The 72,089-nt window shown below is 40.6% G+C and overlaps 2 long non-coding RNA genes and 1 pseudogene across 2 annotated transcripts; 1 reads left to right on the top strand and 2 right to left on the bottom strand.

The window, feature by feature from the left end:
• The first annotated feature begins 16,719 nt into the window (after nt 1-16,719).
• LOC118522003 (nuclear transport factor 2 pseudogene) lies at nt 16,720-17,166 on the top strand (annotated as a pseudogene).
• Nucleotides 17,167-19,537: 2,371 nt separating this feature from the next.
• LOC144381458 (uncharacterized) lies at nt 19,538-21,835 on the bottom strand. The gene is made up of 3 exons (XR_013446697.1): nt 21,667-21,835; nt 20,746-20,918; nt 19,538-19,654 (listed from the first exon to the last, which is right to left on the bottom strand). It is a non-coding gene; the product is annotated as an uncharacterized LOC144381458 (long non-coding RNA).
• Nucleotides 21,836-28,755: 6,920 nt separating this feature from the next.
• On the bottom strand, nt 28,756-65,809 carry LOC118522004 (uncharacterized). The gene is made up of 5 exons (XR_013446696.1): nt 65,671-65,809; nt 51,863-51,937; nt 31,246-31,373; nt 29,783-29,872; nt 28,756-29,240 (listed from the first exon to the last, which is right to left on the bottom strand). It is a non-coding gene; the product is annotated as an uncharacterized LOC118522004 (long non-coding RNA).
• Between the last annotated feature and the right edge of the window lie 6,280 nt (nt 65,810-72,089).

Genomic DNA, 72,089 nt, shown 5'->3' with positions numbered 1-72,089 from the left:
CTCTTTGACTTGGGGTCTGCAGAATCCTGGTGGATAGTCGTGTTTCTGTGAAGGCCACATCTTTGTTTATACTCTCAGCCCCAGGAAGGCAGACACTAACAAAAGGCCATCTTATTTCACCTCCGGGTGTCCTTTGATCTCAGCCTGTCAGTTTCAGCAGTGTCCTGCCATCCTTGGGTGGGGGGAGGGTGTCTGGGGCAGCCCCAGACACAGTCTCCGGGGAATGCCCCTTCCACCAGGTTGCAGGATCATGGCTGAGCGCCAAAATCTCTCCTGCATATCATTTGTTCATTTTTAGTACATTTTAATTTTTCTTCCTCACTGACCTAGCAGCATGAAAACATGCTGGATTCTATCATCATTGCCCGATGCGTTGCGCTCTCTGTCGCTCACTAACACGTAGCTCTTTGCGCTTTGCATTTCTAACGGGCCCTTTATTGACTATCTTGGGCCATCCTTAGCGTCACTGTCATTATCTGCATGCCACCTCAGGATCACGCTAGGCAATTAGCCAGTTCATTGGATCAAGATTCACAGGCAAATGATTGATTAAGTCTCCTAAGACACCTCTGACTGTCTACCTGGCCGGGCGGAGAGGGTCTGAGAGCAGCGCCTCCGGGCGCTAGCAGTGAGTTCCTTGGGCTCCGTTCAGCTCAGTTCACGACTAGCCTGCCGAGACTGATGAACGCTCGGAGCACATCGCGTCCCTTCCTGACTGCACAGCCACGCAATCTGGGAACGGCAAATCCCGTGGAACAAATGATCTGGACGCATTCCCTTCTGCAGCGGGACCCTGATGCTTTTACGAGGCATGATCAACCTGAGGGGTGCGCTCGGAGTCCCAGGGGAGCTTCTCTACTGAACGCTCACTATGCACTATGTCGTATGTGTCGTCACAAACGCAACCACCGCCCGGGAAGCAAAAGAGATTGGATAAGCTCTCCAAAGCCACAGAGCTGATCAAAAGAAAGCCCGTCTGACCTCGGCCTCAGTCTTGGTCAAGCGCACCTTCTTCCCACCATGCTACCTGCCACTCGAAAGGCAGCTCGACTCTTCCTTGAGCTGGAAAAGCGTACTCAGTCTTCCTGTTTCCCCGCATCAGACTCCTGGCTTCTCACTTGCAGGATAATTGTACTACCTGTTCAAAGAATGGACCTCAAGCAAACTGAAAAAAATGTTCCCTGTACTCTAGACCACACCATTTATTTAGGGCAATAATTACCTCATTTGAAATTAATTTAAAGATTTTTCTCATGTATTCTCTAAATCCCAGATCTTTTTGCCCCGGTGTTCCCCTCTTGGGTGTTTCCATTTTAAGAATATCAGAGAGGCAGTCACCGTAACATAATTATTAATTACCTTTAATAAAATGGGGGTGATGACCTGCATCCCAGGAGATGTGAGGGCGGGCAGGTACGGGGTTTTCCAGGCAGTGAGAACAAGCTTGCAAGGAGCCCTCCCTATTTGCACAAGTCTGACCTTTCCCAGGAAGAAGAGTTTCTAGTTAATCCACCCACTGATCTGCTCAATGACTTCCATATAAACAATAAAACCACCTTAGCTTTCTGTTTACAAGCAAAAGCCACCTGTGGTCCTTGGTTGCCCAGATCTGATCGCCAGTTACATTAATCCTCAGAGTTTAAGACAGGAAGGGAAGTGGGGAGTCAGGAGACAGGAATTCAACAAATTGACTTAACATGAAAAGAACAAGGTTAATAAGAAGACGAGAGAGAGGGAAAGAGGAGGGAGAATATCCTTGTCTGCTCTTTTTGGTTCAATTTCAGTAAATAGGAGCATTACTTTCTCAGTAAATAGAAACATTTCTGTTTCGCATCCTTTTTCCATTCTTTTCCATTTTTTTGGCCCCCATAACATTCATTTGACTTTAGATGCCAGGTGTGAAATTTGGGCCTGAAATTGATTAAAGGAACATCCAGGTCCCCTGTGTTTTGTTCTCTCCAGTTTTGTACAAAGTGAGCAGAATAACACTGGGTTTTGTCTGCATCTTTGGAAAAGATGTCCCTAAGAAGCTGTCTGTGGCCCACGAAGCTCTAGCTTCTATTTCTAAAGAAGGATACGGAGCTGTTGATGCTGTGTGTTTCCCAGACTATCTTTTTGGGGGAGTTTGGTGTGTTCCTATAAGAAGTCTCTTTCTTATGTGTGAGCAGCAACTTCTCTGTACAAAACTCTCGAACTTCCCGAAATCTGTGTGTGATCAGAGAAAGTACACTGAATTAAGCAATAGCAACACTGGATCCACTAACCAGCTATGTCACTCAGTTAGTACACGTCAACTTTTCTGAATCCTACCCATGTTTGAAAAATGGGGAAAATATAGCAGTGATACTTAGCTTATGGGGTTGTTCTGCTTTTCAAAGGAGGTAAGGAAGACACAGAATGATCAGACTCTCCAAAATACTATACAGTCGTGAAGGGAGCATGTCTGTGGTTATTCGGTTGGTCATTGATTTAACAGATACTAACCAAATATCTGTAGTAATAGGCACCATGGTACCTGCCGGCCTTTGCCATTAAGGACTTTATGTCTTGTTCAAAAATAGTAGGACAAGGAAAGAGAATTTCTGTTTACCTACAACTTGCCAGATTTCAAGAGCTTTGTATTAGTGTATCACTTAATCTTTCCTGTCATTATCACCAACGTCACATTGACCCTCATTTATTGAGCTTTTGCTAGGTACCAGGTGCTAAACTGAACACTTTCAGTTAGCTTATGCAATCCTGGCAAACACGAGAGGTGTATATTAGTATCCTTCTCATAGATTAGGAGACAGGCTTCTGTAGGGGATAACTTGCTCGCCCATAAGGTTGTAATGGCAGATTCCAACTCAGATCTGCCCACTTCTAAAACCTACGCTCTCATCACCAGCCCAAATGGGCCTCATGCAACTCGAAGATAGCAAATCCAAGATCCTGGGGATAAAGTAACAGCCTAAGGCTGTGTAACACCAGACAGGACCAGGAGCTGAACTGGATATCATTTCCTTGCAAAACCCTGCTCTTTCTACCACGCCACTGCCCAGCACCCACATGTCACGACCCCAAGCCAGACTGAGCTGTAGAATGAGAGCATTTCATTGAAAGGGGACTTATTTGAAACAGGCCTCAGAAAAATGGTTCCCTTTGAAACATTTTCTTTTTAAAGACTATAGGAAATCTTATTTATAGTGTTTAATTTCACTTCTCATTTTATTAACATGACTGAGGTGGTATTTTTCCTTTTCTGTTATAACCTGCTGATTCTGTAGTCTGTATTATTTTATGACGCATCCTTTAATTTTTTCTATTATTTCACACTGAGTGTTTTAATAGGCTTTCAGAAAATTTCCGTTCCTTTCTCAAAAAAAGAAAAAAATTTTTTCTTAGAAAGGTTTTCTTTGGTGCATTTCCAGCTGAGGAATAGTCTCCCAAGCTATATCAAATGTTGTTAGCTCTCTGTTCTCTCCTATAGGTCTATGGAGATGAGCTTTTAATATTTATTTCTAAAGGCTGTTTTCTCTGTTTATACCCTGCTGTTGAAATGAGCACTTCAATAAACTTCTTAATGAAGGTGGTTGAAGCATTTCCTTTTGCTTTCACTTCTATTGCTTTTGAGATGACAGTGTGGTAAACACTTTCTGGGCTTTTAAAACTTTCTGTGAACTTGAAATGCTCTAATAAATAATCCCAAAATCATTAATTGGCATAAAGTATCACTGAGTTTAGAATTATAATGTTTTTAGCAAACAATCATGCTTTCAAGCTTATATTATCTCTAAACTAAATTCTCCTACAATTCAATGTCCGTAAGGCTTTTGTGATAAAGGCTACATCTGGCATTAAGGTTCATTATGTATTGTATTCCAATGTAATATAGAGCTCCAATCCTGTGACATTAAATCAGTAATACTTCAGCAAAACAAAATTGTTAGAGGCAGAGAGGAAGATTTCCTAGAGGCCTGTGAGAATCCTGTTACACCACTAATCCAACTCCTAAATATGTATTATTTTTTATTAGGATCTCCAGTGAATTTCAAATAGGTTAAAGTGTTTTTTCAAAATGTAGGCTCTGAGAAAATCAAAACTGTATCTTGTCTGGTGTCCCACATCAGCTAATAGATGTTTACTACCTGTCTCATACTCCCAATGAGTAATCTAGTCCCTGGAAATAAATTTCCCACACTTAGAACAGTTTCTTTAAGAAACAAGAATAAGGTCACCTTTTTCGGCAATGATACCCTATTGTCTTAAAAATAGACAGGTCACCTCCTCAAAGGTAGGTAATTGTCCACCAGGTAGGAATTATTCACTGGGAATGGTCATGCTGGGCTATCTCATCTGCCTATCCATCCAACTGTGTCACAAAGGTAGAGAGCTCTATCATCTATCTATCTATCTATCTATCTATCTATCTATCTATCTAATATCTATCTATCTAACATCTATCTATCTAATATCTATCTATCTATCCATCATCTATCACCTATTTATCTGTCCTCTATCTATAAACTCCCTTTATCTATCCATCATCTCTCTTTCTCTGTCTGTCTATCTACCTACCTATGTATCTATCTATCTACCTACCTGTCATCACTGACTTCAAGGGAGGAATTTATTCAATTGAGAAGTTGTCACTGCTGTATAATAACAGCATTATTTGAGCACATACACCATACGATGACTATAGCACAAGTTCTAAGAGAGCCAAAGCATAGATATATATAAGGATGAAAAAAAAAATGGTCTTTTTAAATTGCTTATGACTACTAAAAATCAAAACATACATCTAACATGCATTATAAGAGAGTAGCACTAAACAACTGCTAAAAAGTGAAAGATGATATGGTCTTTGTTTTTGTATTTTTAAGGCTAGTCAAGCGAAGCAGGAGGAGTGGAGAAGGACAGAGGTCTGTAAGTGGTTGCAATCAATTAGCTGTAAACACCACTGCACTTGGACCATCCGAAAGATGATATGTTTTAAAGCAGCAACAACTGGAAGGGAAAGCGCCATGAACACACAGACCGACCCTCAGAGGTGGAATGAACATGGGTAATTCAGGTAAACTTCTCATATGCAGACCTGTACTTGCTCTTAGAGCTGGACCGGAAAGGTGATTTAGGGCTGCTGCTCTGAGCTACCCTAAGAGAGGGACTGTTCATCTGTATTCTATTCTCTCACCCGTTCCTCAAACTGGACACAAGGAGGACTGAGCTCCTATAAGTCCTGCAATTCTCAGGCTTGACTCAGCCGAGCAGGTGGAGATGTCCTACTTTTGTTCCTTTCCTACCTGTCATTCCTCCTGTAGAAGGTCATACAGTCAAGGAGGGGACTGGTCTTCGGTCAGGGATGAAGAAGAAATTTCTGGACACTCCTGTGAAGATTCAGTCTCCCATTCTAGAAACTTTAAGGTCATCTGTGACTACCTTTCTCTTATGCCTGACTATCAAAATGTCCTGAAGGGTGTCTGTCTGATCTCCCACCACCTCTTTTATTAGAGTGGCTCAGTCCTGGGCTCAGTGCCCACCACAGCCCAGACCCCATATGGCCATCCATTCTCCCCACTGAGGCCAGGACCATCTACATCCAAGTCCAGATTTACACAAGAAATTATTCTGATTAATGGTTCTTCATTGCACAGAGATTAACCTTATTGTCAAGAGCAGTGGTTTTTTTATTCAGATTGAGTCACGTAACCCTAACCAGGTTACTAAATCTTTCCATCCTCACCTGTAAGATAGGAACAATTCATTCACTCACTTACTCTTTTGGAAATGTTCCCTGAGATCCTAGTATGAGGCAGATGCCACTCTATTCATGAGAGACACATCCATGAACTAGACAGGAAACCCCGCCCTCACAACATACATGCTCATGGGTTCCAAAGAGAACAGAGACAAGCCCTTCCCCGGGGGATCTGACAGCGATGAGAGGAATAAACACAAAATAAGTCATTATCTAGGTAAATAAGAACACTTAAAATGCATAAAATCTCTTCCACCTTCAATATTTGCTCTAAGAAGTTATGAATTATGCATGTAAATATGGTAACGATGTACAAAAGAATCCAAATGTGCTTAAGTCCCCCTAGTGAAAACCCTGCTCACCTCAGAGAAACTGAGAATAACTGGTTCATAAAGTTGTTGAAAGTAATAAATGATAACATCCCATGCAAGGCGCCTAGCACAGTGTTTGCACACAGTAAGAATTCATTAAGTCTTAACCAGGAGTAGAATATGTCCTCAACTCGGTTTGCACCTCCCTTGTGAACCCCGTCCTCAGCGAACCCACCCTACCTCTCCCCCATGCAAAACCACCACCTCAGCTTCCGTGGATCAGAGGCAGCCTGGCTCCGCCACGTCCTTCGTTTTCTGCTTCTTATTTACACGTTCTCCCCTCTCCTTGACATGGTCTTCAAAACCAGGAGAATTTTAGTTGTTGGGGGGAAACCATATAAGTAGCTTATAAATCAGAAAATTATATTTTTATATTGGATGAAGCTGAATGGTTTAGAACTAGCTTTTATTGTATTTTAAAGCTTTGAAACATTCACACTGCTGCAGACAGAAGATGAAAATAGAAATGCAGCCCAGACACCTGTTTTGTTTGCCTCATACAGAGCTTTACAATATTGACTGTGAATGCCTTCACATGGGGTAAGTCCCTTCCATTCAGCTAAGTTCCCACCAGGATCTTTTGTTTTACTCCCAGAAGTCTGCCCTCATTAAATTTCCACCTGTCCCCCGTGGTCACAGAAGATTGCCCATCTCGGATATAGTTAGATAAATGATAACCCTCTCTTAGCCAATAAGTTTGATTAAAGAGAACAGCACCATTTCTTTTTGCCAATGCCTACCCAACTCAAAATAGAACCCCAGAGAGTGCGGGCTGGACGTGTTTAACTTTAGACTTGCTAGAAATACCGGTAGGTTTGTCTAAAGAGATGCTCAGTCCTCTTGCTTATCCACGCCATATGAAGGAGAATCTTACCGAACTTTAGACTTCGGCCAAGTTCTCAGAAGGAAAAGTGAATTCTAAGCATCAAGAAAGAAATACAACTGTAGGGTAAAACACTGGATTCTTAGTCCTGTTGCAAATAATACCGTAAACCCTAAAACCACCCTATAACATTTTGGATAATGATGAAAAACATATCTAAGCAAAAATGGAAACGTTTTATAAACTATCCTGCTTTACAAGGCACAATGTAGGAAGCTCATAAAACTGAGGGGGTTTCTCTGAGAGGGCTATTTTTGGGGCCATGGTAATAAAACTTCCTGGTGCTCTCAAATTATATTAGACATTTGATGTCATTTATGACGAAAGATGAAAATAATCACATTGCTGGAGGAAACTCTTTCCACATCTTGAATTCAATGACACCAGAAACTTCTAGAAAGTGAGATCTAAGGAATCCCAAATTGGAATTTAAATCCCTGCTACTGAAAGGAGATTGGAACCGGTTTGTGAACAGTTTATGATCAAATTATAATGAGTTAAGAAATGAGAAAGCGAATCATTTCAAAACTTTTATAGCAATTTGACTTTGCTGTAACATTATATCGTATTTTACAAAAATAAGAGTCCTCGATGGGCTGGAAATGTTAAAAATGAAAACAAAACCCCACAGTGTGGAAGTTCCTCTTTGAGCTGATAACAACCCATTAGTGTCGGTATGGTAAATTTCCTGAGTGCAGGGGTTTAATGTCAGGCAGACCAAGGTCACTTCCGGTTCTGCATAACCAGCCCGTGTGACCTGAGGATGCTCATTTCACTGTCTGAGACTCAGTTGCCCCTGCAAACTGAGGGTGGAAATTGTACTCACTTTAAGTGATCCTTTGGGGGAATAAAAAGAGATAATTTTTATAAAGAAATTTGGCACATTCCCTGGGATATTTTTCTAAAAAAACCTGTTACTGACAGAGGAAAATGCAACCTTTAAACTCGAATTGCACATACTGAGTATGTGAAGAACTTGCAGGGAAAAAATAAGTTAGTATCATTTCAGAGGATTGATTACAATGATCCAACAGCTACAGTTTGTATGTGGATGTTAGATTGCCTATCAAATGAATACCATAGCATCTAGCATTAAATGCATAATTAAATCACTCTAACACAAACACTGCTCTATGGGTAAATCACATTTGTAGGGTTATTTTATATGTCAGATGCTAGTCTTTTTTCCTTTTTTATTCTGCCGCAGAGATAAATATAATATGCATACACACACACAACACACATACACATATATGCACCTCCCATGTATTTTTCTTGCCATTCTTGGTCAGATCAATATCCCCTGTGCAATTTTTAAAGCAAGCATCTTGTGCTGCAATAGGTTATTTTCCTTGTCCATTTCAACTTTCATATTTCTCACTAGACCCGTCCACAAGCGTGTTTTATGGCCCCATTACCCAGTCCCCTTAGTGAGACAGATGTCTTTCCTTGGGCAATTGAAGCAAGGTTACCCATTTGTATCATCTATGAGTCAAACCCCCAAATTCTATGCGTGTGGCCAGCTCTGCCTCAAGAAACAGCCTCCTGAAGCCTCTTAGAGCCCTTCTAACTTATGGAAACTCTGTCTACTCAGATGAGAAGAATAATCATAAATACTTGTATTTAACTTAGAACATCCAATGTGCTCTTATATACATTGTTTTATTTACTCCTTACAACTCAGGGAAAGGAGATGACTGATCTTCCCAGCTTCTGGAAGAGTTCTACAAGTTCCAAGACAAGAGTAGCTTAGCTGTTAGGGTCCATATATCAGTCCTAGACGCCTTTGGACCAAAGAGTCGTCAGGGTGACAACTGCTGGTTATTTCTTTTTTAACAGATTGCTTTTTGCTGAAAGACATTATGAACCTCCAGTACACTGGGCTATATGCACTTCTCTTCATTCTATATTATATTTGATTACCGGATTTTCTTTTAATGAAACATTCATAATCATTTCCCTTACAACATCAACGTTCTCAGTTCCAGGAAAAATAAAGATTCATTAAATTATCAAATGCCAGTAATCAATTTATTTAAGCCAGGAAAGCCATATACATATAAATACCCAGAAAATATTTTAAGTATCACAAGGCTGTTTTAGTCAAGAAGATAAGCAGAGGATACAGACACAAAGCACAAGTATGCTCTGCCTGTGTTTGTTTCCTAGACAGCGAACGTGAACTAAGAAAGAAATGGATAGGTGATGGTTTAGGAAGTTTGCCTAAAATTGAACTATTCTGCAGTGTATCCAAAAACTTACATTTGATGTATTTTCCTCTAGGGGATAACAATAAGCAAGTGGCCGAGTCAGGCGCACCAGACTCCAGACACGATTTTCTTCCTACCCCTCTGCCAGGCAGCCAACGATGCTATATTCATGACCTAACTCCTGCATCTTGCCAGCATGTCCCACGTGTAATCCAGAGCTGTCTACCTAGGATCACTGGTGTGTTGAACTATAGAATCCGAAAAGCCGAAGATTGTGTTTGCTACGGTTGGGATTTAAGCCTGTCTGAATATGCCACTTTCTAGCCAAACAAACCAAACCCAAATGGAGGGAAATCTGCCAAGACAAACTTTCAAACCCCAAGTTTAAAAACATTGGAATTACGGTCGTGTAGCACTCCAGTGTAAATGTTGTCACGTTGGGCCAGACCGTCAGTTTCGGAGAGGCCCCAACTGTGGGAAGGGTGGACGGAAAAATTATTTCTGGTGTCATTGACTAGTTCTTGTTGACAATGGCAGAGAACGTGACTTACTCGCCCCACTATTACTTCTCCTCTTCCTCCTTAACAAAATCCTGCGTTTTAGCTGGACACATCGTTTCCGACCCAAGAGACTATAATTCCCACGAGACTTCTTCCATAAGAACTCACACTGCTTTGGTTCAAATCCCAACACTTCTGGACCAAACTGATGCAACAAACTTCCAACTATTTTCCCTGCCCCCTACCCCACCTACCTATGTATTGTTTTTCACATCACTGAGAGTGCTCTTGACAAAATCCCGATCCAATCCTATTTATCCTCCACTCCAAATTCTTTAATGCTCTTTATGATTTAGAATACAATAAGGCTAACTCATTAGCTTGGCACACAAGACCCTCAAATGTCAGACCATGCCCATCTTTTCAGCTCTGTCCTTTGCCATTGTCCCCCAAAATATGCTACACTATAACAATAGTGTCTTTCCCAAACTTTCCCGAAAGACCAAAACCCTGAAACTGTTATTCCTTAGTCTTTGTAAAAACATTTACTCACTGTTTTTGAAATGTGAAAGCATCTCCTGACCCTACTTCTTTTCCTGGGCAGAAGCTAATATTCTCTGCTGTGTTCTCAGAAAGAATTCTATGTATTTCTCTTTACAGCTCTTTTAATAGCTTCTTTTATAGCTGATTATTTCCAAAAACTGTATGTGTCCTTCTTGGTTCATCCTCATGTCTCAGGGCCTTCTGAAGAATCTCAGACAATGTGGGCAGTGAACACACATTTAATTGCTTAATGGTAACAGATAGCTGGTGACTTTGGTGAGATGTTGATAATTTTTACTCTACTAACATAACTTTCTTGTATCTTCCCTAGGAATAGGAGATTCACTGAGGTGCCAAGATGTAGTAAAGTCCTCCTTTAACTGTATGCCCCAAGTTAAGATCCTGGACATAAATCCCTTCTTAGATAGTAGAACTTGGAACTGGGTCATATAATGCTCTTAAGATTGAGACAGACTGGGATGGAGACTCCATGGTCTGTGTTATTTAACTTAATTAGCTTAATTGATACTCAGAGTAATTCTGTGAAATAGATGGTCTTATTATCCTAATTTTGTCATTATTAAAATATCTTTTATGTACTCACGGTCAGTCATTAGCTAAGATTTACAACACGTAAATTCCCAAATTCTCTGCATGGGAACAACCTTTGATCTGATATGGTTGTTATCTTTGAAGGCAAGTTTTTATCTCTTCCAACTGTGTTCTCACATATCTGTTCTAGCATCTCTTGGAAATCCTTGACCTGTTCTACAGGGCATCTGGTATTTAATGACAAAAGATGGATCCAGTGGAAAGTCACAATCTCATATTACCAGGTTTTCCTAACCAGTAGCCATATTCTACCAGCTATGCTCAAAGCTGTAACTAGAACTTTCCAAAAGCAGGTATCATAGCCATACATTTGTTTCTTGCTTTCCCTTTCTCCATGATGTATGGAGATTCCAAAGAGAGAGAAAAGCCTGTCAGTGCTGCTCCGTAAGTCTACCTTCTTATCTACTCAGATACTTACATGTCTCAAGTTTGTTGTCAAGGTTTCAGTGAGAAAAAAAAAAATTAACTTTTTATCCTAGAATATTTGAGAACATTTATCCCAATCACAGGTTCATATAGGGCACAAGTAATTACATCAAATGGTATTATGTCATTTGGAAGGTCATGCTCCTAGTTAAAAGGATCTTGCTCATTGTCTTGATGCTATATCTAAAAGCTTGTCATTACATCTTTGTTCCAATGTGGTAAGACTTTTAAATCCTCAACAATTTCCTTTAAAAATAACTAATTGTCTTTTGAGTAGTAAAACACTGTCTGTTTACTAGTACTTGAATGGGGTGCTAGTTCATTAGATCACTTTACAGAGCGGTCACAGACTAGATCAAAGCAGGGAAGAATGGTTCAGAGATACCCAGCTTGAAGCAAGGGTAACAGACAGAAGTATGACATCACAATGAGGTACGCAGGTTGCTCCTGGAATTAAAGGAATGATAACAAGACTTCCTGAGTGTCTATTTCAGTCCAGAGACTATTCTAGGCAATTTATATGTGTTACTCATTTAATTCAACATCCTAAAATTAAGGGTATTATCCTGATTTCATAAAGGAGACACCTCAGGCTGTAGACGTTTGAGTATCTTGCCCACATCACAGTTAGTGTAAGCATTGGTACTGGAATTCAACTTGGAAACACTGGGGTCTGAAACAGATGGTTTTTGCTAAGCTCCATGGGGTCCCTCAATAAGGCGTCATCAGGTGCCAGCACTAAGAACAGCCCATCAGACCCCAACTATTTCATAAAGCGGAGGATGTCATGCCTTTCTTTCCCCTTCAACAGATACCTATTAAGTACCTCCTGTATGTCAACACCCTTTTTAAGTTGCTAGACATAAACAAAACTGAAAAGCCGGTGTTCTTATCAAGTTTATATAATAGTGCGAGTGTCTTTGGTTGTATTTGTTATGCTTTCTGCTCTGTCTATAAATATTTCCAAATATTGACAAAAATACACCACATTGTAGACTCTCTAGTGTGCCTATTTGAAAAACTCTATATATACTCCACAAATGGTAAACAACGAAAATGTACTTGTGTTTAAATTAGAAAAAAAAATTATCCTGTGGAAGAGCCACGAAGAGGATGCATACTGTCCAACTGAACTAAGAATATCAACTAAACTGTTAACACCTACAGAGTTTCGTGTGAACGCTGAATTCTCAAACCTGTTAAATAATGCAGTGCCTGATACATGCCACACACCCATTTACATATGAGCATTTGTAGATGTCTTAGCTGAGTCACCAATAGACTTAATGGGTTTTTAAAGTTTTTAAAGAACAAATATCCCATCTCACAGTTGCAAATGACCAAGTATATATATCTATATATATATCTCTTTCTCTATATATAGGGTTATATCTCTATCTCTATCTATCTATCTATCTATCTATCTATCTATTTATCTATCTATACTATGATTGTGATCATTGAATGTATCAAAATAAAATTGTTTTCCAACTTCGATGTAACTTTTCTTGAACAGCAGGACTTATGATGATGACAGCCTCATCTCTAATTTGCATTTCCTAAATTTTAGGACACTGGGGTTTTTTGAAAGAACTTACTACATAAAATTCACGGAAAGCTACTACACGAATGAGAAATAAATGTTTTATTTAAGATAATGTTTCTACTGATCTATCTAACTCCCTTATGTTTGTTCCATCCCTTATATTCTCTGGAATAAAGGATAAGAAAACAGTATAAGTACCAGGAAATCAACCTCAAAAAATAAAAAAATAAAAAAAATGCAAATTTTCAGAAACTAAAAGCATTTACATGTTTTAGTTTTATGCTTTTCTAATTTACATTGCAAATATTGACAACTAAAAAACATTCTACAACCTCCGAGAGGTCGAATAGTCTAGCGAGTGTTTCCAAAAAGGCATTCTACACATATATCAATAAAATGATGGTGGTGAATACATAGAAAGCTAACGGCCACACGTGTTACAGGTAAGCACTTTCATCAAACCATTTATTGGGCTCAGCCTTACACTTTCATTAGCAATCTTGCTCATTGCTTTGAAGTCATACTCTTTTAGTTCACGACTATTTATCAGTTACAAGAAACTCATGATTGAATTGTGTGTGTATATATACAATTTATATATATTCTATATAAATTCACAGACCTGACATGTATTAGGGAAGACCACACGCCTGTAAATTTTATGTGCGTTAACAACAATTTTAAGTGGGGACTATGGTCTTATTTATAGTAAAAGAAAATAAAAACAATTTCTCTAACCAGAGATCCACCAATAGGAACATAAATAATAAATATACAAAGATAACAGACACTTTACACATTGAAAAATATAGGCAGAATTATTTGGTCTTGAAATTGCCGGGAACAGGGGCTCATGCAGGTTGTAAGGCTAAGGCATGACATGATACAAATGGTATTTATTTTAAAAAAGATTTGTCCAACGATCAGGGAAGGTGGAAGAGCAAAAGAGACTCAGGAGTCATTAGGTGGCAATTAATGTGATAAAAGAGGTGAGATGAGCCTACGTGGAGATATTTAGTGGTAAGAGACGGATGTTAATCCTTCACACGCACCATATTCTTAGACATTTGCACAGTGGTGCTTGTTTAGCTTAGAGAGATACTCGTCAAGCACTACTGTCTCCATTTTACTTGAAACTTAAAAAGAATAATAATCCTTAAGATGTTCCACATGTGCTTTTCAAAAGCTCTTGTCTCTAAGCCAATAAACCAATTAGATCAGCCTAAACAAATTGTTACCGTTTTGAGAATTTCCTGTACCTTACGCATGTGTAAACATTTAAGGCATTATAAACATTGTAAGAGTAGAGAAACACAATTCAGGCATCTGTTTGTCAAATGAAGTTCTCCCAGTTTTCTATTTCCACAGGTTTAAAAAAATTTTCATGGAGAAGTATCAGCAGATGAAAACAAACAAACTAATCCAAACAATTGTGGATCTACCACGTGGACAGTAAATTGTTATCAGCACTGTAATTCCATTATTTATGAGCCTAGATGCCCATTCACGTGCTACAGCTTCACCTGAGAATGCACTACAAAAGGGAAAGAACTGATTTTCTTAGAATTCTAATTATACAAACACACATATGTATGTATACACCTTCGCAGGTCTTATAAAAGAAATATTTAATTAAAGGGTGTTCTCTCTAACAAAGATAAATCAACCAACCTAGAATGCTTTAAATTAAGCACCAAAAGATGAGCCATTTTAAAAAACAAACCAAAAAAAAACAACTTCGGGTCATCTAGGTGTCAGAGTCAGTTAAGCACCGGACTCTTGGTTTCAGCTCAGGTCGTGATCTCAGGGTGGTGAGACCGAGCCTAGCATCGGGCTCCGTGAGGAGTCTGCTTAAGTTCCTCTCTCCCTCTCCCTCTGTCCCCCCGTGCTCACACACACTCTCTCAAATAAATAAATGAATCTTAAAAAAGAAAACCTTCTATTTGTTCTGTGATTTATATTTTACAAGCATCACTACATACATAATATTTGGTCATGATGATGGTGACCAGGATGAATATTTCTGTCTTGGCCATGACAATGACTTGGGTTCCCAATAGATACAGTTTAAAGGGTACACTATACACAAATATGTACCATTTGTTAATATGGGACATTGACTTTCAAGCATTTTCCTCATCTCCCCTCCATGACCTCCCCAACACCATCCCCATCATCCCCAGAGTCTAATGCATCACACTGAACATATAACATTCTCTTGAAGCCTTGTTTTTATCCTGAAAATTTATGTGAGTTTCAAATATTCTGTCATAATGTGTCCATATTCGTTGTGATATAAATTGTTCTCCCCCACCTCCAAATCTTTCAGGAAAATGTAGTGTGTTGATCACGTGGCTTTGAGGACACCAGCACATGATGTCACATATGGCAAGCTCAGTTGGAGAAGCACTTCTATAATGTTGAAAGATCAACCCCAGTGGACTAAAAAGTAGTTGCAAAAAGAGTATGCAGCCCCAAATCTCCATCTCTCTGCCTGTTACCTTGGTACCACTTATCCTTCTGGTAGGGGTAGGAAAAGTATTAGGCAGCAGCTCTCAAGGGGAGGAGAGCTTCACCCTTTTAGTTTACCAAACATACCGACTTCCCAGGGAGAGGTGAGCAGAACAGTGCAATCCAAAAGGAAGAGCCAAGAGGATAAGACCCCAAAAGAAGAACAGAGTTGACCTACTATGGAAACAACAAAGCTATTGATTTCTCTCCATTCCTAATTTCAGTCCTCACTTCTTAGTGCTATAGCCATTTGCCTTTACTCATTCAAATGCTTCTCTTTAGGGATTGAGTAGGATCCTTTTCCCCCATTCTGCCCATGATCATTCCCCCCACATTTTGAACTTTCTTCCGTTAACACAGGGAGCTTCCCAGTTAACCACAGATGCTGTTTTCTACTAAAGGGAAATTGACACAACATGCGATAATCCTATCTAGAACATTGGGAGTTTAATTCTCCTTCTTTGCTATTTCTTCCATGAGTCAGCCTGGAGCCAATGGATAACTCAGCTTTTTTTTTTTTTTTTTTTTAATTTTGTTTATTTATTTGAGAAAGAGAGAGCGGGAGCAGCAGGGAGGGGTGGGGAGGGGCGGGGAGGGGCAGAGGCAGAGGCAGAGGGAGAAGCACACTGAGCAGGGAGCCCGGTGTGGGGCTGGATCTCAGGGGCCCGGGATCATGACCTGAACCGAATGCAGACCCTTAAGCTTTGAGCCATCCGGGCATCCCTGGATAACTCAGCTTCTTAATGTCTTCCGATTCTCTCCTTTGGGGTACATCTAGAAGTTACTGAATAGAATCAGGTCATTGCTTTGATAATTTCCACCACAGCCCTACTGTACAATCTACCAAAAAATCACCTTCTATTTATTTGTCATCTCAAGTCATGACGTTATACACCAGTTCCATTAGACATTTTATGCAATGCATAGCTGATAATAAAAATACCCAATCAGTGCCAGCCCCTGGGTGAGTGCTGGGGCTAGCGTCCTCAGTACGGGTTGGGCCGGAGGAGCCGAGCTTGAGCCACCTGGAGCCTCCGCTGTGCATCCTTGGGCCCCATCCCCCAAAAGCTGTGCAGAGCCAGGGCTATGGGGGGACACAAGAGGGACAACCAGGTGCCTATCCCACCGCACTGTGCAGGGGCCCAGCCTTTCTCTCCTGTGCCAGACCACCCGGATGGGGGATCTCCAGGCCCTCCCCGTGTGGCCTAGCCCAGCCTGCCTGAGTCGTCCCACCAGTTCTACCAATGGGTTAGCCGCTCGCCCCACCCCCACCCCACATCCTATTCCCGCTTGCCAAGGATCAGGGGATGGGCAAGGGCTACCTGGCCCACTCTGGAGTCAGCACTAGGTCTCAGGGGAGGCCCATGATGATCCATAATGGGAATCAAGCCAATTTGGGAACAGACTGGATCCAGCTTTGTTCAGAATTACTACTAGTTATTTCATAACGCCAGAACCATGGGAGGGACAACAATCCCAGGGGAAGCTGCCGTTGTGGAGAAGTTGCCTAGCTTTCTGTTGCAGAAAATCCAGCACAGCACCACAGCGTGGGACCAGCAGCCCAGCCAGAAAGGTGCATCCTCGGCCTAGTCGTGGGCCAGCTCAAGGCGATGAAGACCCCATCATGGGCTTCCACTAGATGTTCCCACTATAAGAACATCAGTGGTGCGTGGGTTTGCACCAGCGGCATGTTCGGGCTTGCCCTGCACAACTTTGGCTGACCTCCTCCTCCCAGCCTAGCATTCTTGCTGTTTCCTCCTCCTCCTCTTCCCGACACTGCGCACAAGCGTCCAGATGCTCTGCAGACCAGCCACAAACGAGCAGGAGCGCAGTGGGAGCGGGCACAGCGCGCATCTACTCCAGGTGTCCTGCGCGGCTGGATTGCTCGCAGCCGACAGAAGTGCGTGTTGTTCTAGCACCTGCCTTGGAAAGACTTAAGTCATGCAAAAGGTTGTCTTTTTTTGTTATTTTTGTTTTAATCTGCTGACAAGTTGCTCAGTAACCCAAAAACGTGAAGGAGAAAGCATCTGCCTCACTGGCCAGATATGGATTTGTTCAGAGGTTTCAATGCCATATTATACAAAAACAAAACAAAACAAAACCATGAAAATTTTCTTAAGGAAAAAAACAAAAAACAAAAAACAAAGCAAAACAAACCCAATCCCTGTAAAACAAAGAATGTGGTAACATCTCTGCTGGATAAGTAACCATATTTACTGTCATTTCAGGCTCACCAAACGGAAATTAATTCAATTACTCCAGGGATTCCCACTTATGAGCAGAAGAGCCAGAATTCAAATCCAGGCCTGATGGACCCTGAAAGGGAAGGAAGTCCTTGATCATTTTACTGTCCTGTGCCCTTCCCATTAGTACCCATCCCAGATAATTTAAACTCTTAAATTTTCTTTTCCAGTGTATGTAATATTCTTTCAATGCCTCTTTCCCCAACAATGTCAGCAAGTAAATGAAAAACCAAAAATAATTCTAAAAAAAGAATTGTCTATTAAGGAAGAAGAAAACCAAGAAAAGTAAACCTTTGTACTGTTTAAATATTTTTCACTATTTTAAATTTATTTTCTGAAAACTAGTAAGAAAAAAAGTCTAATCAATTCTAGCCTTTGGCAATACTACTTACAGAAATCCCCCCATGTGTTCACTATAAGAAGATAGTGCATTGTTGCTAAAGTATATTTTCGCCTTAGAATTACAGTACAACTAGTCTTCTCTGTAACATAAATTTCAGAATTCCAAGATCGCTTTTAATTCTGCTTTTAACATTATAAGAAGTTTAGAGACAGCTTAGGGAAAATTGAAGAAAATTTGTTTGGAAAAACCACTTCCAGTAGTAAATAAAAGGACTAGGGTGTAGGCGTGTGTACATGGTCAGAGAGCATCTAACTGAACCCAAAAGCTCCCCAAAGCAGCAAGGGAAGCACCTTGCCCTTTAATAATGCTGATCAAAACCTTGTCATAATTCATCAAAATCGTGGCTGATTGGCTAAGTACTTCTAAAAACCTAGAAGTTATGTCAGGTCAAAGTTGAAGTATGCTAAATAGACTCAGAAAAAAAAAGTACCGCTTTCATCTTTAAAAGAAAAACAAAAAACAAATGTGTTTTCTTTAGTATCACATAGCAATTTCCTAAGCACCACATTTCTTTTAGGATGATACCTTACTTTTTGGTTGTTGATTTGATCATCATAACTGTTGTCCTCGTCACTGTCATCCTCGCTGTCCCATAGTACTTCTGCCCATTTTCCTTCTGTTCAGCTGACATGTCATTTGTCGAGAGTGATGCATTATGGTTGGGTAACTTCGTGTCTATTACCACGCGGCTTATGGCAATAACAGTACTTACGTTCTCGATGATTTTCAGAGTCACATAGCATGATATTAAGAAACCAAGACAGAGAGTAAGAGTCTATTTTTTTTGAAGAAAGTGACAAAAACAATATAGAACTTTGAATAGTATCATTATACATCTTTATGATCCATTTCTAGTGTCATTAAAATCTTTAAAAAGTCTTTAAAATTCTTTTTCAATGGCTCTTCAAACACGTTTGAGTAATTCTAAATTAAGCTATTTACGTTTTACAGATTGAGTTTACATCTTCTTTCTCCGAAAAGAAAATAGACAAATGTCATGGTCTATTTTTATTAGGAAGAATGTTCTAAATGTACTGGCTTTAAGAAATTAAGAATCAAATTGCTTAGAGAGTAGTATATCCAAGAGCCTTTCTACAGGAAAGCTAAAGATTTATATTATTTCTTGTTTACAATTTCTTAAAACCACTTATACAAACAGACGTGACCCACAGTATGATTTAAAGTAATCCGGAGCACATTGTGCGTGTGTGTGTGTGTGTGTGTGTGTGTGTGTGTGTGTATACATATATTTGTTTTTAATTTGTTATATATGTGCCTGTTTGAGACAGTTCACTCTCAATTACTAGCTCACTGTGTTAACAGACTGAAGACTTATTCATGAGAAAATGTATGACATATATCCTCTGCAGGGTGATAGCAACGGCAAGCAGTTTGGGATATGACTTATGTTACAAAGAACCATTGGGGTGCAAGTGGAAAACGTCATTCAACCCATTTAGAAAAAATATATACAAAACAATATGTTTTCCATAAATATCTTTTTGGTAATATTGAAAATGTAGTTAACATATTTGCAACATGCCTGCATATCTTATTCTCTTCAATTGCCAGAACTCTTTTGAAGTTGAACAACATTAAAGCAATAAGGCTGAATACAAAGCAGCGCGAGGGGAAAACACCTGAATGCAGTGCTGTGCTCTAGAATCTGTGTAGAAAGATTATATGACAAACAGAAGAATTCCAAATTATATTAACTATACATTTTTCGCTTTCCCAATTCTAAACTAAAACTAATCAAATGCAGCTCTTTTATTCCCTACAGTCCTATAATGGCTCATGCCTGGATCTTGCTGTTTACCTGAGAACTTGCTCATGAGTAGATAAATATTTCTAAACGTTAAGATTCCAAGGTGAATCACGGCAGATGCCATGTGAAACTCTGAACAGCGCAGATGGTCTATCAACAGTTAATTAAGTAGCAGGTCCTAAGAGGGCAAGCTGCAGACCCAAAGGCTGCAGTCAGTTCTAGGGTCCTATAAAGAGGAAACCAAAACTTTCTGGGAGCTGGCCTCAGGGCTCTGTGACATCATTGGGAGAACCGGACAGCAGTGCACACACCTACACATACACACAGGCATATGCAATCCATAGTACAGACCAGAAGAATGATGTCAAGTCAAAGACAGTGGCTTGGGATATGGGTAATGAGATCTGAAGTCCTCAGCACAGATCTTAAGTCTTTGTCAGCATCTTTAATCTTGTTTAATGCAACTGGGACGAAAAGTCATTAGCCTTTCCCATCTGCTCACATAATTATATAAAACAGGAATGGGGTCCACGTCCTCTGCCTGGATATCCCTGACTATACCCCCTGGCCTCTAGGAGTGTCCCACCCCAAAACCTTTAGAGTACACTGAGGATATGAGAACAGGATTTCATAATAATCAAAGCACACTGGTTTTGTGTGAAAATATGCAAGTCATTGAAGCTCTCTGAGCCTTGAGGTTTCCACCTGTAAAATGGTGTTACCAGCACAGTGATATAGGTGGAAATACGTGAGGACAGAATGAGCTAATCCCTGTGAGAGCAGAGTCACGTATATCATGACTGCAGGAAAAAGTATAAGCTGTTGCAGTGATGATGATGATGATGTCCTCCTCAAGGTCAATTTCTAATACATCATTATTTAAGTATATAAATCGGTACTTGGCACACAATAGGCATTAGATAAATATGTGTTGAAAGAATCAGCATATGTTGAATATAAGGGCATAACTTTGTGGGATGGATACTTACACATCACGTCACAAAGAGAATGAAGCTCATCCTCAAGGGGATTAAATGAAGAACCTGACCCGGCTAGTAACCACTCGAAGTGGGTGAGCAGACATGTCCCCACTATACCCTCTTCTATCATGATGTCAGTCCACGGTCACGGGGGCAGGTCTTGCTTGATCAACACAGCACACCTGTGAAGCAGAGAACAGGTTTGTGCTTCAAATGCAGTTGAGTTAACTGATGTCCAAAGGATAGAACATTTTGCCTTAGATCCTTGCATATGTCCTGGGCAAATGGATGGTAAGCTGATTTTAGTGATGTGGGTGAGGGGCGGCAGAAGAATTTTGGTCTGGCCCCAGGATTTCCAAGATCTAAGTGATGACACCTCCGGGCAAAAAGGAGTGAGAGAAATGACATGTTATATCCCCAGACTTCATTATGGCTGTCATTTGGCCTTTTAGCTTGTGACACAATGACGCATACTATAAAGAGGTCATTATTCCACTACAACCTGCCTACAACCGTGAATATTCTATTTTGCACTTTAAAAGTACATCATTGTGTATTTAAACACAGCTTCTTTCCCTCTTTTTTTATTTTTTACATTCTATTGGAATAAGATGTGACAAGCATTACAAATGTTGCTCTCCTATTGAAAATCTTTTTCACAGTGACTTTGACGCAATAGAATATGATTGTTCAAAACATGTTATGATTGCCAACCGTGAGAGGGAAACAAGAGACAGCTCTGTCTAGCTGGTCATGGATCATTCTTTATTAGAATACTTTTGACGACAGAGAATATCTCTGCTTTTGAAAGACATATTGATAATAAAACTAATATATAAATATAATAATGATTAAACTGTCTTGATGGACTTAATATGCATGAGACACGCTCCAGGCAAATTACTCCCATACAGAGATGCTGGTTAGTACCTTTTTCTTGGTCCCACAGCTACCGAGGAGCAGAACTGGGGCTGAATGCAGGTGACTGCAGAGACTGCGTTCTCTCGTGGTTACAACATTGGGGCTATACTTTGCAGGTGGCTTAAGAATGCCAATCACTAAAAAAAAAAAAAAAAAGAATGCCAATCACTCTTTTAGGTGCCGACAGTTTGGCAGATAAATACCTTCACGTCTTCATGAGGCCAAACACTGTGCTAGCAGCTTTTATAAAAGATGGCTAGAACATATAGGCATAAGTGGAATATCACTGCCTTTTTTTTTTTTTTTTTTGTAAAACTGCTTTTGAAGACAGCCTTTACCATGACATTCAATATTCCTTATAAAAGACATGTGGGAAAACTCAGATTAGGCACAAAGTTGCCTCTCCTGACTAATTAATATACTTTCTTTTATGAGAAGAGGGGAGCTATAAAACATCTGATTTTCTGTTTCTCCTGGCCACCAGGAAACTCTGAGAGAAGCTTTAAAGTAATTGTAGTTGCTTTACAAAGCTAAAGTTTTTTTATTCTGATTATTTTCTTCTCTTACTCTGTATTACTTGACTGTTATTTTCATGAAATGCAATTGCTTTAATGTAATCATTTTTAGTTTTATTTTTTATGTATTTTAGTTTTCCATCTTGAAACAGATCCAGTCTTTCAGAGAAGCAACCGAACTGGACTTTAGTGGGTGATTTTTATATACCACTTTGGTGGAGTGAATGCTGGGATTTTAACATTTGCATTATTCACTGTCCTGGACAGACTCACTGTTTTTCAGAACCCCAAAGGTATAGATGTGTTTGGGAAAAGAATATAATTTTATCTGACATCTTTCAACAGACTCCTCTTTTATTTCAAAATTATACTGAACATGTTACATGAAATCCAAAGGGATAATATGACTATTATAAATTATGAAAAGTCATACACATAAATCAATCACATTAGATTATAATTATAACCCTTATTCACATCAGACTAATAAAAGGGTTGATCTTTGACATATAGCTCTGGGCAAAATCGATCCAAAGTCCTAACTGCAATATAAAGGCTTTTTGAATAAAAACACAATATGTGACTTAGTTCTTAAGGAAGTATGGGGAATTATTTGGCAGACTTGATCAAGATAAAATGACACTTGATGAGATTTACAAAAAACAGAACCTCTTGATTCATTTAAATATTAGTATGACACACAGAACATTTAGCATCATGTTTCTAAATATCAATATCAATATAATATAAATAAATAAAAATAAAAATAAAAATAAATATAAAAAGTTCAACACAAATGAATATCAAATGTTTTAGGAACTTACAGATTCTTTAGGAATTCTTCCTAATTTGGATGGGCCCTCAATTACTAAAAATATAAGAAGCTAAAGTACTTCATTATATATTTTATTGTTATGTAATCAGAGAGCAACACATTTTTAAAAGGGAAAAAGAAATAAAAGGTATCTGTGGGCATCTATTATTTTATTTTCTTCTTATTCTTTATTATTATATTCCTATTCTTTTGTTTTCTTATTATATTTTCTTATTATTATGTGTTCTTATTTTTGTTTCTCACTGACAAAAATAAGATACTTGATTCATTGAATAGAAAAAATAGAACTTTATATTTTTTCTCCATTAATACTCATAGCTGAAAAGTTAGAAATTATAAAATTCTAATATACAAGCCTCTTTATTATGATAAAGCAGATAGAGTCCCAGAGAGACAGAAAATGTACCATGTGAGTTGGGGATCATGTCTCTTAAGGATTTTATTGCTATTCAGCACATTTTAATACTCAACACAAGTAGTGATAATTGTAGGACATAAACTTTTTTCTTAGTAAAAAAAAAAATAGTGAAAATAAGTAGGACACAGTGGAGAAAATGAGGTAATTTCCAGTGTGAGAGAGTCTTATCACCCCTTCCCTGGAGGACGGGGGGATGGTTGGGGAATTAATGGGAGCAGGAGAGGAAGGGGAAGAAGGACCTATGGTAAACCCAGTCATAGCAAACAACTTCCAAATGAAGCTATTTAGTTGTTATTTTTCTTTGGAGGAGGTACTGAACTTTAAGTTCCTACAAATTCTGCCAATAAATGACTTTGAGATCCCCTTTTCTATCTATGTCCAAATGAAACTGTTCAAATGTTACCAATTGCATGAGAAATTAATCAGATACTGGTTATCTGGTGACCCCAACCCTTGGAATTCAGCCGAGGAATCCCCACAGGAATAAAAACGCCAATTAGTATTAGCAAGTACAGTTTATCAGAGTGAAATAGGCATAACTTTTCTGAAGCTAAATAAAGGGAAAATACATAAAAGCTACAAAAAGTTGCAAGCCTCGGTTGGAACAATTCCAAAGCTAAGAATGTTTCCTACAGAAAGGACCAGAGATGTGTACAAACAGACTCCAAAAGACAGGGACAATAGTGAAAAGCTGAAACAATACGAATGATCAACAGCAGGAGTTCAGCTGAGTATGCAGTATCCAAGATCAGGCAAACACTGAATACTTTCAACAACCAAGAAACAAATGGTGACATGGAAGACTATTCATGATACATTTTTATGTGAAAGAAGCCATAGAGAAATGAACGATGATTAATTACGATCTATATTAAAGTGACATAGGTTGCTATATGAAATAAGTCTTGATGTTGCCAGACTTCCAAAAACAGAAAATTATTTCTTAACATGTAAAATCACATTGTTAGGAAGCTTTCCCTTATACAGTCGTTTAGGGACCCATTTTGATAGAAATTCTGCCATCTTCAACAGGTTACTTTTCTAGGTCACTCTGGACAACCATACCCAGCCAGCAACAGAGGGAAGAAAGAGCAGAGGATCACACCGCATTGTATAATGGGCCAGTCCTGGAAGTGGCTTGTATTATTCCCACTCTCGATTTTGTTAGCCCGAACTTAGATCCTGGGCCACACTAGGATATGCAGTCTAGATATATCCGAAAAAGAAATAGAAGATTCAAACAGTTAAATGTACTTGCTCACCAGGGTCTGCCCCTTCCTCTAAATCCAACCTCCATAGTTGGGAAAAATGAGGTGGAAGGCTCAGACATCTTTCTCCACCTGCTTCTTAGATTAAAGTGCCCCCAGGTGCTCAACTTTACCTGTGTGTGTGTGTGTGTGTGTGTGTGTGTGTGTATACATATTCATGTATATACATACATTTTCCCTTAGGTAGTAGGATAATGACATTTTTATTTTCTCATTTATACTTTTCCATATTTTAAATTTTTCCAGAATTTGTATATTACTTTCATAATAAAAAAGTTAAAAAAAAAAGATATCAATGCTGGGATTTCATTATGGAACTACTTTATATTTTTCTTTTGTCCCCCCAAATTCACCTAATGTGAATGTAAAGGTAAAGGTAGAAATATCTAATTACAGACAAAATATATTTTCTATAATTAACCCATATCTGAACTGAAGTTGAGTTTGAAAGAAAGAGATTGTTCATGACATAGAAATAAATTCTGGTATATTTTATATATAACATATTAATCATTAATTAGCAAAAGCATACATTTGTTTTATAGAAAGCAAAAATGAATATATTACATATGTAGCAAAAGTGTTCATGTATTTTATATATATAATATATATAAAAATATATAATACATATATATTATATATATTTATGTACATATATGGAATTATGTATATATATACATAATTATGTATATATGTAATATATGTACATAATTCCAGGCACAGCTCCTTCGAATCACCAATGGAATGTCCCATTAGAAATGTTCACCAACAAGGGGCTCCTGGGTGGCTCAGTCAGATAAGCAAAAAACTCTTGATTTCAGCTCAGGTCACAATCTCAGGGTGGTAAGATCGAGCCCGGCATCGGGCTCCTGGCTCAACATGGAATCTGCTTGACATTCTCTCCCTCTGCCCCTCCCCACCCAGCTCACCCACATGCTCTCTCTTTTCTCTCACCAAAAAAAAAAAAAAAAAAAAGTTTACCAACAAGGTGCATCTCTGTCTCAAAGCACTCTCCACAGCTTTAGAGTATAGTGGTTAAAAAAAGTATAAAGGGACAGAAAAAAAAAAAAAAAAACTGTGCATGGAAGAAAGGGTACATTTTAAGAGATCAAAAGTCTTCTCTAGCATTCTCTGAGTCAAAAGTGCCAAGTAGAAACAATGAGGTTCTGTGAAGCAAGAGAGAACATGGCTTGAGACTGTCCCAAATCTCAAAGCCGGGGGGATAAATCCAACCTCCATAGTCGGGAAAAATGAGGTGGAAGGCTCAGACATCTTTCTCCACCTGCCTCTTGGATTAAAGTGCCCCCAGGTGCCTAAATCCCCTGTTTTCCTACGAGGTCCTAAAGAAAAGCAATAAAATAGGAGTGCCAAAGGGCGTAGAAAAATTCCTGAGGACCCAGATGGCTTAGGTTTGTAACACTGACCAGCCCGACTGATTTACCTGTGAATGCAGGACACAAAGTCCAGAGAAGACCCTTTTCCCTTCACTAGATTACTTTCTTTGCATGGCTAGCCCGCTGCAGACGGACTCGTACAAGGTTATTGCGTGCAATCTCGGGAGGCAAAAGCCAGAGGGAGGCCTTTAAAACAGTGGCTAGTTTGTTCTCTCGACATGAGTGATCCCACATAGATATGAGTAAAATAGATAGGTGATCTCTCCCCATGGCCTGGAGCGGATTCTCTTTGGAAGCTGTGAAAGAGACAAGTACACTTGGGAACAATGTAACCTTTTTACTACAGGGGAAGAAAAAAGATTAACATTACACATTGGAGGTAGCAGCATAGAATAAAATGCCAGAAATTGTTCTTCTAAAATTATTTAAAAGTAATTATTGGCAGCATTGTGCAATTTCCTGGGGAAGAAAATGAGGGCACACACATTTAAAAGAGAGGTATCCTGATTCGCACACAGTATTATCACGTGTGTCATCCACACAAGCTCTGGGGCGAGGGAAAAGAACTGACTCAACAAGGAAACTGAAAACCACATAAAAGCATGTGTTTACTTTTAAAGTTCATTCCAATTAGCCCATCCAACTTACAGTTTCTCTTTAAAGTAGGGTTTATAGACAAGTGGATACTAAAAAAGGTCAATTTTCCAAATAAACATTTATCTTCAAGTAAAGTATTACAGAAACGCGAGAAATTCTAGCTCCTTTTTCTTTAATTTGGACTATAGATGTTGGTGTACTCTCTCACGGACAAGGGAATTTGTGTCTTTTTGGGGCCACTGAGTTCCCAAGGAGGTTGCAGGGTATGTTTTGGTCCAGCATGATGCTTAAACTCAGAACTGAGTTACATTCCCCCTACAGCACTCAAGGCTCAGGCTTTCTGGTCTCTTCAATCATGGGTGAAGCTGGTGTCTTCAGCAGTTGTGTGAATTTTAAAGCTGGGGGAAACCAGATGGCAGGGCCCTAGGGGCCAAGCGGGGAGGGAAAACTCAAAACCGTGAATTCTGTTCTTCGCTCAGCCAGTGACTCAAGGTGTGATCTCAGACAAGTCACTTAACCATTATTACCTCCTTAATTATTCCATCTATAAAAGAAGGCTTAGTGAAACATGAGGCAATATAAAACTTCAGAGAGAAAATTAGGAACCTAGGTCTATTCGAAGAAGCATTTGGGCAATATTCTCAAAGGTGAGTAAGAAATTGAGCCTCCAACTGCTTTTTTATTTCGCTGTATCAGTCTCTGGGCCGGGAAAGGATTTAGAATTCACTGGGTTGTAACTTTCCCTAGTGCTCCATTTAAGTGATGATATCCAATAGCATCTTGGTAAATCAGGTCTTTTGCTTTCGGCTGAGGAAAAGTTCTAGGATTATTTTCAATACCTCAAGTACGACTTCGCAATTGAGAATATACAGGTTTCTCTCCATATTTCTACAAACTTGCACCAGACACTTGCTATAATAGTGCACACAGTAATTTTAAAAAAATTTAATAAAGGTGAGGAACTCAGAGTATAAATTAGATCTAGAAGTCACTATAAGTCCTATAAATCAATTTAACTGGCTTTTAGTTCACCCATAAGTGGGGTTGATACATACAACATGGGATGCCAGTTAAATTTACGTTTCAGATAAACAATGGGTTATTTTTTAGGTTAAGTACATCTCATGCAATGTTTGGGATATGCTTATACTAAAAAAAAAGTCTTCATTTTTGTGACATTCAAATTTTACTCGGCATCGTGTAATTTTTATTTGCTAAACCTGGCAATGCTCTTCGTAAGTCAAGTTTTCACCTTGATCCCTGTTCTAATTTCTCCTTTGTGTCACTGCACCTTCTCTCCTGAGGTGGTACTGGACCGTCTCTTAAGAACCTTTGACAAAACACAGTAGAAACAAACAGGGTTGTTGGCGGGGGGGGGGGGGGGGGGCGCTGGAGGGTGGGGTAACTGGGTGATGGGCATTAGGAGGGTGCATGATGTAATGAGTGGGTATTATATAAGACTGATGAATCACAAAACTCTTCTTCTGAAACTAATAATACATTATATGTTATATAATTGAATTTTAATTTAATTTAATTTAATTTTTTAAAAAAAGAACCCTCAACAAAACACAGTAGAACCTTTTGCTTATTTGTCCTTCTCTCTCATCCTGGAAAATAAGCTGCCTCAGAGCAAAGAACCCCGTTACATTTGTGCCATCACTTTGAAGCCCAGCCAGATATGTACAGGTTCTTAAACATAACCTGTGTGGGTAAGACAGTAATTCCCAGTGACACCGTCTCAACTGCTGTCTTGGGCCCCAGCTTTCTTCTTCTCTGCCAGCAAATTACAGGCACTTACCCTAGAAAGAAGGCAAACAGACCAAGGGAAAATTTCTCAGCTCCAGTTTTGAGACACAAGTGTGCATTGGTGTTAAGTACCAGAACTCCGGCAAATACGGTATTAACAGTAACAGTTACAACATCAAAGGTTGAGAGTGGCTTATATTTTGTGTGATTTTTTTCACTTATTTTTTCATGTATACAGCAAATAATTATTACATATATAGGAAGTGCCTAGCCACTGTTATTTATATATCAATATATATCATATACATCATATATATATATTTTCTGCAGTATTAAGCAATGAAGAGTGGGACTCTGGAATTAGAAATACGGATTTAAAATGCACTTTGCCTCTTCTTAGCTTCTAATCCTAGTTTTGCTCCCTTACTGGCCTGGTGTGAAAATTAAAAGAGAGAACACTTACAAGCGAGTTACTTGCCTGGGCCAGAGTAAGAACTCAAAAAAATGGTAGCTGGCATTTTTGTTAGAACACGATCAAGGTTACCTCTTTGAAATGGCATTACTTCCATAGGTTCAAGTATGCTTCCTTGAGTAGATGTGAAAGGGTGTGGTTCCAGGTAGGATTCCCTATGAGACAGCCACACACAGACACTCACAGTCATCTGTCACATGCCATGCGAGAGGAAGGGAAAACAAAAAAAGTTAAGAATAGTCCAGAAAAAAGAATGGCTCAGGAGTTTTATCCACTTGGACTGTTGTACGACATCAAGGATTTTCCTTAACCTCATGGAGCCTCAGTACCTTCACCTGCAAAGAAAACATATCAACTTTGTTTTGAAAGGTGAGTAACTAACGAACCTAGAGCGCCTAGCCCAAATGTCTGCCACATACACAGAAGTCACGTAATAAAGATGATTTTCTTTCTTTCTCCTTCTCCCTTTCCTTAAAGCATAAATCCTATGCTCTCATCTTGGTATCGAGTTTACCTATGGTAACAAGGGGTTGCTTAAGCCCACACTGAATCCCTTTGAACAGGACCTCCTCAGGCTTAGTAACTCCAGCTGAGTTCATATTCTCTGGACCTTTTGCACTTTTATATTCCTGGGCACAGTTTGTACCACGTTCATCAGCTTCACACTAATGTAGGGCCATGAAAGTCAGGAAACATACGAAACTCCGACATGCTCCTCCACGGCCAGCCTCACTGGTCCATCCCTGCACCTTCTTGCCCTGAGCTGATACCCAGCTCCTTGGTCCCTTCTCCTGATGCATAATCATTGCCAAGCAATCAAAGTTCCAAACAGGTAAAGCCTCTTTTCATCTCACTTCTAAACACCCTTTGGACTTACTGATTTGTTAGTTTTCCAAAGTGCTTCTGGGTCATCTTCCGTTTTTTTTCTTGCTCTCCTTTGTCCTCATGTTGACCTTAACGGCATATTCTATAAGTGTACATATAAACACAGTAGTTTTAATCACTCTGATCTTTCAAAGGTTATGCTCAAGTCATAGAAATTTTGGGGGGAATTTTTATGATGTTTTGTTTTTGGCACACATGACTCAGATGTTGATAGCATAACCAGAAGGGTCACAGAATGAAAACAAAATATCAGAGAGTGAGAGAGAGAGAGGAAAGAGAGCAAGTGAGCACTAAAATGCTAACACACTTTAAAAAGAAACAAATTTATTTTTTGATTTAAAAGAGAGAGAAAGAATTTTCTTTCACCCCTATCTTTAATCTTCTGCATGGAGCACTATTCATTCTTCAATGAATATCTTCCTCTTGACACACTTTAAGATTCAGGATAAGTGTTTTTAACTATTTATAAAGATGCATTATTTTGTCCTTGCTAAGAAAGCTTCTTAAGGGGCGCCTGGGTGGCTCAGTCATTAAGCATCTGTCTTCGGCTCAGGTCATGATCCCAGGGTCCTGGGATTGAGCCCCGCATCAGGCTCCCTGCTCAGTGGGAAGCCTGCTTCTCCCTCTCCCACTCCCTCTGCTTGTGTTCCATCTCTCTGTGTCTCTGTCTGTCAAATAAATAAATAAAATCTTTTTTAAAAAAAGGAAAGCTTCTTAAGATAATTTCCTTATACTTGATGTAGCAAAACCAAGATATTAAAGTTTTTTGAAAGACTAAGAAAAGATCCAATTACTGCTTCTTCTGACAAATAATGGGCAATTTGTGCCTATACTCTGAGTATTAAATGTCATTCTCATTGCTTGTTTTTTTAATAACACACCCTTTCATGCAAGAAAAAAACCAATAAAAACAAATTAACAGTAAATTAATAAGTATTTTTATTGAGAAAACAATAATAAAATATCATTATTTTGTATTGCCCAACATCTTCCTGATTTCTTCTATAAAATAGGCACAGGCTTTCACTTTGCTATAATCCATGTGAATCAGAAGTTTGGGGATGCTTCTAAGTCTATCCAAGCTTGTTGACTCAAGTCTTTGCTGGTTTTTAATATACAAATCATGACCAAGTTTTCTGTGCAGAATTGAGAAAGTATCCTTTACCAAGTTTGTTTGTTTGTTTTTTTTAAGTCAATAGACCAAAATTCAGTCTATAATGCTAATCCTTGGTGTTCAGCAAATACTGTGGTCATGGTGATTGAAAGAGACAGTAAAGAATTAGGGAAGGAAGAAAGGGAAGAGGAAAGAAAGAAAAGAAAGAAAGAAAGAAAGAGGGAGGAAGGAAGGAAAAGAAAGGGAAGGAAGGAATGAAGGAAGGAAGGAAGGAGAGAAGGAAGGAAGGGAGGAGGGAAAAAGTAGCCTTTTAAAAAATCTCCCAGCATGCCCTCACTTACCTGTAAATGTTCCCGTGGATACGTTCATTCCATCAACCTCTGATCTCACTATCAACCACGTGTCCAGAGCAGTCCTGAGCACTGGAGATAAAACTGCCCCATTCATTCTCCTTAATTGAACTCACAACCTAAAGGAAGCACTAAGGATAGTCACTTTATTATTTTTTTTTTAAATGAATGGGAAGACTCTAGTAACTTGGAAAAAAATCCTAAATTCAGAATTCTTTGGGTGTCCTCAGATGGACTATTCAAAGGACAAGTCATCTATGCCTTGAAACAAAAGGGCAGACTCTAGAGGGTAGGGAGGCATGTTTAGGGATGTTGGCCACGTCCCAGGATAGGGATCTCTAGGAGGGAGTTCGCTCTAGTGGTGAGACATGGGCTGCAGCACACAGATCAGCAACACAGAGACATGGCCAATGGCACAAGTTATTTAATGTTTTTAAAAATAATACTGACTTATTTTGGAAAAAGTAATTTTGCTTTCCGGCTCATAATTGCTGTATCTAAATGAATTGTTCAAAGTGTCTTATTGAGACAATGAGCAGAAAACTAGTGAATATTTTGGTGACTTTTTTGCACATCAAAAAATAAATTTTGCACATGCACATACAGGACCAACGATACAACCTTGCCTCTCATTTGTGGCCCATAGAATTCCCAAACTTCCATATTCTTCACAGTTTCACTGCACAGGTAAGTCAATGATTATTGTTCAACTTTCTATGCACTAACCACTTGAAAATGGCATTTTCTGGATCTCTTAGAAAATTAATGTTTAAGATTATGCTTTTGGAAATAGAAAGGTCAAGGACTTTCATAATTTACTTCTCGTTATTTCTTATAAAATAGTTACAAAGACTTCTTATACTTTATATGTGTCTTAGTTTTATAAGGCTGCCAAAGTGCCATTAATTGGGTGTCTTAACAGAGATATATTTTCTCACAGATCTAAAGGCCAGAAGTCTGAAATCAAGGGGTTAGCAGAGCCATGTCCTCTGGAAGGTTCTAGGGGAGAATCTGTTCCATGCTTTTCTCTTCGTTTCTGGTGATTGCCAGCAATCCTTGATGTTCCTTGGCTGCAACTCTACCATTGTGTTCTCTCTGCCTCCATTGTCACACGGTGCCTTTCCTGTGAGTATCTGTCTTCTCTTTATATAAGGATACAAGTTATATTGGATCAGGGTCACCTAAATGATCTTATTTTATCTTGTTTACCTATGCAAACATCCTATTTCCTAATAAGATCACATTCTGGAATACCAGGGGTCACTACTTTGATATGTCCCTATGAGGGACAAATTCAACCCATAACAGTAAGTAATGGTGATGTCACAGTTCTCTTTAAATTGGTTCAGGGAGAGAAATAGGACATCCACATTAGGAAATACCTACAGAAGAGACAACTATCCTGTAAACTGGACATTATTGAGTATTTAATACATAAAATACTAAACAGACACAGATGACCCCTTTTAGGAATGACATGGTGAACGTAGACATTTCAAATCAGAAAACTTGATGCTTTGAAGCTTAAAATTAATCTGAAGGTTACAGATGGAGAAATAAGTGAATAATTTCAGAAAAAGAGAGCAACGTTTTAAAAAATTGATCATAGTATTAAGAATTCTGAGATGCAAGAGCTGCAAGTAGATGTACAATTATGTTGTGATTGTTACAAGTTTGTCTTTTCTCCTGTGCATTCCAAAATGGCCACCATATTTTGTATCTAAAAACAATCAATCAGCATCTGTACTAGTTTCCTAGGGTTACTGTAACAAACTACCACAAATGGGTGGATTAAAGCAATGGAAATGTGTTATTCTCACAACCCTGGAGGCTAGTTTAAAATCAAGTGTCAGCAGAGCCATGGTCCCTCTGAGACTCTGTTTGCCTCCCCCGTACTTCTGGTGGTGGCCTCCAAGCCCTGGCATTCCCTGACTGGCAACTTTATCCTCCCAGTCTCTGCCTTTGTCATGACTTGGCTTTCCCCCTGTGTGTCAGTGTCTTTTCACCTCCTCTTATAAGGACACCCACCGTATTGGATTGGCACCCACCTTAATCTTAGCTTGATTATATCTGCAGAGACCCTATTTCAGAATAAGGTCATTTTCACAGGTACTGGGGGTCAGGAGTTCTATGTAGCTTTTTTGGGGGGGCACAATTCAACCCATAACAGTCTGCCCTCTGATTTGCAGGTGCTACATGTTCTCTCCTTTAACAACGGAATATAAACTAACGTGGATTGCCTGAAAGTTGATCACTTGGCATTTTGAGTGATGTTTTGGGCACCAATAAGGTACTTTCAAAATGTATTTTAAAACCAATTTTTTTTTTTTTTTTTTTGAGTAAGAAATAACACCTAGCCTATTTGGAACTGAGAGTCCCTCCGGGTTGGGCTGATCTGGAGGAAGTGCCACTGCTAGCCATCCCCCCACCATTTCACAGGGTCTATGAGCTAGGTACCCATTTTTTTAGGTAAAAGAAAATTAAGCTGAATTTCATTTAAAAAATTATTTTGATGATGCCTTTTCTTTCAAATAATTGGAAACACCAGAAGGTACCCAAACTACAGTTCAGACTCATTGGTGCCAGAAATATCTTTCTGTAGGAATAAATATCTGACTATATATTAGAAAGTGAATGATCCAAGCCTTTGATATTTTTCTCCTGAAAAATTCTATATTTGATTCTGCTTTTTGCTTCAATTGTCTATCTTAAAAAATGCTTTTAGTGATGTCTGTAAAGCAGAAAAATTACCAGCTCTGAAAATGGCATAATGATAAATTATTTTATTGTTAGAAGTGGCCTCAGATACCTCTCAATAATTTTAATGTACCAATTATTTTTAAAGATTAGTATGAGGGTATTTTTGAATGAATTCTAAAATTTTGAGGTAAATTTCTGAACCGTTTTGGACATGAAGTTGAGTAACATTTGATAAGATGCCCATTTGCACCAATATTAATCATTCAACAAATACCATGCAAATTACTTTCCTCAAGAACTGGAACTCCACTTCTTATAAATGTGGGTTTATAGTATGTAAATAAGAGGCATCAATCTGCCCTTTTCTTCTGGTCCACAGGGCCCCCTGCTTTTGTCATAAGGGGAGATCTCATTAATTATCACAAGCTCTGGCCTTAGGTGACTTCCTCAGTCTCTCAATTGCTCTCCTATCTGTAAGACAAAGGGAATTGGACTAGGTGCTTTTCAAGCCAGGAAGTGCAGAGACACCACCTAAATCAGTTTTGAAATATTTGTGGATAGTCTTGCTTTATAATAACACACTTGGACAGTTAAGTGTTTAGACAGAGCTTAATGAAGAGGGTGTAGGAAATAGCAGAAAGCGCGCAGGCCAATTCAGGCATGAAAAATTATACAGTGAACCAGAGGGGCACACCTGCGTCCATTCTGGGAACAAAAACTGTGTGTGACTAACCAATAATCCACCCCAACATTTACAAGGGCGATTAATTAACTGGGAATGCATGATTCTTGAATACAAACTTGTTCTGATTCAATGTGAGTCATGCAATACAAATTAATGTTGTCTCGTAGATTTAGGATTCTTAGGAGTCAATGCCAAAAGACCTGCGGTCTCCCATTGCCCCATCCTTTCTAAAAAGAGCAGATCGTACATGAAGAAATCTCAGCAGGTCGTGTCCAACTTCACTCAAGCCTCAGCCCGTCCAGCCCGTGCCATATTTTATCATTATCATACACCCTAGCTCAGTCATTATGCCCTTAGGTGTCCAAAGGTATTTAGAAAACAACAAGACAACTTCATTAAGATTGGCATGTTACCAGAAATCCAGATGCTGAAGGCAGCATGCACAAAAGGGCTGGCAGACACCCGTATCTGGTTCATTAGACGTCCGAGGCGATCAGTGGAGTCAGGAGCATCCATCGGGAACACGTTACCCAGTGGCCATGGTTTAGGAGGGGACGGTACCATAGCACATAAAAGGTAACTGCTCGGTGAAGTGGGTGATGGGGACTGATATTTGAAAGGTGCTTGGAAGTCCTCAAGCCCTTTCTTCTACATTATCTTATCAGCCCTCCACAGCAGTTCTCAAGGTGACCCTCACGCGTGCGTCTGTCAGAACCAGCAACATGTCCGTGGAGACCCCAGTGAGGGCCAGAGCTGAGATGAGTACCTGCTCCCTCGCCTCAGGCACCCTAAACCTTCCAGACTGTTTGAGAAAACAGTGCATAGGTAACACTCCATTAGTAAAGCAAAATACAGACACTTGAGTCCCATATGGAAATACGTTGTCTTGATTATCTATTTTTAATAATAGTTAAGTTGTCCAGATATTTTCATAACATTTAAATTATCTAGAGATTTGAATAACATTCAAATTATTTACGTACTTTAGAAACATCTATTTGGTTTGTACCGTTATGGAAAAATTACCTCAATTCTCAAAAGTCTGTATTAAACAAAATGGAAAAATCAGCAAAGAAAAGCAGCCAACTGCATGTGATTACCAGATGTCCAGATGCCCTGGACTGACTTACACACACACACAATATGAGGGTGGAGTCGCTATAGGTAATCACCAGGAGTGAATGTATCTTCATGTAAGGTATCGAGAGCACCTCGATACTGTCCAAAAAAATATTATCACCTTAAAAGGATAAGGAAAACCAGAGGATAAATATGTAACTTCTCAAGTGCTTCTTGCCCAAGTCACCTGGCCACAAAGCCACCTCCATAGGGATCAGGGGTGAGCAGAGGGGACAGACACTGCTGGGGGCAGGCCACTTGGGAGGCATGGATCGGTCGGCTGATACACTGGCCAGCTTCAGTCACAGAGCTCTCTGGGCCTCAGTGTTCCCATCTGTAAAATGAGGATAGCAATGGGATGAACTGCAAAGAGCTACAAATGGAATAATACTCAGTGAAGAGCCTGATCCAAAGTGGGACACAAAGATGTTCTCTCCTCTGAATCTGAAGCCTTTCTGCGGTACATAATCACTTTGTAGTTGACTTCTTCACCACGTCCTTCTGATGAGCTCATGGACACTCTCCAGTGTCTTCCTATTCCTGCAGAATTGGCTCGTGTGATCAATGACTTCTTGGAGTATGTGCTAAATAAACTTCCTGTGTATGGAATCACGCATCAGCTTGGAACAATAGAATTGTATGAGATGATTCAATTGGATTGAATTTAAACTTACATTTCTCCACACCACTCTGAATATTTCTCATTAGCGTAAAAATGGAAACTCTTGGAGAATATAATCAAAACTATAGAGAGGTGCATCATAAACCTATGGAATCTCACCCTGGGTTTGAAAATATAGTGCCTAAAACATGCAGTGGATTTTGCAACAACAGAGTTAAAAATCTGTTTGTCTCACTTTGGGCCTTCAGTTATTTGCCAGTGTTATCAGTATATAACACGGCAAAAGAAGAAAAGGGAAGGTCAGCGGATGTGCTGTTCTTTATTTACTGTTTAAGGAAGCTAACTTATTTGTCTTCATTTTGGGTTGACATACACTATTGCTTTTCTGAATAGTTATGAAATTCACTATTATACATCAACGGCATATGTTAAGTCCTAAAGATTTTTTAGCCACCGGCAGAGAATATCTTTTTCTGATTCCTGAACTCAAGGCAATTAGGCATCGACTTGGGAATTAGAGGAAGAGAAACATGTGAGACCATGAGCCTGTTACTTGACATTTGGTGTTTGTCCCAGAGGACACGCAGCTCCACGGAGTGACTTCGCCAGTGTCAGATGGCTCCCAAGGTTGTGCAAATCGGATTTTTCACTTTTCTGTGTCTTTCTTTTCTTCATTCTCCTTAGTCCATCAGTGTCTTTCTCTTCCTGAAACGCTGACCTCGTAGCTCAATCCCTTCAGAATCCCCTCCATCTTTACATCCTTCTTGTTTCCATAAGAGCTAAAAACCTTCCCTCTGGCCTTAGGATGATGATGGTGCTTCTGGTATCAGACCCAAACTGGAATTAACAGGGTGTCACCCAGCAAGCTGGCAGCCTCCGATGGAAAAGATTGTTTAGACCTTATTTGGAGCTGCCCTAGGCACAATGGGTTGGCTCCAATTTAAGTCATGTAAATAAGCAACAAGTGCTGCAGGGCTGATTTTCTTTGAACTTGAGGGCCCTCCCTGAAAATAGCAGTGAGTTCCCATCCTCAGGCAGGTCAGGATTGTCTAACATTCATCCCAAGGATGGCCTTCATCAGTGCAAAGGAGATCATTCAAAGGAGCACTCCACAAGCCATAGTTTCACGAATTATTACCACAACATGTGTTAGCACTCCTGACTGGAGAATGCTGCCCCAGCTCGAGGTGATCCTGGGTGCCTGGGTGTGGAAAAAGCACAGGCAAGCTCCTTCTTAAACTTGGACTTGATCCCGACGTATCCATGGATAAACAGTGCCAATAACTGGAGCAAAAAATGAGCATCAGAAAGGAGAGCGCTTGGATATTTTGCCACGTGGAGGTCTGAGCAGCAGTTGAAGAGGGAGCACTGGTGGGGGTCCAGGTCGGGGACTGTTTGCCCCGCCCCCAGCATCAGGCTGGGCCCCGCCTTCCTCGGCTGCACATGCGCAGTCAGAGGTGCTTCCCTTCGGCCTGCCCGCTCTGCCTGGTCCGGACCCCAAGGCAATACCGGCCCCGCCTGGCTCCTGAGAGCCACCCCCAGTCTGGGGCAGAAGGCCGTGGGATGTGCCACGCAGAGCAGGTGTAAGATGGGAAGGAAGCTCAGCGAGCCCAGTACTCACTTGGGCACGCTGGAGGCCAGTTGAGGGCACGCTCAGGTCCACAGGAATCAGCAAAGAGTCTGTCCCTGTGTAGGTTGTTTACTCCCTCCTCTCTTACACACACACACACACACACACAGCAAGGGGGTGCTGGGGAGAGGGAGTGGGCCAGCACCCCAGGACTGGGAGGGGCGATTCAGGCCCAGGAAGATGAGCCAGGATGGAGTCAGGGTCAGAGAGTGGGGAGCACGAGGTCTGGAGCTCCCTAAGCAATATCTGCACAACGTAGAGACCAAGCACTGAGTGTGAGACGTGCCAGGAGTAAGGCTGAAGGAGGAGAAGCAGAAGGCGCCGGAGCTGAGGGAGGCCAGAGCCTCGGCTCTGCTATTTTTTAATCGCAGTTTCCTTAGCTAAATTAAGTCCTTTCTCCCGGTCTTCTCCCACTTAGGATGCAGCAGATTGTCTCTCACTTGCTGGAACTAATCTAGGGCGTCGGGAGCATCTCGCCTGATGGCTAATAGGCTCTTCTGGAGCACCAGCTTCCGGGTAGGAGGCCAGCCTCCGCGTGCGTACGCTGCGGCTCGGCGTGTAAATCGGGCTGACTGGTGGGTGAGAAGGCGCCTCGCTCCTCTGATGGGTCCGCAGCGGGACACAACCAGGCTTGGCAATCTAACAGTCACGTGGGGAACTTGGTAAAATCATTAATAAACGGAAAGACCTCCCCCTCAAAAAAGTCTAGAACATTCCTGGTTTAAGACTAAAATGCAAATTGATATAAAATGCAATTCCCATCTAGGACCTGCGAAGAGGAGAAAATTAGTTTGGTGTCATTTTAAATACCGAGATAGCGTGACAAGTGGGGTTGCAAGGTAGCTTGGGTATTTTGGTGGAAGAGACTTGGAAGTTGGAGCCAGGTGCTCGCAGTCCTGCCCGAGAACCACGTGTACCACTTTAAGGTCGGTGCTGGCCACTGTCAACACGGCCATCCTCCACCACACACACTGGTGCACCCAGACACCCTCCCAAGATGTCCTTCGCCCAGGAGACTTCCAAAAAACTGATGTTTGTTCGGTTGAGATTTAAAAGATTATATAGACCTTGTTTGTGCAACAACAATTGATCATGAAACATAACCTGAGGTATACTTCTTTAAAAATAAAATATTTATTTGAGAGAGAGAGAGTGAACGAACACAGGCTGGGTGGGGAGGGGCAGAGGGAGAGCGAGAGAGAGAGTCCCAAGCAGACTCCCCGCGGAGTGCAGAGCCTGAGGCAGGGCTCCATCTCAAGACCCTGAGATCAAGACCTGAACCGAAATCAAGAGACAGATGCTTAACCGACAGAGCCACCCAGGCCCCCCCTGGGATATACTTCTTTATAAAAACTGTGTATTTGGAGGCAGTGAGTTTACTTCCTCACTAGGGTAGGAAATGGCAGGGCTTTTAACTTCAGAGAAAAATAATCCCTGATGGTTCATAGTGAACAGTGAATTTACAAGGAATTTTAAGCCTAGAAGAAACAGAAGCTGTACTCTACTGATGAGTTTGCTAAGAGAACATCTGCTTCTGATGTAGGGAATGCAACAGTTGGCCCTCATAGTATCTCCAGACGTTGGTCCAAAATTCTTAGCTGCTTAGGCTGGAATGAGTCAAAAGCATCTCTTAAAAAGATTTTTTTAAATGGTTTATTATTTTGTAATTCTTCAACATGCTCTATGGGATGAATGTTTAAAACAGGAATTGTTATATTATAATTAAATATCAAAAAGTATAAATTTACATATAAAATATGATATCATCTGTCAAAACTGCTATAAAAGAGTAGTCACTGGATCATATCCCAGCAGACTTCTGATACAAAGACCATGGTTGTCCAGGGAACAGAGTATTAATTGCATTTAATCTGTTCAAAAGCTGAGTTGTTAGCGCCACACTAATCGAGTCTAGATTTCTGCCTACTGTTACATTTCTTTCTTGTTCCGAGTGATATGTTTCAGATATATGTTCCACTCCAAGACAATAACCTGTCTCAGAGCTCTCAGCATGTCAGGAGCTATTAGTGACAATTGCTGACCATCTGCTTATGCCTCAGATGAAATAGACATGGATGCCCATTCACAAGAAGAATGGAAGAGAAATTTATAGTGCTTAGAACAAATGTATATATGAACCAATCTGAACAACTAATCATCACAGAATAAAACTAGAAATCTAAAATATCACATAGGAAAATGCAATCCTGAAAATCTGATTTGCAAAGTTTTGTTTCTGTTTTAATACACACACTTAATACCTAATAAACTTAATACTTAGTAAACACACTTAATAGTGAAACAAGCCACTTAACAAACAAGGCAGAGACCTGATAGATGGACAGATCCTACAATAGCATCCTGAGTCAGACCTCCAGGGTTCATATCCAGATGACAGTGCCAAATTTCTTATGCATGTAGAGGTCTCTCCCGATCTGTAAGAGTGAGATTTTTACGCTACCAATCTCATGGGGTTGTTTGCAAAGTTTATGAAACAATCTATGTAACATTCTTCACCTACTACAGTGTATTATTAGCACTCAACAAGCTAGCTAGCTATCATGGTTACTATCTTATTGCTTTACTTTGGGTCACATGAAAATTGCTAACATATGACATACTCTCAGCAATCAAAATCATATTATTGTTTCATTGTGTGATGTTTTACAATTGAAAGGGCACCTTACCCATAGAAGTTCAGTTAAGCTTCACATGAACTCTGCAGAGTAGATAGGTATCGAATCTAATTTGGGAGACTCTCAATGTTCTTTTCCCAATGATTGTCTGCTAGCGAGGATAGGAAACACAACATCCTGGAAAATTAAGGAGCTCTCTCAAAACAACAACTCCGAGGAAGCAGATCAGAAATGAAAAGTCACAGTAACTCACTGGCATGGCTTCTGCTACACAATAGAAGGATCACGTTCACCCATGAATGAGGCCCCTGGAACTGAATTATGGAAATGAACCCGGGATCAAGTTTCATCTATCCAGTTTCTCAGAACTCTTTATGCACCAAGGAGAGACCTCCTGAATCTTGCATTAGGACAGGCAGGCAGGGAGGCAGAGGAGTGCCAGTCTGGGAGTGGACAGGCCTGGCCTTCCTTCCTGCCTCTGCCACTTTTTACCTGAGTGACCTTGAAACAGTTTCTTTACACTGTCTCAAAATTCATATTTTCCTGTCTGTAAATGTATATGGTGGATGTTGTTGCTTTTCTCTTGAGTTTGTGACAAAGACTAAATAACATCGCTTGTGCCAAGAGCTTAGTGTAATGTGTAGAGCATATTAAATACTCCATTACTAGTAATCCTCACAGTACTGTTAATATTTTGTAACTCAAATATAAGAATGAGGGAATTGAAAAGGTCTAAGAGCCCCCAGTCAATAAACAGTGACACAACAAGATATCAGCACATCCCCACATGCTACATGATGCCAGGGACCTCCGGTCCGAGGGACACCAAAGTCCTCAGGACACCCAAACCCGGCCGTCACCTCCCCTGTCCCAGAAGTGATCCTGCAAAGGGGCCCTGCTATGGCCTTCATAGTATGTTCAGACCAACTTGTGAGATGGGGGAAGACTTTAGGGCCCATCTTATTTCACAGGTAATTGGAGGATGTGAGAAAAACATGGGGAGAAGGAAGGAAACACACATGTGGTGTGCTTACTGTGTTCATTGTTCATGGATTTCCCCATTTAATACCAGTCCAGCAGCTCTCGCTGCTCCTGTCTCACTCATAAGAAAACTCGAGCCCTGAAATTGAGGAACAGGAGAGCCTGCTAGTACAAGGAGGACTTGACAGTTGACTACTGGTGTGGAAAGCATCCGAGTAGTAGTGAAGAGACACAAAAGTTGGAGTTTCAAGGTGGATCTTCTGAGAAGCGAGATGAATGATATTTATTCATACAATGAAGCTCTATTTGGCCCACCTTGATTGCCATGACACCTCACCCCTGCCTCTTTCCTCACACCTCCAGCTCTGCTTTGAGGCTAGTTGGCTTGCGTGGCCTCCCTCCACCTCCCAGTGCAGGGTCAGATCCTGAGGACTGGGCTGGACCAGATGACCCGGTTCCCCCGAGTGTCTGATGGCAACATGTCTAGATATAACTGTGACCAGGGGAAAGCTAAGAGTCAGAATATCCCACCGGAGGACAGTCAAGGGAAAGTTACCATGTCAGAAGACACAAACATTAGGACAAGGTCAAAGAGCTGGACAGGAGACAGGGAAAGTGCTGCTGGGTCTGCAAGTCCAGAGATGAGCAAAGGGCAAACCGTGGTATTCTTGAAGGGCACCACACTACTCAGAGACTCCATTCACCCCCCACCCCACCTCACTGTGTCATAACCCCTGTGGCAATGTCCAGGTCTCTGGTTCATAAGTCAACTGCCTACCGGATGGTTCATATGAGATGTCTAGATGGCAGGTGGCAGCACAACGTTCTTAACTCCCTTTGCACCCCACCCCCAAAACAACGTCTACTTCCTGCATTATTTTCTCTTCCAACTTCTGTAATTTCTCTTAATGAAGCCATCAGCTTCCCTGTCACACAGGCTAGAAACATCAGTTACCTGAACGTTTCCTTCTTTCATTCCACATTCAAATATTGCCCAATTTTCTTGGTTTTCATCCAGGCACGGTTCTAGAAACTGGCTTCTGCCCCGCCCCCCCAACTCCCATAAATCCAGCTCTAGACTGTGACATAGTCTGGGCCTCGAGAGCTGGCCGACCATGTGCTGGTTCTTTCCTCTCCTTTCCAGCCTCCAGGGTGGTCTTGCCAATTGTCACATGGAATCACATCCCCTCCAGCTTCTCCTCAGTCCTTGGGCTCCCTCTGCCTCCCAGCCTGAGGTTCTAAGCTACAGTGTCACACCCCCATCTCCAGGAGCTGATCCAGGCTCAGCCCTACTTCCTGCCTCACTCCTCCACTGCAGCAAAGCTCTAGTGCTTCCCCAACACACCAAGACCTTCGTGCACTTGCTTATGCAAGCCAAGTTCTGTGCCTGGGACTGCTTTCTCTTGATATGATTCTAGGATGCTTATCAGACACCATGCTCAGTCCTCAACTTACTGTCTTCCTCAATTTAGACAATAATCTTCTGGGGTCCCTACTTTTTTCTCTTTTTCACACAAATGAAAATACAAGGAAAAAAAGATTGAGTAGATTCCGCAAGGTCATAGTACTAGTAAGAAGTGGGGGCCAGACTCCAACCTTGGCTCTCTGGAGCACCCTCACTTTCTACAGCTGGAAAACTCCTATGCACCCTTTTATACCCACGTCAAGTATCATCTCTGGAAAGCCTTTATCTAGTTCATAGGCAAAATGATCAATTCTGTCTTCTGCTCTCAAAACATTTTGTTCCTTTTCCTATTATGTTTATCATATTATATCATAGTTATTTATTTTTGTGTATTTACCCCCTACTAGATGTATTTATCCCCTACCAGAAGGATTTCAACCTTCTTAGTCTTACTGGAAATAGTCCAGATCTCCTGACACTGAATAATCAATAAAGGTTTATTAAGGTGAGCAAAAGGATAACTGAATTAAGAGATAAATTTAAGAAAAACATCAGGTGTCATTCATTTAAATTCTTATTTCTCTAGATCTGATGCTGCGGATTAGAAGTTTCATGTTTTTCCCTTTGTTTCCTATTCCCTAGCTCTACCCACTATTCTCTGGCTTTGCTTGGTCCTTTTTAGAGATGATCCCTTTTTCCCTATTCTTGGAAATCAATAAAAGATTGTACAAGAATATATATATACATATATGTATATATACATATATATTTAAATCCAGTGTAAGTAGTAATGCTGATGTTGGAACAAGAGACCTGCGCTGGGTGAAGTTGCTGTTGTGACCCAGAAACACCATGAAACTGACAAAAAAAGTGTCATAAAACCCTGCCCCTCCTTCCTCATGCTCTAACTACCACCCTTAACACGCTCTCCTGTCCCTGGCCAACGCCACACCTCACTCTCAGAATGTCCCTCTTTCCCATGGGTATAAAGCACACTCTCTTCTGCTTCAAAGAACCCGGGAAGGTCCATCTCCTCCACCCCAGGATCCCGTTCCCACCAAGAGCTCCAATGGCAACTCCCTGGCCGCTTCAAGGGAAAAAATGACTCATGCTTGGAAATGGGAGAATTCACTCATTACAAAACCCCAAATGATAGCTATTCTCCCTGGTATAAATAATAATTTGTTTGTTCATCCAGTGGCCTCAACAACAGGATGTACAGTCACCTTGGAGTTTGTAAATCCCCCTCTGCAGCTAATGCTGTTTTTAATTTGTTTGGATTGAAAGCAAGGATTATATTTGTTAAGTAACCACTCATCTTGGATGGCTGCTGAAAGGCCATAATTGCCTGGGCCCTACTGTACAACACACCACCTTCGGCTCCCTGAGAAATAGTAGTTGAATATTTTGTAATAGGATCTATGAGGTGTTATTTACCTAAATACATTTTAGCCTTGGGTTCTGCTAAGGATTTTATACTGACCCACCCAATTTTCTTACAAAAGTAACAGTTTAATGAGTAGCAAGATTGCTACTCTCTCTATTATGGTACCTATGCATGAATTGCTGAAGTCAAGTATTTTTAAGAAGAGAAAGAGAACTGGAATCACAGAGCCTCCTCTCATATAAACACAAAATAAATGTCTTCCTGCAATGGAAAGTAATGGAAAGAGGAGTACACAGTCTGCCAAGTTCATTTACTCCTGCCTTGCTTTTAAAGAGCAGGTGCAAGGCCAGCTGGTTGTTGCCAACACCTGTCTAGCACATGATCACGGGGATGATTAAGTGCCTATGTTAATAACCCACAGATAGTGGTGGTAAAGTAAAAATAATTGATGATAAACATCTTAAGGGGTTGAATTCTTGTGTCTTTGTCCCTGAAATGTTGATGATAGAGGCAAGATTTACTCGAGATGTTTGACTCCTGACATTCCCAACAGGGACAGGCATTCTTAAAAAGGGGATGCCCTATTGCTTCCAGAGTGTTCTCCTTCCAGGCTTTCCAACTACCCCAGGATTCTACTGGGATGCAGGGCTTTCACCTGTCAAATCCCTCCTGCCTAGGACCAATGTTCATGACAGCATTATTAATATCATATAATTATTATATTATATTATATTATATTATATTATATTATATTATATTAACCTGGGTTTTAAAATCACACTATTGCATGTAAAATATGGAACATGTGTGCAAACGAATATAATGTGGTTTAGAGAGCGTCTGGCATCTTGTAAGCACTGGATACAGCTTGGCAGTTACGGCTATACCATTACTCCCACTTCTTCAGAGAAGACGGTGTGGTGAGGCCATGCAAACATTGATAGAGCACCACTAGGGATCAGTCCCCATCCCTGTGACCACTGACATGTTCCAGGAGAGACACCTGTGACAGCTCTCCTTATGCTCCTGGGAAATCATGAAGAACAATATTGACCTTCATGAAACAACACATACTTTATAGATCAAAAGCACTCAGATTTCTCACCTGATTTCAGAAACAGATGTTTTGCTTAACGCCCACCCCTGCTTAACCCAAGACCTCTATTCACTCCCCTGGATTCTAATCCTGAGCAGAAATATCTGACAAAATTCACATAAGAAGGTCGTTTCTACTACTCTTCCACTCTGACTCTGAGACATGTTCTCCTTTAATACAGATTTCTCAGCTTGCCCAGCAGCCTGATTTCCTGCTTAAATGCCCACCATTTGAAGCCGGAATAAATGTGGGACATGAGGCCTGTTAATGCCAGCAAAGTGACTGCCCACTTCTCAAGGGCAGAAGATGCTGGAACACACAATTGCACAGAGAAGACTTTATGTCAGCATAGAATTACACAGGGACCACATCCCCGATCTTCCCCGGGTTCAGAGCCCATTTACACCTGCATCCTGGCACAAGGACAAAAATCGTCCCTTTCACTCTCAAAAGTGTCGGCTTTCGATAATACCTTATGAGCTCACTATAATTATAATAAATGCTGATAATGTTTCCTCTGAATTGTTAATTAAGAACCAAACTACGGTCAATCATCTCTTTTAGGAAGGTAAGAGAAGTATACGATCATACTTGGCCAGATCCAGCAAAAATCATTGGGTTAAATATTGATTGAGCAATTGTGTAAGCCTCAATTATCTGGAAATTCACTGCTTGGAACACGTGTGTCCCAGAATTTGTTATATTAATGAAGTGTTACTGTAAAATGCTCAGATTTTGCTATCAGTTTTCTTAATCATAAATTTGTGATTGTGCTTTTAGTAAGTGTTATTGCTCACTTGGCTTGAATATGTAATTTTTGTTCCTCATGACTCTTCCTATCCTAATTTTTGTCCGACTTTTTTTTTAATTTAATTTTATTATGTTATGTTAATCACCATACATTACATCATTAGTTTTTAATGTAGTGTTCCATGATTCATTGTTTGTGTATAACACCCAGTGTTCCATTCAGTACGTGCCCTCTTTAATACCCATCACCAGGCTAACCCATCCCCCCCTCTCTCCCCTCTAGAACCCTCAGTTTGTTTCTCAGAGTTCATAGTCTCTCATGGTTCGTCTCCCCCTCCGATTTCCCCCCTTCATTTTTCCCTTCCTACTATCTTCTTTTTTTTTAACATATAATGTATTATTTGTTTCAGAGGTACAGGTCTGTGATTCAACAGTCTTACACAATTCACAGCACTCACCATAGCACATACCCTCCCCAATGCCTATCACCCAGCCACCCCATCCCTCCCACCCCCCACCACTCCAGCAACCCTCAGTTTGTTTCCTGAGGTTAAGAATTCCTCACATCAGTGAGGTCATATGATACATGTCTTTCTCTGATTGACTTATTTCACTCAGCATAATACCCTCTAGTTCCATCCACATCGTTGCAAATGGCAAGATTTCATTTTTTTTGATGGCTGCATAATATTCCATTGTGTATATATACACATCTTCTTTATCCATTCATTTGTTGATGGACATCTTGGCTCTTTCCATAGTTCTGACTTTTAATGTTGCTCAAGCCTTGAGCTTCTTCTGAGATCATCATTGTCTTACAACAAATAAAACCATTTCATACAAGGCCATGCTTAACAGAAGGCCAGCATATCATTGGTTTTCAGTAAATGTTACATTATAATGACAAAGACATAAGTTATTTTGGAGAGAAAATAGCTAATCTCACTTCCCATCTGGTTTCCAGGAAACATTATCCAGAAGCATTTCCATTGAACATGCTAAGTGTCTTCTCTGGTGACCAGAGTTGATTTCAGCTAGATGATATTGGTTTTACTTCTTTTTCTGTCACTTTTCTCCTGCTTCAAGTACTTTAAATTTCCAATTATGATAAGATTTATGGCTGGTTGAAATATTCTTGCTCAGCTGCCTCCCCCTACCCCCCGTCTCATCTGAAAGGTTATATGTGGCTTCACGTAATGCCATTCAGTGAAGGAACTGCTCACGTGGGCTTCTGTAAACACAAATTGTATGTTTCAGTTGGTGTTATTTTCAGAAGCTGGGAATGGTTCTGGGTTCCACTGTCCACCCTCCACCTGTAGAAACCCATACACTGTTGCTTGTTCCTCCCTTGGATGCTCATAATACCAACAACAAAAATCGACACATGCTTTTAAGGATTAGATTTTTTTCAATGCAAGAAATGGGAAAATTATAACTAAGTCAAGCACCATGGGGAAACCAAAACAAAAGTTAGATCAAGATAACAGTGATGGAGCATTTCCACTGAGCTAAGAAGAATCCAGACTGTATTATTCCATTTGTTTCTTTACCCTGCGTGATCAGTATAGTTGTCCTTGCCTTCTAAAATTGATGTCACATTTTTGGTTTTATTTATTTGGGTCCTTTCTCTTTTCTTTTTGATAAGTCTGGCTAGAGGTTGATCAATTTTATTAATTTTTTCAAAGAACCACTCCTAGTTTCATTGATCTGTTCTATTGTTTCTTTAGTTTCCATATCATTTATTTCTGCTCTAATCTTTATTATTTCCCTTCTGTTGGCTTCAGGCTTCATTCATTGTTCTTTTTCTAGCTCTTTTAAGAGTAAGGTTGGGTTGTTTGAAATTTTTCTTGCTTCTGGATGTAGGCCTGTATTACTATATACTTCACTCTTAGGACTGCTTTTGCTGTGTCCCAAAAGTTTTGGACCATTGTGTTTTCATTTGTTTCCATGTATTTTTTTTAGTCCATCTTTGATTTCCTGGTTGACCCATTTTATAGTGGCATTATCACCAATAGCCAAACTATGGAAACAGCCCAAGTGTCCACTGACTGATGAATGGATAAAGAAGAGGTGGTAAATATATATATACACCCACATACATACACAATGGAATATTACTCAGCCATAAAAAAGAATGAAATCTTGCCATTTGCAAGGACATAGTTGGAGATGGAGCTAGAGAGTATTAGGCTAGGTGAAGTAAGTCAGTTGGAAGAAGACAAATACCATATGATTTCACTTTTATGTGGAATTTAAGAAGCAAATAAATGAGCATGGGGGAAAAAAAAGAAAGAGGCAAACCAAGAAACAGACTAAACTATCAAGAACACACTGACGGTTACCAGAGGGGAGGGGAGCAAGGGGATGGGGGAAATAGATGATAGGGATTAAGGAGGGCACTCGTGATGAGCACCGGGTGATATATGGAAGTGCTGAATCACTATATTGTACACCTGAAACTAATATTACATTGTATGTTAACTACCTGGAATTTATTTAAAAAATAAAATAAAATTTCTAAGAAAAAAACTGATGTAAAATTTTATTTCAGGAAAGTAGGTAAAAAACAATCACATTTTGATCCTAATCAAGAATGACCAAGTGTTTTTATACAGTATTGATTTTTAAAATTGTGGTAAAATATACAGGGTATAAAATGCACCATATTTGCCATTTTTGGATGCAAAAAAGTTCATTATTGTTAAGTACATTCACATTGTTATGCAACTAATCTCCAGAATTCTTTTTGTCTTAAAAAACTGGTGCTCTATCCTCATTAAACAACTCTTCATTTCCCCCTCCCCCAGCCCCTGGCAACCATTTTACTTTCTGTTTCTAGGTATTTGACTATTTTAGATACCTCTGATAAGTGGAATCAAACAGTATTTGTCTTTTCACTAAGGTGAAACCTCAAGCTTCCTGTATGTTGCAGCACATGTCAGAATTTCTTTTCTCTTTAAGACTGAATAATATTCCATCAGATGTATAGGCCATTGTTTATCCATCCATCTGTCGATGGACATTTGGCTTGCTTCCACATTTTGGCTACTATGAATGATACTGCTTTGAATGTAGGTACACAAATATCTCTTCAAAACCCTGCTTTAAATTCTTTTGGATGTATACCCAAAAATGGAATAGCTGGATCTTCTGATAACTCAATTTTTATTTTTTTGTGTGTGGAACCACCATACTGTTTTCCACAGCAACTGCACCTTTTTACAGTCCCACCAACAATGCATGAGGGTTCCATTTCTCCACATTCTCACCAATAATTGCCATTTTCTTTTTCTTTTTTTAGAGTAACCATACTAACGAGTGTGAAGAGATACCTCATTGTGGTTTTGATTTGCACTTCCCTAATGGTTAGTGACATTGAGAATCTATTCATGTTCTTGTTGGTCATCTGAATGTCCTCTTTGGAGAAATGTTTATTCAAGTCCTTTGCCCATTTTTAAATCAGGTTATTTGGTTTTTGTTGTTAAGTTCTAGGAGTTCTTTATGTATTCTTGATAGTAACCCCTTATCAGAAATATCATTTGCAAATATTTTCTCCCATCCCATAGGTTGCCTTTTTACTATTGATTGTGTCCTTTGAGGTTCAGATGTTTTTAATTTTGATGTAGCCCAATCTATCTCCTGTTTACTTTTGTTGTCTGTCGTCCACATCTTAAGGAGAATGAGTGATATTCATAGGTAATTAAAGACTTCCCTAAAGTCATACTAGGATACAGAGCTCAAATTTGAATCCAAGTCTACCTGCTGTGGAATCTCATGTGCCTTCTATTATACTTCCTGGCTTCATAAAAAAAAAAAAAAAATACATAGGAAGCCACAAAAATGGTATCAGATGAAAAAAAATTGAAGACAATATGAATGTAGTTGTTGGAAATGAGAATGGACTCATGAAAGAGATCAGAAAGGGAAAGACAGATATGAGTAACATGGCTGAAAGCAGAAAGAGGTGTATCCAAGAATGTTCACTACAACGTTTTTTGATATAATAGAAAACTTTCTACTGTTCTGCAATAAGATGGATTAAGTATATTCATGAGTTGAATATTATGCCACTGATAAAAATTATCTTACAGGAAATGCAATAAAGGGGGCTGTTGTTGGATACTTTCCCTGAACCCATTCAGTGCACCCCCTATGTTACAGCCTTTATCATGGGATTACCCACCCACATCACTGCCACTCTTATCAACACACCTGCCCTACCTCCCATCCACCAATCAGCATGCCCCCATCCCCCTTGCCACGGAGACTGGCTCAGCAAGTAAACTAAGGTAAGCTGCTAAGCCCAAGGTGTTTGAACCCAAGACTGTGGACACAAGGATTATTCACGGGTGGTAGTGAAACCTGTGGTGGACCGATCAGATGAAGGAATCACTCTTACTTTCTCAGTCACATGAGCTAATTATTTCTTATTGTCTAAGAGAGTTTGTGTTACTTTCTGTTACTTGTAACTGAACACACAAAATAATACATAGTATGTGTATTATTTTTCTTAATATAACATATAAATTAAGATAGAAAATAAGACTAAAGGGGCACCTGGGTGGCTCAGTGGGTTGAGTGTCTGCCTTCAGCTTGGGTCATGGTCCTAGGGTCCTGGGATCAAGCCCCATGTCGGGCTCCCTGCTCAGTGGGGAGCCGGCTTCTCCCTCTCCTTCTGTCCCTCTCCCGGCTTGTTCGCTCTCTCTTTGTCAAATAAATAAATACAATCTTAAAAAAAAAAAAGAAAAGAAGACTAAAGATACACATATCAAAATGTTAACACTCCTAGAGGAGGGGTAACAGGTAATAGTTTGTTTTTTTCCCCTATATTTCAAAAATATTCAACATTAAGAACACATTTATTTTGTAATCAGTGATAAAACCAACTTTCTGCTGGAGCATTTTTGCCCCCACATACTTTACAAATATTAGTTAATTTAATTATTACAACAACACTGAGATAATTTTAGAGCCTGGGAAACTGAGACATAGAGAGGTAAACTAGCTTACCTAAGGTTTGCTCAGAGGGCAAGGTGGCAGTGGTAAATTAGGACCCAGGTGGTCTGGCTCCTTGCCCTACATTTCAGCTCATCTCCTCTTTTTGGTTCCAGTTATCTCCCTGAGCTGGATACCCAGATTGGTCCTAAGAAGGTTTTATCACGGTAGTTTCCCAATGAAGGCAGAATAAACAAAAGCGTTCCTGGATGTGCCTGATAAATAAAATGTTCTCTCTCTTGTAATTGTGAGGAAAAGGGTTAACTTAAAAATTATTAAAATCTATTAAATATTACTAGATTTACCAGGTTATTTTATCAAAGGCAACTTGGGGCTCTGTGGTTAGTGGTTGGGTCAAACTCGGAGGGGCTTCCAGAGAGAAACCTGTCCTGTGGTCTGGGATGGAACCGATCAAGCCTCCAGGCATGAAAAACCATCCCTGTGGGCAGTATGCAACGGACAGGGATGATGGCGACAGAGCCAGTTAGGGACCGGCAATCTTCACAGGGGTTCCTGCCACAGGTAAAAGGGTCTTAGCCCCAGGATGTTGACCTCTGGTTCCAGAAAGGACAAACAGGAGACTAACAAGAGGAAGTTAGTACCTGAGTAATGGGTCCCACGGTGACTCTCAAGAACGATGCTCCAGCATAGAGAAACGAGACAGCGAGACAGCGATACTGTAGAGAGAGAGGCATAAAGTGGAAGTGAGGTTAAGAATGAAGTAAATAAGAGGGTCCTGAGCTCAAAGCAGTGCTAGTAACAGGCGTGGTCAGTCAAAGAGACAGTTACTGGGTACACTTGCCTCCGTCCACATACAGTTGGGGACTGTAGCCAGTGCTTTTGGGGTTCAGAGCTCGGGGGCTTGAACGTGTTGGCATTACTTTTTCTCAAATATCTTATGGAGTTCTCAAGGATAGGGATGGTCCCCCTCACTCACCCCTGGCTTGCCCGGGGCCTGGTGCAGTAAGCCTGTGTATTGGGACATTAGGGACATCTATTGGGAGATAGGACTCTCCCCTAAATAAAAGTCCCACTTTAGGGATGCCTGGGTGGTTCAGTCGGTTAAGCATCTGCCTTCAGCTCAGGTCATGATCCCAGGGTCCTGGGATCGAGCCCCACATCGGGCTTCTTGCTCAGTGGGGAGTCCGCGTCTCCCTCTGCCTGTTCTACCTGCCGCTCCCCCTGCTTGTGTGCTCTCTCTCTCTCTGACAAATAAATAAATAAAATCTTTTAAAAAGTCCCACTTTATTGATTTTGTACACAATAAACCAAAAGATTGGAATAACCATTTCCTCTTTTTAGGACACCAGAAATAGTCTTTCTGAGACATTTGTTTATTCCAAGTATGACAAACTCTCCCCCCATCCCCCCCAACTTGATATCCAAGTGTTTACTATTAAAGATACTAGACAGATGCACACTTTTATTCCCAGTGCATACATCGTTTTCCGAGATAACTCATATATGTAGTTAATCTCCTGATTTTGAGGCTCTGCTGCATTCTTACATTTCTCAACGGATGTGACCACTAAAGAGCTCAGTTTCAAACAGGCTAGTAAAATAACATCCTCTGCCCTCAAAGGCGAGAGGGGCGGTCTTTGATCACAGAGTTCACTGGAGGAGGAAGAGGTGCCTTAGGATGTGCTTAGCATACAAGGGTCAGAGGGAAGAAGAGTGATCAAAACCAGGCAAAGCATCCAAATGTGCATCCCGGTCCATCCGGTGTCTCCCGGAACACGGAGCCCAAGACCGTAACCAGCGGTGTATAGCTTTCCAAAAGGACATTAGTAGGTACATGCTCTTCACATTCATCTGTAACCAGCACCACCTAACCTTGATTTTACAGACACGACTGCAGCACCAAGACAGAAAATGCTGTGTTTATTTTGGCTAAGAGCAGTGAACTGTTTTTTGACAGCTTTTAGAGTAAAATCTTGAGAAATAAAACTTCAGGGCTTTTTTAGGAATGGGTTTTGGTGGTAATAATTTTTGACCTTGGCTTTTCAACTCTGCAACGTTTCTCTGCATTCTTCCCTGTAAAAAGCTTTTTATTTCAATACTGGCTATAATGTGGGTACTAGAAAAATTCTGGGCAGGGGTTTAATACAGGCAGCTGGTGGTAAAGCCCTTTCAACTACCCAGAGCTGAGGGAGGATCCAACTTTTTCCAGCTAAAATGCTCTCTCCCAGACCCTTCCTTGCAAATCACTGTCCCTCTGCATGCTCCCTGCTGCTCTCCCCGCCAGCCAGCTCCCCAGGAATATGCCTTTCTGGAAATGAGGCTATGCCCTTGTTCTCCTGTGTTCTCCTGTTTATTGCTCGATTTTAAAATTTAATAACATTGTGTACATTGTTCTTATGCTTAAGGTTTTTTGTGTTAATGAAATATAATACTCAGTTTTCATTTATAACAGTTTTTGTAATTAATGAAGTGTCCTTTAACGAGTAAATCAAGTTGAAGACAAATATTAAGCGAAAATAATACAAGTTTAAGAAGCTGGGGGAAATTTGTGGCAGTGGTGTATTATGACTGAAATTTGGGCAATGTTCATTAAAAACTGAATGCTTACTGGATGGAGAGAAGAACTGATTATAAGGAACAAAATGGGTTCAGAGAGTTTAAGAGTCTCCTGCGCACAGGCCCACTTACACCATATTCCAGGCGAGTGACTTTCAAAATACAGTCTCCAGTCTGTGTTCCTCAAGCTTTTGCTGGGCAGTGTCGATGCCCAGGACACAGCATCCTTTTTGGGTTTTCCTTTGTAGGAATTATTCATTTCCTTATAGTGCTTGATAAAATAAGATACATCCTTATTAGTTTCTCATGAGAACTAGCGTCTCCCTTCTCGTCTGCTCTGGTGGTTTTCCTGTTGTCCCAAGCTAGGGATGTCCCTCCTGAGCTGAAGAAGTTTGGAAGCAAGTGACCTGTCTAGAGCAGGCCGGGTATGGGGCAGCCACAAAAACCTAGAGAGGCACAGAGTCTCTGTGGGAACTCTGCCATTAATAAAGGAAAAGAGAGTGCCTTCTTTTTTTTTCAATTTAGAATTCAAACTTATCCCCACCACACCGAGAAGAGAGAGCCCTCAGAGAATCAATGAGAGATGTCACCTTGTAGCTGGACAATTTCTTCCTACCTTCCTTAGTCACCTTGCCATTCTTCTCATTTGCCTGTTTTTCTGTTCTTCCGTCAATATCTTTTCTGCTCAACGATGTATCATCTATTTGCATCTTTATTCATGCCATTTAATCACTTTATGTTAATTCTGCTCTAATACCAAAAACATACTTGGGTTTTCAGGCATCCAAAACCACAATACACGTAATTGCCCACAAAATTGCTACCAAATACAATGAATTAGAAAGCTACTGAGTATTCACCAGATTCTATTAAATCTAATTATCTGAGATCCTTTGAATTACAATGAGATTGTTCATAGTTAAAGTCACGGAGTAGTGCATAGTTAATTTGTTAATTTCTAAAATGCTACTAATTTTACACGGTACTATTACTGGCTTAGCTAGTCATAGGGGTAAATTTACATCCTGCTCTGAGGAAGGTGAGCTCTGCGGTGAAGGCAGCTGTGCCTACTTCTGTCCTCAGTGTCTTTATCCTGTAGAACCATTGTCAGCATGAAGGGAACGTCCCAGGCCCCTGGGCAGGGCATTGGTTGGCCTCTGAGGACGGTGAAATGCACATATTAATAATTTTCAAGATGTTTTTGTGAGTCATCCCTTCCTTCCCATCAACAGTCATGTTCACCTCTTAACTGCTCTGTTGTGGATATTTGTTGGGGCAGATTCCTGATTCCAGTTTAGCCCCTCTCTAGCATGTGCTAGAATTAGAAAAAAGGGAAGAAAAAGGACAGGACTGGATTATACTGAAGAATCAATGAGTTTGTGCTGCTGGTACTCAGGAAGTATTAACCGACACGACTCAGATCATTTAAAATAAAATCCAACCCCTGGCCGGGATGCTCCTTCCGTGGAGTATTTTGGAGCCGCTGCTCGGAGAGACACAATCGAGGTCATTCTGGAGGAAGCTGGATGCTGCAATGAGGCTCTTGTGTTCACATGGCCATGGCGACTTCCTCTTTCAAGGCGTGCAGCAAAGCACATGCTCAAAGGATCAAACAACTCGCTCCCCACTAATGGAAAACAACTTGGCCCCTCAGGGGGCCAAGGGGAAGGAGCAGGAAGCCAGAGGATCTCTTTGCCGGGAACAAAATTTCACAGGCACCAGGCCTCCTGGGGCGGATGTCTTGGCATTTCCATATCTGTCCCACCTCGTTTGGTTAAAGTAAGCACAGTCAGCTGGGCTCACACTGGATCAGAGTCGGGCAACTGGGCTGGGAGCCGTGGCGGGTGGTGGGGTGGGGGTGGGGGCAGGTACAGGGAACATCTGGCTCTGAACCCACTGGCTATGCCAGGTCCATGTCCATGATGTGTGGCGGGCAGGGTATTAAGCCTGTTTGGATCTCACTTTTCTTATCTCTTATCTTAGCTCCCAAAATTGTCCTAAGGATCTCATGAGCCAGGATCAGGCAGGCCCTTGTAGGGGCTCAGGAGCCACGATCTCACTGCCTTTCTCCACGTTGGGTTTGATGGGATGTTATTAGTCAAGAGGCCACCTAATAGTCACCGCGTGCACAGATCGGAAATGGCCAGTTCTTTCCAGAGCAACGCAAAAGGGTGATCAAATTCTCTCAAAGAATGTCTTGTTAATTCTCCCGCATCATTTTGCAGACACATTAAAATGCATGCTATTAATTCTCGCACTTAAAACTAGACTCTGGAGAGGATGCTACTGAGGCCTGGAGAAGGTCAGGGACTCGCCAAATATGACAGTGACAAGAAACAGCAGAACTAGGGGCCCAAACTGGGGTCTCTTGTCCACCCCCCACACCGGAAGAACATCTGCTAAGTGAGCCATACATCCGCCTCCATGAAGGTCTATTTTTCTGGCAGAAAGGGGGCAGATCAGGAGGGGAAAGTAATCGCACGTAAGCTACTGCCCACCGTCGCGTGCGCCCTTGCCACACACACATGTGGGCTCCCGGGGCTCAGGCAGGCTGTGAGTTCTCCCACAGCTGTCAGCCAAATCAAAGGCCCACATGCAAAATGCAGCCCCGGCAAATGCTGTGTGATGTGGTTTTCTCACACTTACTACAGGCCTTGGGGTCTATAAAATAGACCGAGAATTAGGGGACTAAGGACACTAAGAATAGAATTTCCATGTGTGACAAATGTAATCCTGGAGGAAGAAAAGGATAGTTTTCATGTCCTTTAAAAGAAAATGGGACCCACTTAGAGCAGCCCTAGATTTCTAGCAAAAGAGAACTCGCTCCCATCTCTTCAAACGCCGTATTTCTGTGATGGATGGAGGGGTGCCGTTTCTGTGTTCTGTTTGACCAAAGGACCAGAACCTGTTTTAAAGAACAGTCCAGCAGGGAGACAAGCCTGGGTGTGGCGCTGGACGTGGCGTCTGAGGACACAAGCGTGGGGTTGGAAGAGACTCTGGTCATGAAGCAGTCCCTTTTTGAAGGTGCCACCACAGAGGAGCTGGGTCACCTCATAAACTCCCAGAGCACAGACCAGGTGACTTTCTGAAGCAGCAAGCACAGCCCAAGCCCAGCTTCTGAGTCCACTGACCGCGGCTCAACACCAGCAGGAGTAGAGTTGAACTGCGGTTGGAAGTGGGCTAATTACCCAAGTTTTTAAAACCATTATTACAGGGATGTGGAATTGGAGAGGGGTGTGGCCAGCCCTTTGTGTCCCTCCCCACACCTCCATGAGTGTACCACATGAGAGCAGTACTAGACAGTGATACTCCGTCACTGGGATAAAGGTTCCCCAGCCAAGCTGGGGACAAGGTTAACTGCTCAAAATGATATCCCAACAGAACCATGTGAGGTGTCCCTGAACCTTCAGAAACGCCTGTTTTTGTTATCTTCAGGAGAGAGTTTCCCTAGACTTATTGTAGGCAAGAGTCCTAGGGCCAGGTCTGCACTGTGACTCAGATCCAGGAATGTTCTTAGGAAAACTCTGCCTGGGTGGGAATCTATTGGCTAAAGTCTTGTCCAAATCACTTCATCTCTGCATGGCAAAATTATCATGACTTTGATTTGAAGCTATTTGAACTGGAAGATGCATCAAATCTTAATATTTTTTTTAGGACTCCAGAAAAAATAGCAGCATTAAATATGGCTGAAAAATATCCCTCTGAACCATCACACTAAGCATACAAGGTGATAGATGATCAATTTTTCTTAGGAAGACAGAGCTGTGAAGGCAGCTTCCAAACCTGGGCTGGTAACTTCAAAGGAAAAAAAGACATGGAAAAAAGAGTAGGTGGAGGATGACAGATCAGGCTAGGAGCCACGTCCCCCATGCTTTTGTTTTTTTCTTTTCTAGTTCTAATTCCACAGAAAGAAAAATACCACTTGTGTGGGGGGGTTGAGGCATAAGAACAGGTGGTGGAGGTCTGGATCCTATTTGGCCCCAAGGCACCCGATAATGAAGCACGTGTGTCCCGCCTGGGTTTTCACTCACAGGTGTACTTGCTCTGCCTTCCTTTTGAAGTTTCACGTCAGCTCCTGGTCGTCGGGGCACAACAAGCTGCAGAGAAAAGCCCACACCTCGGGCTGCCTCCCCAGCGCTCACAGGGACAGAGTCTTGTGTTTGGGATGCGTTCCCAGCGCTCTGAAGAAAGCCACGAAACACGGGCAACCTCTTTCTTGACATAGCCTAGTCCCCAACTACAAATGGCTCTATTAACATTCAGAGATTCCTTTTGGCTAAGGCTGTCAGCCTTGAAATCAGACAGTTTGTATAAGCTCCCTTTCTGAGGGCCTGTCTTTGCACACCTGGCCGTGGGGACGGCAGTCGTGATCTGCACCCACGAAAATTCGACCTGTGAGACCCAAGATCGGTATAAACACCTCTCCGATGTCCACGACAACCATGACATGCTGCACGGCAGAGGTTCTGCATTCTATTAAACACGCTGTGGTTCATAGATGATGCTAGACCCACCCATCAGGGTGTCCAAACCCAGTCGTCACTGATCTGCTTGGCCCGTTTGCGATCCACCCGAGGCTGAAGGAGATCCACACACTGGCAACTACACACTTGGCCATAGCTGTTAGGTTTCGGCTTCTTAAAAATGCTAAGGAGAAGGCTTACATTGAGCTATGTGGATGTTTGCCTTTTAACTAGGTCCTGTGCATTTACATATACACTATATATATATATATAGTGTATATATCTATATAGTGTATATATATATATATAGTGTATATGTAAAGATCAGTTAGACCTCAAGGAGAAATATTAATGGATTCTATTTTCATTGTTAATACTTTAATATATATATATATATATATATATATAGTGTGTGTGTCTTAATACTTCTGAATATTGAAGGGCAATATTTTTTCTCCCGATACACTGCTAAATATCCCATAACACACTTGAGCGGAAAAGAAAATCCTCTGTATAACATGCTCATAGACATAAATGGCAAACTAAGTATAAAAATACTGCACTCGATTTGTTTCATTTATCATTCATAGAGCATTTTTCATTCTTTCAGTGCTAGTGTATTAATACACAAAGATTCACAGAAACCCAGTAGTACTGTGTCATAGGCATGTTTTATGCATGTGACAATTTAGCTAAGGCGATCCATGACCTCATATTTTTCCTATTATTTGAGCTGAATTGAACTCCTTGAAACTTGGAAACATTCAGGAATCCCACTTGTAAAAATATCCAGGGATTTTAAGTTTGTGCTAAAATGAGCAAAATCCATAATTAGCAACAGGCAGCCTTTTCTTACCGCGATGTTTCTGGCAAAAACAACGCCAGGAAGCACCTACCCAAGCAAACCCAGTCGGGCCCTGAAGGTCATTATTCTCTTCATTCCAGACACTTATCATTCATCAAAGATGTGAGAAATCTTGATTGACAAAACAAGGTGCTTCCCTTGCTAAAATGGAATGTCAGAATGCAAATTCCTTGATTTATCATTTTCTGCTGGGTATTATGTTAGAGCAAGTCATCATGGAAAGCACTGATTTTTTTTTTAGATGGCTTTTTCACTTTCAAACTTACTTTAAGGTAAGGAAAATGCTTTGATAATTTGTTTTCAGTGATTAAAACAACAACAACCAGCACCACCACTGAAGGCCACTCTGTCAAGGCTTAAAAGAAATCCAAGAGGACAGAATTAGTATTCATTCACTCATGCATTCATCCCTTGAATAGTTATTTATTGAATACTTACTATGTGCCTGTCACTATTCTAGAGATTGGGAAACAGTTATTTTAAATTATATATGTAGTTAAGTCTCTTACTGGTGGGTGGGAGGGAAGGGGGAGGTGACTTGTGTGAACCAAATAAACATAGAGGCTACTTAGATAAAATAAAACAGGAGATGTGATGGAGTGTGGAAGTACGTGGGTTGTGGCACTTAGGAAACGTCTCTAGTATAAAGCAAGGCTTAAACCTGAGCTCAGTGGTAAGCAGGAGGAATCCATGTGGTCAGTGGAAGGACCTGGTGTGCCTGATGGAAACGTGGCCTAAGGGTATGGCCAGAGGCTTGTGAGAGGTGGGGGGACAGGCAGCCGGCCAGCTCCTGAAAATGCCCATCCACTGTTGGGCCTTTGCTGAGTCACTGGAGAGCGCCACGAGATGAACAGGGGTGACAATCCCACATGGGGTAGCCAGAGAGTGCATCTTTGAGGAAGTAGCATTTAAGCAAAGATCAGAAAGACTGGATTCAAGTTTGGAAAATGAGAGTTGAAAAGAACATTCCTGGCAGTGGGAAACATGTGTGTGGAAGCTCTGTCATAGAACAGGACCTCAGGTGTTTGGAAAACAGAAGGAGGTAGATTCGTTTCTCAGGGCTGATGGAAGAAGGTACTACCAACTTGGCTTGAAAAACAGAAATGTATTCCCTCGCTGTTCTGGAGACTAGAGGTCTGAAACTCGGGTGTCAGCAGGGTCACGGCCCCTGAGATTCTGGGTCAAATCCCTCCTTGCCTCTTGCTGGCTCCTGATGGCGCCTCTCCGTCCTTGTCACACAGCCTCTGCTCCTGTCACCATATGGTTCTATATCCTCCCACGGTCATCTTCCCCTCTTGTAAGGACACCAGTTGTATTGGATTAGGGCCCATATTAATGTCCTCCTCTTAACTTCACTGCATCCACAAAAGCACTATGTTTAAATAAGGTCACATTCACAGGTACCTGGAATTAGGACATATTTGGGGGGGAGGGGCACAAGAGCACAGTTCAACCCACAACAGGAGGCTACCATGGCAGAAGTTGGTGAGCAAGCTGGAGAATGGCATGAGTTCACTCGAGGAGCTGGGTTTGGCTGCAACTTTGCAGCCTGCAGTGAGCAGCCAGGACCTCATTGTACGTGAACAAGGAGCCCTCACATAATGGAGAAACATGGCACATTCTTAATGGTCCCTGCACCTGTGAGGGACTAATTCAGATGGTAGCAAGAGTGACGGAGGAGAGAGACTCCTGCAATGGGTTAGTCCTTCGATGTGCCGATGAGGGTCAGAGAAACCTCAAAGCTGCCCCCTCGGTTTCCGGCTTGAGCAACAGGGTGGCTGGTAGTATCATATACTCAGAAGAGGAAGACGGGGCGGGAGCTAGTCTGGGAGACAGTCAGATGTTACTCTGGATGTGATAAATCTGAGAGGCTTGTGAGACATTCGAGAATGCATTTCAAGAAAGCAGGCAACCAGATGAGTCTGGGAGACAGATTTGAACTGAAGATAAGAATTTGAAAGATTTTGGAATATATGAGAAATATTAATGGATTCTATTTTCATTGTTAATACTTTAATGCACTATGTTTTCTCAATTCAATTATAGTTGGGTGTACCTACGTTAGCTAAAACTAACATAACAGACGTATTTAAGTCTAAATGGCATTAGAAGGCAACCCCGTGAGACAAAAAAGGTGATAGGGCAGTGCTCCTGGTACTTGCAAAAAATTAGCCCATGGTCTACAGTACCTCTAAATCTTTGATTCTTCTATTATTGGGCAGTCTTCCTATTTGTATGTTACTTGGAATGCATTTCAAATTGAGTAGGAAGCAAAGAGGGTATTACAGTAATAAATATTACGAGGCAAGTGGAAAGTATGATGCCCCAATTCTATCATACTTGGTTTTTGTGATTTTTTTAAAAACTCTTTGCAAGACCACCCCCTTACAAAGGCATGACTCAAAGCCAAGGCTTCTCGATGGTTGAGGCCAAGACTTGTATTAACTTGTAAAATGCTTTTGCTTTGTCCATAAATTCTCCAGAGGCCAGACTAAAGAGACCCTATCGCTAAAGTCATCTATGGAGGGAAAAGACCATAACTGTTACGCATATGACTTTCCAGTGCTGCAAACATGAACTGTAACCTGCTCATCTTGTGTTTCCTGCCATCACCTACCATCCACAGGAAGATCAGTTAGACCTCAAGGAACAGAGTCTTGGGTCAGGCAAATTGTGTTTTAATTTATATTTCAAAACATATCTATTTTAACCTAACAGCATGACAAAAGAGGCAAAATAGTTTGAGCCAGCAACAGAATACCAAAAATTTAAATTCATTTAGTTGGTGGTGTTAGAACATTGAATGCTCAGCAAAATTTTTAGGAAAAAATTTATCTTGTGTGTATATATATATATGTATTAATTTACATCTATAATATATTATAGATACATATGTATATATATATAATATCTGTATGTATTTTTTAATTTAAGCAAGGGTAAGTTTATTTTGCAGTAAAATGATTGCCTAGACCTAAAGTCAATCTGTTGCCTTACATCATATATTTTCAGAATGGAAAATTTTCCATTTTTGTTAATCTAGGGAGACAGCAAAGGGCTTTCAAATGCTATGTATTTAAAAAATAGATGATCATCTTGAAGACTTTTTAGGGAGAGGGGATAGTGCTGAATTGCTCTGTAAAATATGGGGGTTAGGAAACAGGATAACGTGGTTATTGTGGTCATAGATTTTTGCCTGGATCAAAACCACACATGTCAAGAGCAAGTAGAGTTCCAAACATCACATCATTACAATAAATATAATTAACTACTGTAAAGAGGCCAAACTCAGGATTCTGGGAGAATCTAAAGATATTGAAGTCTATTATAAAATTATTTTCAAGAACAGAAATTATATGGTTCTTGAAAGCAATGCTCACACTCCATCTGATTCCATCCATTAGAAAATTCATCCTGAATATCCAGTATCTCAAGCGAGCCCATGTGGCATCCAATCTGGAGGAATTTGTTTGTTTGTTTTGAGTCTGACTTTAACGCTGGGTTATATTTCATCAGTAGAATCAGCTATTGTAACCAGTTGGCATATGACTGGCCCTGATTGGCTTTGCCTGGTTTAGTTTAATAAAGGCATTTAATTCCAGTGTTGGCAATGCTGATGGAATTGGATAGAACGGGGGGGGGGGGGGGGGGGAGCTTGATAAAATCAAACCTTGCCAAAAAGGTGAAGTACAATTGTTAATTTAAAACATCTTTGGCAATTTTGTCATCACTTTACATTGTATGTTATTGTAACCAAAGACCGAACAGACACAATACCAAAAAACTGACAACAGAAAATTTGCCTGCAGCAGTTTTGATTCCAAATATAAAAATCATGATTCTAAATACTGCTTTTGAAATGCAACTTCTTTAAACCCAAATCCTAGCTCAGAAATCAAGTGCTTTCAACACAGTACTACAAAATTAAAACTTTGCAATATTTAGGAAATATTGCAAAGCCTTATCACCTTCTAATTACTCCACAGGTACCTAAGGTCTGCATGAATGAGCAGGCCAAGTATCCCATGTTGGCTGATTAATTCAGACATCTCCTTAAAAAAATAGTTTATAGGGGCACCTGGCTGATGCACTCAGTTAAACCTCTGACTCTTGGTTTTGGCTCAGGCTGTGATCTCAGAGTCCTGAGATCGGGCTCTGTGCTCAGTGAGGAGTCTGCTTGAGATTCTCTCTCTCCCTCTGCCCCTTCCACTCCTGCTCTCTCTCACTCTCCCTCTCTAAATCAATCACTCAATCAATAAATCAATAAAACGTTTATAAATTCCCTATTGTCCAGACTTCTAAGCCAAGGATCCCACTTTGCCTGAATTTTGCTGACAATTTCATTTAAAAATAATATTTTGCTGTCTTTAATTCCTGGAACAATTGCGTACAGGCATCTTGCTCCTTTACTGTAAGAAGTTGATTTTATAGCCATTCTCGTCCAATACACAGACCTCACACACTCAGCCCATCTTGTAGAGCGAGTGCTTTAAACACACTTTGATGCACATAGGGATCTTGTCAAATGTTGGTTCTGACTCGGTTGGTCGGGCTGGGGCCAGAGCCTGCGTTTCTAACAAGCTCTGCGTGAAGCCAATGCTGCTGGTTCAAGGATCCCTCTTTGAGCAGAAAGATCCTGGAAAACCCATTGTTTTCTCTTCCCGGACTTGCTTTTTGTCCTGCACGCCATCTTTCAGACAACAGCACTGTTATGTCCCTATCAACACCATTCCCCACTTCTTTTCTTATTCCCAGACCACACGCATTGCCCTCCCCTACCTGCACACTATAGACAAACCCTATTTGTCGCTAATTCCTGTGAATTCAACCTCGGAGACATCTGGATTTGTGCCCTCCTCACTCTCTTTCTTTTTTAAAGATTTATTTATCTATTTTAGAGAGAGAGAGTGCATGCACAGGAGGAAGGGCAGAGGAAGAGGGAGAGAGAGAGAGAAACAGATTCGCTAATGAGCATGGAGCCCAACGTGGGGCTCGATCTCATGACCCTGAGACCATGATCTGAGCTGAAACGAAGAGTCTGATGCTCAACCAACTGAGCCACCCAGGTGCCCCTAATTTGCCACTCTCTTATATGTGACATCATAGTACCTAAATTTTTCTAATTATCTCCTACCAGACTGGTCTTCTTTTCCCACCACTCTCTTCCCCTTCAATGCTCCCCACCTACCACAACCAGGTGACCTTCCCGGAGCCCACATTCCCATCACAGTATCACATTGCTCCAATACCTTTCCCTCGATCTAGACCTTTTTCTCTCTCTTTCACACATGACAAACTCTTAGCTTTCCTCCAGGGTTACCCCACAGTTGCTTCTTCTTTCAAAGCTGTCCATCTTCCATTCATGATATAAAGAGTATTGTCCCCTCAAGGCTCTGATAACGTTTATTAATAGCTCTTTCATGGAACTGGTAACATCTTATAATAATAACTTATTGCATATTTGCCTACTTTCTAGAACTTAAAATGTTGAAATGCTGGGACTGGGTCTTTCTTAGTTTATTCTCAAAATTTAGCATGATGCTTGACACTGAGTAGACTCACAATAAATATTGGTTGAATGGGAGACTTTTAACAATTTAAATGACCTAATTGATTTAACATGAAACTGCTCTCCAATTTTAAAATATTAAAAAAATGTTGAATATAATTCATTTATATCCATGGTTCAAACAGCTGATTCTATAATTTGAGGATAAATAGCTAGTATTTATTAAACACAAACAATTTGAGACAAGGATAGTTGGAAATATGAAATCTTAATTTCCCAAAAGTACAGTCTTGATTATTTCATTTCAAAGCTGCAGATTTCCAAAATCAAATTATTTTGAGTCCTTATTATTAGTGAATTTCTATAAAATAAGTTCACTTGAAGTAAGGGATGACTCTATAAAATGTTGATATGTACCCATACTACACAATGAATTACTTTCAGTACATACTTTTTATCATGTGCCTACCATATCTCAAACACTGGGCTGGTGCTAGAAAGAACGGGACTGGTGTCTGCCACTGAATTCCTCATGGGCGCTATAGGTGAGGCTCTGTGTTTCGCCCAGTCTACTCAATCTTATAACAAGGTTTACAGAAAGGATTGACTCATGGCCTATCTCAGGGGTGTCCTTGGAGCAAGAGAAGGGTCATAAAAGTTTTTGGAAGGAAAGGATGGAAGATGGCACTAACAGAAATAGGAAACCATCAGCCACAAAACACACACCAAACTAATATCCATAGAGTGAGCAATTTCCTTACAATAGCTGTTTACAATCTACACCGTATCCTCATATATTCACTTGCTCATTTGATCCTGCCAATCATTCTGGAAAGGAGGTGGAAAAAATGTTATTTTCACAACTGGACAGAGACATGGATAATTAAGAGGTCATGTCCAAGGTCATACAGGTACAAGCAGAACCAAGACCCAACCTCATCTGTCCATCTGTCGGCATACTTACCCTCTACCACGGCCCCCTGGTCTGTTCCATGTGGTGACTTTGAGACTTTTCAAGGTGGCATCTAGAAGGAGTGTGGTCACTGACATACTCACCAGCCATCTGATCAGGAGCGTATCAAAATACTGCAGTTTGACTTGGGGGAAGCTGTGTCCACTTGGAACCATGTTGTTGACCTATTTTTGAAATTCTATTTGTTTCCTTTTGTTTTGGATTTTTGCCTTCCCACTTGGTTATATCTGTCAATGAGAGGAAGTAAAGGGTCTGTGATAAGGACTTACGTGGAAATATTTTATATAAGTTAGGGACAGGAGGAAGCGAATGGAGTAGGAACAGGGACACGGGTCAAAGTGGAAATGGAAAAATTATCAAAATCATCAGTAAGTGTCATTAACGACAAGTGCCCTGTGTTGGCATTTGTCCTAAACAAACAAACAAACAAACAGGTTCAGTCATCTCAATAGGGATTCATAGTCTGATGTTCATCTTCAGGCAAGAGGTGTCTGAAATAATGAAGTTAATAAAACAAAGATGGTATCAGGCACCATCTCAAAAACCTATCCTGGTGACAAGCATAGTTTTTGCAGGTAGGGGTTCAGAATTGAAAATCAATGGGTTAAAATTTTGAAAGATATTTGGAATCTGGACTACACTGTTCTTTCAAATTATTCTTCATCTGTATTTGGATTTGTTTTCAAATCACTGCCTCAAAACACCTCTCTGGAAGCACAGAAAAAATATGTAAAATGCTAACGTCCACAGCTCTTATCCCGGCCTGTTTAATGACTTGACCATCTAAATACTATATTTTGATTGTAAAAGTAGTCTCGAGAGATGTCAGATTGAAGGCAGGTAATTTTCTTTAAAGGAAACAAGGAGCATAAACAGAACACTGACAGGGCAGAAACCCACGCCGTCAGAGCCCATATGCTTATATTTTTAGAACAGGATGCAGCGAAACAGAAGGCAAAGGATCTAGATAAATAAATGAGACACCGTTTGTGACAAGCAAAAGCTTTTTTTACCTATTGAACAAACACGAAGACTCCAATAGTCTTTGGCAGGAACTTCACAGGACAAAGCCAAGACAGAGAGTCATGCTATTTATGTTGTGATCCAATCCTTTTCCTGAATGTCTTTCTATATAAAAGGCAGACCATTAACAATAGAATATTAAGCAATTTAAACGTAATCACTTGCCCATGTGGAGAAGCTGCTGCTGAAATGTATCTCAACCATTATTGACGGGTCTCTACAGTGCTTTGTCTGAAAGAGGGAAGCAGGAGCTGAGACCACATTCTTTTTTTCATTTCCAATGATCCATGATAGATATAAACAAGATGATGATGCTCTGAGCCTATTTAATTGACCTGACTCTAATAAATTGCAGCTGGATCTTTTCCCTTTATGGTGTTCTAAAGTCACTCACACTTCAGACGTTCGGAAGTCCTCATTTTGAAAAGGGCTTATCTCCGAGTCCGAGAGCAGCAGAGGGCTGGAGCTGCAAGGGGCTTCATTCATTCTTCTTTTCCTTTCCCAGAAAGCCAGGTTTGGGCTTGGCCGTCCGCCCATAAAAACCTTCCAAACAGCTATCCAAGAACAAAATGGGATTTCAAAGTCTACATAACAGAATCTATAAAAGCTTCCATTATTTATTTTTTAAATGTGTAAATGGCAACTGCATACAAACGTTTCGCAGATATGGTTTAAAGTGAACGATAAAAGAACCAAAAGAAATCCCATTGTTGGCAACTAATAAGGTGTTTGTGAATAAACAGATAAACTAGATCACTGATACCAGTTTTTTTTTTTCCCAGCAAAAACCACGACCCACATCTTGTTATTGCTTTTAACTTCGCCTTGCATTTGAAAGTATGAACATAAATATGTCTACATAGCAAAGCGTGTCTTAGGGTTGTGTCTACCCGACGCAATGACGCTGAGCTGGGACCATGAGCTTCGGTTCAGTTTAGCCAGAAGCTCCCTGCCTGTTTGCACAGATGCCAAACAGCACAAATTGGGACTTGCACGGAGACATTCATCATGCACAGGAACATGCCTGAGCACAGCCTCATCTAATCTGGAAAGAGTCAGCTGCTCCCAGGAAACAGCCGTAACTCGGGCGCACCCCGCCCCGAGTGGTTCCACCGGCAAGGGCTTCCCTCTGAGCAAGCTCCTCAGCTGTTCACCAGGAAAAGACACGGGGCCAAAGGTGTGCACAAATCTTCAAACCATGCAAACCGGCTGGCTATCGGGCACGACAGTATCCATGTAGAGTGCTGTGGTTCAAATGCCAACTATCTTAGGCACATTCAAACACACACAGAGTCACCTGGTTAGCAGCATTATCTCCAAATAAGGATGGACAGCGATGGCATTTTCTCTGCTCATTTCCAGCTTTTGAGTGAAGTGTTTTAATTTATAGTCATGTGCTCTCAGGGTATCATAAAAACTATAGAGTTATGCAGCCCCAAGTAGCCAGCAGCATTACAAATGGAGCCAGTCCAAACTGAGATGTACCACACTTACAAAATACCATGTGGGACTTCGAGGAGTCAGGATAAACAATGAACTTAGAATATATAACTAATAGTTGTATATTGATTGCCTATGAAAATTCTATTTTGGCTGTATTGGGTTATACAAAATATATTCTTGAAATTAACTTCACTAGTTTGTCTTTTAAATGTGGCTGCTAGAAAAAATAAAATCACATATGTGGCTTGTATTTGTGGTTCATCTTATGATCCTATTGGACAATTCTACTATAGATTGACCAATTTTCAAGCCTACAGATGTCAATTGTATTCATTTTCACAACCATGTTGGATATAATTTAATTTTTCAGCTGCATAATAAATTAAGCCAGTATTTTCCACAATCTCAAATTTTTAGGTTGTTGAATTATGGATTCATCAGTTTTAGTGTATATCAGATAAGCTATATGACTTTTGCATGTAATTAACATTCTCTGAGAAAAATGTATGACACTCCATGGACATATACTAATTAAACAAATCCATGTATTCATTAAAATTAAAAACAAACAAACAAACATGCACTGCATGCTCACTTTGCGGGAGGCAGTGTGCTGTGCTCTGGAGAGGGATAAAGCCTTAAGAAAAATACCCCACCTTCAAGGAATTCTCTGTCTAGGGGAAGGGATGATTCTGCACACAGGAAAAATGACAACAGAACAACTGAAGTGAAGGCAGAGCGATGAGAACACAATGTGCATAGAAGGACCTCGCCGCCCTGTGGAATTGTCCTTCTGGATGCCTAGCACTTGCACAAACATCCCCTCAGTCTTCCCATTGTACAGATAAGAAGGTAGAGGATGAAGGGCTGAAATTATCTGTGTAGAGACAGTGAGAAGCCAGGATGTGAACCACATTGAACTGACCCTGAATCCCATCCCTGGGCCTCTCCACCACAGAAAGACGGATGACAGGAGACAGGCAGAGGGAAACTTTGCACAGAGGAAATGCCATTTCTAAGAAAGTCAACTGAAAACTCCAGGTGTCTAGGAGAGAGGAGTAATTCTGTCTGCCAATCCTATCTCCTGAAATAAAGTGAAGGCACAAAAATCTGTTGCATTCTTTGCAATGCCACAATTTTCAGACTTTTAAGATTCTCTGCCGTGCTGAGGGTCTACAAGCCCTAACATTTAGGTCCACCAACATCCCAAGAGGCAGGTCTATTACCCCGGCACTCATGTGTATGAGCAGGCCACTCACCAGGGATGAAATCCTGGAAGCCAAAGTATTCCCTCCTCCCAGTGCTCAGGCATCAGAAGTCCTCGATCCTCTAAAACAAGATCGACAGGCTTTTTCTGCAAAGAGCCAATAGTAACAATTTTCAGCTTTGGGGGATATTTGGTCCGTGCCACCTGTACCCAGCTCTCTTGCTGTAGCGTGAATGCAGCCACAGAAATGTAGAAATGAATGCACATGGCTGTATGTATTTCAATACATTTTATGAATGGACAAAATTCCAATTTTGTATAATTTTCCCATGTTACAAAACATTATTCTTTTGAGTTTTTTCCAACGATTTAAAGATGTAAGAACCCTTTTTGCCGTGCCATCCCTAAACACGCCTTCTCTGTGACAGTTGTCTTCTGCAGGGAAACCTCACACCCCTCTCCTTGTGTTTTGGGTGAGGTCATTTTTGAGAATCTTCATCTTTCTCTCCCCCTAAATGCAGAAGCATTCAAGGCTAATCTACAAGCACATACTAGCAGGTTAATACTCCTCTTTTAAATGTGGCAGCAAGAATTGATGAAAATCCTCCCAAAATGGCCTTCCAGGGCTGACCACAGTGGAATACAGTGTTTCATTAACAGTCCGAAATGGTGTTCGCACTCTTCACTGAATCATGTTTAGAAATGCTCAACGAAGAGTTTAAACTTATAAAACTGTTATTTTCCTTCTTCTTTTCATGCTAGTTAGTATTCCTCAGCTCCCCAGAGGAGGAAAAGCATGCCCACGGATCCCATTTCCATATGCACACTGCCTGCCAGGCTCCCAGAGTGCCTTCTATTTCCCCAGGAGGTACAAGTAACAGAACTCTTCTAAAAGCCGTTTTATTTAATGCTTGTAACAAACCTGGGAGGTAGGTCTTACTACCTCCTGTTTAGAAATGAAGACTCTGAGGCTGGTAGGGTGCTGGGCACCCTTCTTCCTCTCCCTGGGCTGTCTCTTTGCTCCTTTCTCTACCTCTGCCCCACAGCCAGCAAATGCAGCTCCCGGCTCCAAACCCACCCAGGACTAGCAGGTTGCTCTAACTCCTGCCTCGGTAGCACCAGCTTACAAGCCAGGAAGAGGCATGACAACAACGAGCTGCATTGGGAAGCAGAATGTGCCCTCAGAGAGAGAGAAGAGGGGCTGCAGTGGGGGCAGGGAGGGCAAGAAAACATGAGAAATGAGAGAGGAGGAACATAAAGGAGGCAGGAGATTGAGAACTTATTTTGTCTTCTTGTCTTTTCATGCTTACTACTCCTCCAGGCCCTAATCAAGTGTTTTTGTTTTTTTATGGAAAGGAAGTTCAAATAGCAGAGGCCTCTAAAACCAGGACAGTCAATGGGTCTGTTTTAGAGTTATTAACCCTGAGGGTTTAAGCCAGAAAATAATATACTTAAGAGCATGTCAACGTAGTTTCAGGACAAAAGTGTTTCCTCCCTGTACTGAGTCTGGAATGTCAAATCTTCATGGCTCTGGACATTGGCATTTAAAAAATCACTTTAACTTTATTAAATTGTATTTTATTCATATAGAAGAAATATTTCCAATACAGACAAAGGAGTTTACATTGTAAAGCCAGGAAGCTTTGATGGTTAATACCGGTTGATTGCTCTAGTGTATTATCATTTGTGAAAAAGTTAACTGTGCTAATGTTACCATCTTGCCAACCTGTCATTAGTAAGGGGTTAGGAGAAATACTTTTAGCCCAATTATCATTCCAGCTGCTTGTCAATGTCATTTGTATTAGCACAGCTGAGACTTAGCATTAAAGCTGAGCTACAATCGAATGATTATTTTGTCTTTTTTTTTAATCAGACAACTGTTCCCCCCACATAGACTGATATGTGAATTCAGATGATTGAAAAAAATATAAAGCCCAATTAACGTTAATATATATGAAGGGAACATTGTTTCTCACTTTGAAATTAATCAGATACATCAACATTTATATGAATTATTTGCATTAATAGAAAAAATGCGGAAGGAAGCATTCACAGATAATCCATAATGAATTATCCAAATGAACAATCTGAAAAGGAATTTATATTTTGTTTTATGGTTTGACTGAAAAATTGCAAAAGCTCAAAACTGGCATTTCTATGCATTGAAGGAAACTTGCAAAGAGTTTTAAAATGACCAGGCCCACTTGATTTCAATTCCATCAAGGTAATTTTGATTTCTAACAGCCATGGTAATAGGTGACAGCATCTTCTTTCTTTCATTTGACATGAATATTTGAAAATATGAGAATCCATTTCAAAAATGGTCAAGCCGTACTGTGAAGTTCTGACTCAGGCTTGTAGTACCAACAGCCTGGCCAACCCATGGCTGAAATGTTCAAGTCTCTGAAAGAAGCTGGGGCCTCAGTGTATGTGGACTGAAGCAAATTTTCAAGTAAGGAATTTGAGCCTGGAGACCCTCACTCCCACTATGCCTCCTGTCAAATTGTAATCTCCTAGGTCCGCAGTGTGGGGACGAGAGTACAGGCACTGGATCCATAGGAGTAAGGGAACAAAATACCAGAACATCTATTCATGATTTTAATCTAAAAGATAAAAAAACTAAGCTTTTATCTAAAGTGTGGATTGACTCATTACCTTGTTCTATCCATGTTTGCTAATCACCGTTTCAGTGATCATAAGACCTAGTATTAATAAATCAACCCTTACAAATTAGACAGTGCCTTAATAACGCAAATTCCAAAAAACACCCCTGCAGCCTCCAGATCAAAAGTGATACTAGAAATCCAAACACATGTGAACAATAAGAAC

This window comes from Halichoerus grypus, chromosome 4 (genome assembly GCF_964656455.1).
Source record: "Halichoerus grypus chromosome 4, mHalGry1.hap1.1, whole genome shotgun sequence".
Lineage (NCBI taxonomy): Eukaryota > Metazoa > Chordata > Mammalia > Carnivora > Phocidae > Halichoerus > Halichoerus grypus.
This window is presented reverse-complemented; position numbering and strand designations above follow the sequence as displayed.